The sequence below is a fragment of the Hevea brasiliensis genome, chromosome 17 (assembly GCF_030052815.1).
Source record: "Hevea brasiliensis isolate MT/VB/25A 57/8 chromosome 17, ASM3005281v1, whole genome shotgun sequence".
In the NCBI taxonomy this organism is placed as follows: domain Eukaryota; kingdom Viridiplantae; phylum Streptophyta; class Magnoliopsida; order Malpighiales; family Euphorbiaceae; genus Hevea; species Hevea brasiliensis.
In genome coordinates, this window is record NC_079509.1 from 42,317,269 (window position 1) to 42,389,357 (window position 72,089).

Sequence of the window (72,089 nt, forward strand, 5' to 3'; positions counted from 1 at the left end):
TTTAATCACAAAAGTCTTGAGTTTTGACAATTATTTGTTAAAAAGAATAATCATTTACATCGTAAAAATTTAGTAATGATAATAATAATATACTTAAAAGAAGAATAAAAGAGAATTAAATAGATAACACCATGTGACAATATTATAAAAAACAATGTAATGTGTTGACTCATTGAATATACTTTTCTACTTTATATATATATGGATAGATTTCTCCACTACGAGGACCATCGTTGGAATTGATCCAAAATACTAAGCTTATTCACTATGCATCAAAATTAAGACCTCTTGGTTTAACCAAAGCATTTGTCCTTAGGATCTCTAATCAAAGGACATTGTCATAACCTAATCTAATCAAACCTTAGGACATCACCAGATAAATTCTAATTTTCACTAAACATGCACACGATGTCTTCTTAGGATTGGACTTATAATTGGAAAAGTGTCAGTCTCATTGCAACACTCCATCTCTTGAGAAAATGGCATTTGGACCAATAACAAGATAGATACTCAAGTATAAATACTACAGAAAGGTAAGGTGAAACAAACTTGAAAATTATTTAACATAAGCTAGAGGATATGGAATTGAGCTAATCCTCTAAAGAAATAGACTCTCTTTCTATTTTCAATTCTATTTTCTTGACTTCAAATTTCTAACCTAATCATTCGAGACTCTATAAGGGGGAACTTACCTCCCCACCATAACATTTATTCATTGTATATAGTTTTACATCGTACAAACCACCACCCTTTCTTATGTCATACCACACTATTAGAACCAGATAAAACACCATCCTAACTCTATCCAAGCATCTCTACAAGACCATATTTGATGCAATCTCACAACTTAAACAACTCTTTTACTAACAAGATGACATAAACACTAATATGTGATGAATAACTACTTTGATTAATAGAAAAAAAGTCAAGGATCTGATACAAATAGGGCAACTTGTGCCAGATTACACGAGATATCAAAATGAGACAATATAAGTGACTAAGTTATATTGAATCTAAGTTTTTAGTGGAACTTAGGAAGAACATACATAAAACTCTCTCAAAGGAGTTCTTAAGCTTACAAGCTTAACAATGGCATATTCTAAAACTAAAACTGACAGCCAATACTTGGAGTCTTTATCCGAAAGTTTCTCTAAGTATTGGATAAAATACATTTACCCCTATTTTAGGTAAAACCACATTTATAAGTTTGAACTAAATCTGAATTTTTAAATTTTATCACAGAAGTTTCTTTTATCTTATAGCTAAAAATGGCAATGTTGCTTTTTCCTCTATATCTTGGATAAGAGGCTCTCCCACTTTCCTTTGCAACTTGGATAAAGCTCACAAGGTGCTAGGTTGCTGAATAAACAGAACTAGAATCTCTTTGGGATGGAAGAGGTTCGATTTGGTGCACTTTGTTGGACCTTGGTTTGGCTCACTTTGTTGGGCTATGGTTCAGTTAACTTTGAATACCAAATTGCATCAATGCGCCACACTTGTGCTTCTCTTGAATTCATTGCATGTTAGGCCGCCATACTTGATCAATATATGCTTGAATTAGTCCTTGCAATCCCTTGGCCCTAGCTCTTGTGATTGCTCCTTTGAACATGGGAAGTGGTTCGGCCATGTTGCCCTCATAATGCTTATCATCCCCTCCTTCTTGGAAAGAATTCATCCTTGAATTTAAATCTACACCATGATATAGAGATAGGTTAGAAACATTGAATGTAGAGCTAATGGATCCATACCTGTCCGGAAGGTCAATCTTGTAAGTATTATCATTAATTCTTTGTAGCATTTGGAAAGGACCATCACTTGTTAGTTGTAACTTGGACTTCCATTGATTAGGAAACCTCTCTACATCCCTCCTCATGTGAGGCCAAAACAAGCATTCCTTAAGAATATCCAAAGCCTTAACAACACCAAAGTGTTCTATTAACCCACCACTATGTGATTCATGCACAAGCAAATTTCTTAAAGATTTCTTAAGCACACATAACCTGTTTTCCCTAAACAAATATCCATTATACCTAAAGAATTTGAATTTTTGAAATGTAACCTTTTCGCATGCAGCAGATACAATGGCAAAATTCTCATCATTAGCATATAGCTCTTTAACAAACTCAAATTTAAGTAACTTAGAATCAAGAGTGTTAAGAAGAGAATAACTGTGTGAAAGAGCATCTGCCACTACATTCTCCTTGCCATGCTTATACTGGATTACATATGGGAATGATTCAATGAATTTTATCCACCTTGCATGTCTCTTGTTCAACTTACCATGCGCCTTGATATGCTTTAAGGACTCATGATCTGAATGAATGATGAACTCCCTTAGCCAAAGATAGTGTTGCCAAGTCTCTAAGGCTCTCACCAAGGCATAAAGCTCATTATCATAGGTGGAGAAATTCAATGTTGTCCCACTAAGCTTCTCACTGAAATAGGCTATCGGTTTCCTTTCCTACATAAGAACAACACCAATACCTTTCCCAGAAGCATCACATTTAATCCCAAAATCTTTAGTGAAGATAGGCAAAATCAACAAAGGTGCAAAATGCAATTTTTTTTTAACAAATTAAATGTATGTTCTTGTTTCTCACCCCAAACAAATGCAACATTCTTCTTAACTAACTCATCCAATGGTGCTACTAGTGTGCTAAAGTTTTGAACAAATCTCCTATAGAAACTAGTTAGCACATGAAAACTCCTAATTTCATATGCATTCCTAGGAGTAGGCCACTCTTTTATGGCTTTGATCTTTTCCTCAGCTACCTCTACTTCTTTCGCACTCACAACAAAACCCAAAAAGACAACTTTCTCCATGTAGAAAGAACATTTCTTAATATTTACATATAATTTTTTTTTCTCAATACATCAAAAATAAGTCTCAAGTGGCGCATATGCTCATTTTAACGCCCCTTCCTGGCTCTCTGGATAGTATTGTCCGCTTTGGCCTACCAGACCTCACGGCTTTATCCCTTGGACCCCTTCTTTGAGGCCCAAAAGCGGGCTATCCAGGTTAAAAGTCTTGTCACTTTTATGGACCTTCACTTTCCCCTCCCTTTCCAATGTGGGACTCGGTTTATTCCTGCGCCCTATTTGGACAAGGTCACTAGTGAGCCCTTTGCTCAAGTCGAGGTGCTTTCCCTTTTCGCACGAGATGTTACAAGCCCACCAGCTTCTGCCTGATTCATCCCCGAACCACACCATACTATGGAAGGTCTGCTCTGCTACCATTTGTAACCCTCCTTCCTAGCCCTCTGGATAGTATTATCTGCTTTGGCCCATTGGACCTTATGGCTTTAGCCCTTGAACCCCTTCTTTAAGGCCCAAAAGCGCGCTATCCAGGTTAGAAGCTTGTCACTTATATGGACCTTCACTTTCCCCTCCCTTTCCGATGTGAGACTCGGTTCATTCCTGCCACCCATTTGGACAAGGTCACTAGTGAGCCCTTTGCTCAAGCCGAGGTCCTTCCCTTTTCCGCATAGGATGTTACATCATCCATGTTCTTAATATACACAAGAATGTCATCAAAGTAAACAACCATAAATTTTCCTATGAAAGATCTCAAAAGATGGTTCATAAGTCTCATAAACGTGCGAGGGGCATTTGTGAGCCTAAATGGCATTACCAACCACTCATTCAAGCCATGTTTAGTCTTAAAAGTAAATTTTCATTATCTCCTAATTTTATGCAAATCTAGTGGTAACCACTCTTAAGATCTATTTTAGAGAAAATGCATGCACCATTCAGCTCATCCAACGTGTCATCAAGTCTAGGTATGGGATATTGATATTTTACCATTATCTTATTGATGGCATGGCAATCAACACACATGCGGTATGTCCCATCCTTCTTTGGTACTAACAGAACTGGTGCTACAAATCCACTCATGCTCTTCCTAACATGACCCGTAGCCAATAGCTCCTCTACCTACCTCTGCAGCTCCTTAGTCTCCTTTAGACTACTCCTGTATGCAGGACAGTTTAGAAGAGATGCTCCAGGTATAAAGTCTATCTGATACTCAATGCCTCTAATGAGTCGAAGTCTAGGAGGCATTTCATCTGGGAATACATCTTCATACTCCTGCAAAAGAGAAAAAGCAGCACTAGGAAGAGATGAGTCAAGGTTAGTCATAGTCAATAAAGATTCCCTATACATAAGTAAACACAATGGTCTACAATTATACAAGGACTCTCTCACATCTCTTCCTTTGACATACAAATTTTTTTTTTCTCTCTTTGCTCTCCTTTTGCTCTAAACCTTCTTTCTTTTCTTTTTTGTTTCCCTCCTTCTTATTTTCTCCCTTCTCACTTTTATTGCCTTCTTTTGGTTCAACCACTCTAACTTTTTCACTCCCCTCCTCATTTTTCTCACCCCATAATCTTTTAATATGGAGTTGGTCTTCAAAAACTTGAGGTGAGGTTAAAAGGTTCAAGGTGACCTTTCGGCCATCCTTAAAAAAGGAGTAAGTGTTCCTTCGGCACCTAGTATGGAAAATGTGTAGCTTGTCATGGTCTCCTAAGAAGAAAATGTGTAGCTTGTGTAGGCACCACATCACAAAGCACCTCATTTTGGTACTTGCCTATTGAAAAAGGAATCACCAATTGCTTGGTAACCTTGACCTTCCCATAAGAGTTCAACCATTATAAATCATACGGCCTAGGATGCTTCAAGGTATCTAAGCTCAACCTTTCCACCATTAAAGTGCTAGCCACATTGCAACAACTCCCACCATCCATAATCACACTACACACCTTATCTCCCACACGGCACCTAGTATGGAAAATGTTCTCTCTTTGCTCTAAATCCCCATTATTAACTAATTCAACTTGTGCAGTCAAAGTGCGCATAGTGATCAATGTAACACCCCTATTTGTATAGCCTGGTATATTTCACTATTCCGATGATCAGTGTCAGTCCGGACAATTAAGGGAATTAGAACCACACTTAAGTCAATTAGAGAAGCCATAAACACAAATAATTAGTAATGTTCAATTAGTTAAGTATAAATAAGAAAAACAGAACATAAGAAGTTAAACGAGCCGAGAGTCACAACGATGGGTGACCTCCTCGGGAACAACTGCGAAGTCATTTTAACTCAAATTTTGAACCGTAAAATGTGACACTGCGGTCCTTAGAACCCTTATGAACACAGTGGAAAAGAGAAAATTATGAAAAAGTACTGTTAAGCCAGTCAAATAATTAGGTCAGAGAGCCGGAAGAAATATAGAATTATTTGCAAACCGGGATGAACTGGCGAGGGGCAATTTAGTCAATTGACCCCGAGAGCTGACTTCTGACCTAACTTTCAAATAAAATCGGAGAAAAGAAAATTTCGGAATCGAGAATTAAATTAAAGAACTAATAGAAAAATAGAAAAAAAAAGAGAAAAATGAAAAAGTATAAAGGTGATGACATCATGCATGACCTCATGCATGATGCCATAAATAAATTAATTAATTTAATTATTAATTTAGATTTTGTGGTCTTCCATAACCTAAAATAAATAAAGAAAAGAAAAGAAAAAAAAAACATTATTTGGTCATCTTCCATCTCCCTTGCCGCCTCACTCTCTCCTTCATTTCGCCATTTTTAATCTTCCATTAAAGCTTGCACTCAAGCTTTAATTTGTTCACTTACCCTTCATAAATCCCATAAAAACCTTACTAGAGCTTGTAATCTCAACTTAAGAAGAAGATTGAAAGAAGAAAGGAGAACAAAAGATTGAGATTTGAGGATCTAAGCAAAGGTTAGTCTCTTAACTATCAATTAGTTAATTAAATGAATCATTAGTTGTTGAAATGAGCTTAGAAATTAATGAAATGAAATAAAAATATGGGGTGAGGACCATTACTGAAATTTTGGCCTGTTGAAGGGGAGCATGATCTTGTATGGTTTGATGGATTTAAATGAGTTTATGGACCTCCATTAGTTGATTGATTATGGTTGAAAGCTTTGAATTTAGTTAATTGCAACAATTAAGTGAATTAGGGTTTTGGGACTTAGGGTTTATGAACCAAAAATGTAAGAAATGAGTAAATGGTGTCTTGGACCTATTGTGAAGCGAAAAATGGTCATTTGTGACCAAATGAGTTATGTTGGAATGGTTGGAAATTAAGTTAAATTCGGAGGGTGTATGGTCATGCTACTGGCAGCATGACCAAGTCAACTTTGAAGGACAAAAAATAAAATTTTACAAGTCCAATTGATATGGCACCAATTGGGGATGAAAATAGACATAAAATGACACAATTTTTATTTAGGAACCATGCCCAAAAAGTGACCAAAACCTAGTGAACAAATTGACCAAAGTTGGATAAGTGCAGTCTGCCATTGTACAAACTGACCAAATGAACAATATTTGTTCATTTGGTCATAACTCGAGCTAGGCAGGTCCAAATGACCTGAAATTTTACCAGTGGTTAGATGAGATATAAACCTAAAACTTTCATGAAGAACACAAGTCCAAATTCTGCCAGAAACCAAGCCATTTGGCCACCCGAAATCGGTGACCCAAAACTGCCAGCACCAAAATTTGCCCAGAAAATCTGGGTTGTGTCTAACCCGACAGCCCTGGTTCAAATGGCCATAACTTGAGCTACAAAACTCCAATTGGGGTGATCCAAAAATGAGAATAAACTTAAGACAATAAGAAACATTTTCTATGAAGTAAGTTTTGTCAAATTCCAATAGTAGATTGACCAATGGAACAGTGCAACTAGGAGCACCAAAACTGAAAATTTGACAATTTTGCCAAAAGGACTTAAACTTTGAGAAAATGACCAAAACCAACAAATTTAATGACCAAAATGTGGTATATGGGTGAAGTTGGAGTTCCCATACCTATTAAGCCTTAGAAAGTCAACAATTTGACTTGAATAGTGTAGTGAATAGTAACCCGAAATACAAAAACTTCGAGAACGTCGAAATTAGCACATTAAAGCTAGGTAAAAATGAAGTGAAATTTATTTTTGGATTTATGCTAAGTTATGGTACTGAAACACTGTGAAACTGTGTGTTTCAGCTGAAAAAGACTTGGAAACTCAAAGAGACTGAGTCAAGGCTTAAAGGCGACTCACGTCAGGTCTGTGCACAGTAGTTTTTTTTTTTAAATATATGATTCTTGAAAATTTGATTTTTTTGAGTTAAATATGAATTGTGTTACCATTTATGATTGTGGATATGACTTTGAGAAATTTACTATATTTCCAATAAATTATTTGAATAAATTGTTTTGAATAGATTTTTGTGTTCGCACTTAGCATGACAATTGAAGGAACGGAAGCGTGAAAAACACAAGATTATACCATTGAATTCAAAAAAAATTTCGCCTAGGGTCACATGCATCATGCAAGATTTATTTTTATCTATTTGATTTCAATGATAAACAACATATTAAAACTCTTTTAATATGTTTTTGGATCTGTATTTGCCATTTAAGATTTTAAAATTAATCAGATTAATTTTAGAACCCTAGATTAAATCAAGAACGATTACACTAACCTCTTGATGCACTGCAGCGTGTCTGCGCCTTTGAGATTCGTCTTCAGGACACCAAATGTTGTCCCTCTAGCTTGTCCACACCAAGAACACCTATGGCAGCCCTTGAACAGCCTCTAAAGTTTTTTCTATTAATTAGAAATTCAAGTTCTGCCTTTTAAGAGATTAGAGATGTAAACAGGACACTAGAAACAATTTCTAGTGTTCTTAATTCAAGAGATTGATGGCTAATCTCTTTGAATTGATGAGAGATGAAGAGAAATAGCTGGAGAGGCTCAAAGTGGCGTGACAAATGAGAGGAGAGGCTGCTGGTTATTTTTTCTTTTCATAACCACACTTAAATAGCTAGGTTAACACATTAAACCCTAGCCACATGTCACCTTTTGATTAGCTCTAGGTTTAAGTGACCCAATCACATTGTGCCAAGTGTCAAACCTATATTTAATCTTGATTTTAATCATCTTACATGATTAAAAAAACATTTGGCAAGCTTATGTGTAATCCCATGTGTCACCATCTCATGGTGCCACGTGTCACTGTGAAATGACCAAAATGCCCCTGTGTCTTAATTTTGAGTTCTTAACCCAAAATAATTATTTTCTTCTTCTAATTAATTTATATCAAATATAAATTAATTAATTAATCTCTATTAATTAATTTATCATCAATTAAATTCATATTTAAACACTTTAAATATAAATTTAATTTATACTATACATCCAATAATCTAGATTTGGTTTCAAGTCATGCTAGGGACTTTGCAATTTAATTGCAAACCAAACCTATTTAATTAATCAATTAAACTCTTTAATTAATTAATTAAATCATATTTAAATAGGTGATAACTTGTGTATGTGTGTGACTTACTAGGCTCATCACTAATTGGCAATGAGACATGATATCAACTCTTAATATCATCAGAACTCTTTCTTACCATAAATGATTTCTCTAAATCATTTTATGAACCTCATAGACCATGGTTAACACCTAGCATAGCATGTCATGGCCACCCAATTAGTAATAAGATTTACCTTAAATGAACCTATAATCATATGTTACCATGCACTAGAATCTCTCTGTTACAAAATCCCAACTCAAGTGAGTCATGGTTTATGTCAAACTCCATTTGCTATGAATATTATGTTCTCTTTTAATTCCAGTTCTTGATTAAAAGATTTTCTCATCGAAACTCTTTTACGAATAAATCTATCTGTCTGGCAGAACTTGAAACATCAAGAACAATTAAATGAACATAGAATTTTATCTCTATTTACTTAGAGGAACATATTCCATCTTGATCAACACCTACCTCCATATATAACTAGCAGGAGCCAACACATGCCCATATACCCATACACAGTACAAGTATGAAAGCAGTATCAAACTCAAACTACCTATATACAAGATAACTGTGCTATCTCAGGTCTAAAGATTATATGCACTGATATGATTTATGACAAAACATTGACAAGAGTAAACTCCATGTGCTTGTCATAAGTGTCACTGGTTCGGCCTACTTATCATTTATAAGTGCCTGTCATGTTTGTTATATGGCATGAGACTCACCATTTCATCTTATTTATATCTCATATAAATAACTTGGGAACAAACATGAATACAATCTTTCTGGATAAGTCATGTCCTTATTATGAAGTATCCTCGATTGTGAACCTATTTATGATACTTTGTGCTAGAAATATTGTCACTCATATTCTTAACAACTTAAGAATAATATTTCTAACAAAATATCAATGGACCTTTTCTATTACACACAAATATATTATATAAACAGAAAAGTGGAAATGCCATTTATTAATTAAATATGTACAAGATACATACTAAATGATATGCTCTAGGGCATACTACTAACAACAATATCACATTATTCCTCCTCCATTTATGGGGTTGAGATCGTTTATTTTCCTCCCTCTCTGGCTTACCAGTTGAGGTTGAGATCGGATGAGTACTCATTAGCTAGCTAGCCACCTCCCTCATTGATTTCGATTAATGGGGTTGTAGATTGCTTTGTCGTGGTGTACAACACAGCATTGATCGGAAATTTTGTGTCATGGCTTAAGTGTATATGATTTCGGCAACACTGTGTTTAATAGATTATTTGACTAAATAGTATTATTAAGAGCTTTGATATTTGTGAAATGTGATTGAGAAGTATTCAAATTGTATTTCATCAATGAACGATTTATGTATTGCATTTTAAATTTTTATTGTGCACCACTGAGTAGTTTATACTCAGCGATAGCTTATTTTGCTGTCGCAGATAAGAGTAAGGAGAAAGCAGCAGAGTGAGCTGCTATTGAATTGAGGCCTCCACCGATCTTTTTGCACGGGTATTATTTTATACCCTTGTAGTTAATTTTGATGTAAATATAGTAATGTTGTATGTATCAATGTAAGTTGAGCAATTGTAAGTAAATTATAATTATATTATTTTTGGATTTCCTTTCTGTAAATTAATAATTGTATATGTGAATTTCATATTTTATGCCTTGTGAATGGAGTTGTTAAATATTTTGAGATGATAAATTTTGATTTGGATTGTGAAATTACTTTGAAGTGATTTGAATTGAGTTGATTTGAGATTTATTGGAGGATGAGAGTTGTGGAAAATTTTTGGAAGTGTTTTTTTTAGGTATTTGAAGAACTGTTTTCTCCAATTACAAACGGAACTCTGTCAAAATTTTTATAAAATTTGTGGCAAAATTAAAATGGACAAAAATTTTTACTAGTATTCAAACTTTGAATAAATAGTTTTTAGTTCCTACCAAAATGCTCACCATTTCCAAAATGTAAGAAAATTGTTTTAAAATCCCTTGTAGGGTACTTAATGAGTTATCGGTAGGTGAAGTTCGGTAGTTCATTAAGTATTCTACGAGATCATATTATGCCTTACAGAGGGGTAAGGTGTGACATGTTTTAGTGGTATCAGAGCCTGGTTTTTCAATAAATTTTGACTATGTGTATGAATATTTTATTGATAAGTACAACTGCTCAAGTGTCTTTAATTGATACATATGACGTATTTACATCATGAATATGCACTAACGGAGGTCAACCTCCTTGTGTTTGATCTCAGGAAGTAGAAATTTTGGGAAAACGGAATGGAAGGAGGAGATCATTCCGAAGAACAATCTGTTGAGGCTGAGGTTCAAGGGGAAAGCCCGGACTCGAGCGTGAGTGGGTCACCACTCCGGCTCTGCTCGGCCATGATTCCACTCAATTTATGCAGATGGCTGCGTTTTTCCAGCAAATGGCGGGTAATGTGCCACCCCAAGCTCAGATGCAAGCACCTGTAGCACAACCACAGCCCTCAGCTCGGTAATATGAAAATTTGATGAAATTTAGGGCCACTGAGTTTAAAGGCACTGTGGATCCACTGGAGGCAGAACAGTGGTTGAAAAGAATGGAATGAGTTTTCAGAAAACTGCAGTGTACGGAAGAGATGAAGTTCGAGTATTCTGTTTCCTTATTACAAGGGGATGCATATGAATGGTGGAAGACCATCCCCCACAGCCTGGTTGAGCCACCTGTGCTGACATGGACAGACTTTCTGAGGGAATTCAGGCAGAAATGGGTTCCTGATGCATATATGGATATGAAATTATAAGAATTTTTGAGTTTGAAACAAGGGGACCGAACCATAGCAGAGTATGAGAGAGACTTCTCAAGGTTAAGCCACTATGCTGGAAGCTTAGTCTTCACCCCCAGAGACCGATGTAAGAGGTTTGAGTCCGGATTAAGGCCGATTTTGAGAATGCAAGTCGTGGGTTTTCGACATCCGAATTTTGCTGAATTGATCTCACAGGCCCTGGAACTGGAAAGGATAGAATCAGAAGGGGCAGTGAAGAAGGGTACACAAGAAAAAGAAAAGACTGAAAAGACTACGGGACAAGCATCTGAGAGTGGTTCTGAAAAGAGAAAATAGTTTGGGGGATCCAGCTCCCGTAGATCTGGCAGAGGTAGATTTTCTGGCCAATGACCACCCCGGTCTAGTCAGCAGACCCAGCAGACACCCCGAGGAGCTCTATCAGTCCGGCAGTGTGAAACTTGTGGTAGAACTCATGGTGGGGTTTGTTTCAAGGCCACCGATGCATGTTTTAACTATGGAGGGAGCGGACATTTAGCTAAAGATTGCACTAGTCCGCGCCGGTCTGGACCTTCTGCTACATCTGAGGGATCAGCCCAAGTCTCTGCACCTAGAGGGTCACAGTCAGCTGCTAGAGGTAGAGGCAGAGGTAGGGGCCCTGGTAACACTCCTGGAAGTCAAAGCACTGTTAACTAGCCAGTACCCAGTGGCGCACCAGTCAGAGTGTATACCATGCGTCAGAGGGAAGAAGCTGAAACATCAAATGTTGTAGCTGGTAATTTCTCCATCCTTGACCAAGATGTGCATGTGTTATTTGATCCTGGCTCCACACATTCGTATGTTAGTGTTAGTGTGATGTGTTCTACTGCTATTCAGTGTGTACCAATGGACTATGATGTGCTAGTAACTAGTCCATTAGGCCAGGAGGTCAGGGTAAATAGGTTATATAGGGATTGTCCTTTAATGATCCAAGGACACACTTTTCTGTCTGATTTAATTGAAATGCCCTTCAGAGATTATGATATTATCTTGGGCATGGATTGGTTAGCCAGGCATCATGCCATGATTGACTGTAGATTGAAGACAGTCACTTTTGGTCTTCTCAGTATGGTGATGTAGTAATACATGAGGAGAGACAGTTAGTACCTTCAAACATCATTTCAGCTGCACTGGCCAGGAAAATGATTAGGAAAGGGTGTGAGGCGTACTTGGCACATGTGATAGACACCCAAGTGGGGAGTCCAGCACTGAGGGACATTCCTACTGTATGTGACTTTCCGGATGTATTTCCTGAAGAATTGCCAGGATTACCTCCAGAAAGAGAAGTGCAGTTTGAAATTGATGTTATACCTGGTGTGGACCCAATCTCCATAACGCCATACAGAATGGCACCAGCAGAACTAAAAGAATTGAAAGTACAGTTGCAAGAGTTGCTTGACAAGGGCTTCATCCGCCCTAGTGTGTCACCTTGGGGAGCGCCGGTGTTGTTTGTAAAGAAGAAAGATGGCACTCTCCGGTTATGCATTGACTATCGGCAGTTGAATAAGGTGACAATAAAGAACAGATACCCATTGCCCCGCATTGATGACTTATTTGATCAGTTGAGAGGTGCAGCTGTGTTCTCCAAAATTGACCTGAGATCAGGTTATTATCAGCTGAAAGTACAAGAGCAGAGTATTTCTAAAACTGCCTTCAGAACCCGCTATGGCCATTATGAGTTCTTGGTCATGCCATTCGGGTTAACTAATGCTCCGGCTGCTTTTATGGATCTGATGAACACTATCTTCAGACCATACCTCGACCAGTTTGTTGTGGTATTTATCGATGATATATTGGTCTATTCGAGGAATGCAGAAGAGCATGATAGACATCTGCGGATTGTACTGCAGACTTTGAGGGAGAAACAGCTATACGCCAAATTGTCGAAATGTGAATTTTGGCTGAAGGAGATATCCTTTTTGGGGCACATAGTATCAGCAGAGGGTATTAAGGTAGATCCTAGCAAGATTGAAGCTGTCCTTAATTGGAAGCCACCCAGAAATGTCACAGAGATTCGTAGTTTTCTGGGATTAGCTGGATACTACCGTAAATTTGTGAAGGGATTCTCTATGTTGGCATCTCCATTGATTAAGCTACTTAGAAAGGATGTGAAATTTCAGTGGACGAACAAATGCCAGCAAAGTTTTGATGAATTGAAGAGATGTTTGACTGAGGCTCCAGTCCTGACTTTACCTACACCGAGTAAAGAATATATAGTTTATAGTGATGCTTCTCACAATGGGTTAGGCTGTGTATTGATGCAAGATCAAAACGTCATTGCCTATGCATCACGCCAGTTAAAACCGCATGAGAGGAATTATCCGACACATGACTTGGAGCTTGCAGCCATTGTGTTTGCTCTTAAGATCTGGAGACATTATTTGTGTGGGGAGAAATATTACATTTACACAGATCATAAGAGTTTGAAGTATTTGGGCACCCAGAAAGACTTGAATTTGAGACAGAGGAGATGGTTAGAGTTGATAAAAGACTATGATTGCCTGATAGACTATCAGTCAGGGAAAGCTAATGTTGTGGCTGACGCCTTAAGTCGCAAGACTGTGGTAAGTCTACGGGTTACTCCTTTGTCTTTGGTACATGAGTTGAGATCATTACATGCCAGTTTAGAGATTAATGATGAGGGGCAGACAGCAGTTGCATGGCATGTATAGCCAGTGTTAATTGATCAGATTAGAATGGCTGCTCAGAATGATGAAAGGTATCATAAGCTGTTGGAAGAAGTCCGGCAGGGCAAGAAACCAGAGTTCTCAATCAGAAATGATGGTCTACTGCTACACCAGGGTAGAATATGTGTTCCTAATGATGTTGATTTGAGGCAAATCATTTTGAAGGAAGCACATGAGTCTCCTTTTGCTATGCACCCTGGTGGTACAAAAATGTATAGAGGGCTAAAGGAGCATTACTGGTGGATGGGTTTAAAAAGAGATGTGGCAGAGTTTGTATCCAAATGCCTGACTTGTTAGCAAGTAAAGGCAGAGCATCAAGTACCAACTGGGTTGTTACATCCGCTACCAGTGTCAGAATGGAAATGGGAAAGAATAACAATGGATTTTGTAATGGGACTTCCGAGAACACAGAAGAGTCAGGATGCAGTGTGGGTCATTGTCGACAGACTGACTAAGTCCGCTCATTTTCTGCCAGTCCGAATGGACTACAGTTTAGACAGATTGGCCAGGTTGTACATTGATGAGATTGTGAGACTTCATGGAGTGCCAGTATCCATTGTATCAGACAGAGATCCTAGGTTCACTTCTAGATTCTAGGGTAGTCTTCAGAGAGCCCTAGGAACTAGATTGAACTTCAGTACTGCATTTCACCCACAGATAGATGGCTAGTCTGAGAGGGTAATTCAGATCTTGGAGGACATGCTACGGGCTTGTGTGATTGAGTTTGAGGGTAGTTAGGATACACATTTGCCTTTGATTGAGTTTGCTTACAACAACAGCTACCAATCAAGCATTGGGATGCCTCCATATGAAGCTTTGTATGGCAGAAAATGTAGAACCCCATTGTGTTGGGATGACGTGGATGAAAGAAAAATGATTGGACCCGAAATTGTTCAACAGACTGAAAAGAAAATTAGGGTGATCAAAGATCGACTTAAAGCTGCATCAGACCGTTAGAAGTCCTATATTGATTTAAAAAGAAGGGATATTGAGTATGCAGTGGGTGAGAAAGTTTTCCTCAAGGTTTCTCCTTGGAAGAGGATTATGAGATTCGGCAGGAAGGGGAAACTAAATCCTCGTTTTATCGGGCCATATGAGGTATTGGAAAGAGTGGGTCCTTTGGCTTATCGTTTGGCACTACCTCCAGAGTTGGAGAAGATACATAACGTCTTCCATGTGTCTATGTTAAGGAGATATCGATCAGACTCATCTCATGTACTACCAGTAGAAGAAATTGAAGTGAATCCAAACCTCACATATGAGGAAGAACCCATAAAGATTCTGGCTTATGAGTTGAAGCAGCTATGGAACAAGCAGATACCATTGGCAAAAGTGCTGTGGAACCATCATTCGGGCCAGGAGGCTACTTGGGAACAAGAGGAGGACATGAGGAGACAACACCCATAGCTGTTCAGAGATTGATACCAGGTAAAATTTCGAGACGAAATTTATTTAAGGGGGGGAGAATTGTAACACCCCTATTTGTATAGCCTAGTATATTTCACTGTTCCGGTGACCGGTGTCGGTCCGGACAATTAAGGAAATTAGAACCACACTTAAGTCAATTAGAGAAGCCATAAACACAAATAATTAGTAATGTTCAATTAGTTAAGTATAAATAAGAAAAACAGAATATAAGAAGTTAAACGAGCTGAGAGTCACAACGATGGGTGACCTCCTCGGAAACGTCTGCGGAGTCATTTTAAACTCAAATTTCGAATCGTAAAATGTGACACTGCAGTTCTTAGGACCCTTATGAACACAGTGGAAAAGAGAAAATTACGAAAAAGTACTATTAAGCCAGTCAAATAATTAGGTTAGGGAGCCGGAAGAAATATAGAATTATTTGCAAACCGGGATGAACCGGCGAGGGGCAATTTGGTCAATTGACCCCGAGAGCTGACTCCTGACCTAACTGTCAAATAAAATCGGAGAAAAGAAAATTTCAAAATCGAGAATTAAATTAAAGAACTAATAGAAAAATAGAAAAAAAAAAGAGAAAAATGAAAAAGTAAAAAGGTGATGACATCATGCATGACCTCATGCATGATGCCATAAATAAATTAATTAATTTAATTATTAATTTAGATTTTGTGGTCTTCCATAACCTAAAATAAATAAAGAAAAGAAAAGAAAAAAAAAACATTATTTGGTCATCTTCCATCTCCCTTGCCGCCTCACTCTCTCCTTCATTTCACCATTTTTAATCTTCCATTAAAGCTTGCACTCAAGCTTTAATTTGTTCACTTACCCTTCATAAATCCCATAAAAATCTTACTAGAGCTTGTAATCTCAACTTAAGAAGAAGATTGAAAGAAGAAAGGAGAACAAAAGATTGAGATTTGAGGATCTAAGCAAAGGTTAGTCTCTTAACTATCAATTAGTTAATTAAATGCATCATTAGTTGTTGAAAATGAGCTTAGAAATTAATGAAATGAAATAAAAATATGGGGTGAGGACCATTACTGAAATTTCGGCCTGTTGAAGGGGAGCATGATCTTGTATGGTTTGATGGATTTAAATGAGTTTATGGACCTCCATTAGTTGATTGATTATGGTTGAAAGCTTTGAATTTAGTTAATTGCAACAATTAAGTGAATTAGGGTTTTGGGACTTAGGGTTTATGAACCAAAAATGTAAGAAATGAGTAAATGGTGTCTTGGACCTATTGTGAAGTGAAAAATGGTCATTTGTGACCAAATGAGTTATGTTGGAATGGTTGGAAATTAAGTTAAATTCGGAGGGTGTATGGTCATGCTGCTGGCAGCATGACCAAGTCAACTTTGAAGGACCAAAAATAAAATTTTACAAGTCCAATTGATATGGCACCAATTGGGGATGAAAATAGACATAAAATGACACAATTTTCATTTAGGAACCATGCCCAAAAAGTGACCAAAACCTAGTGAACAAATTGACCAAAGTTGGATAAGTGCAGTCTGCCACTGTACAAACTGACCAAATGAACAGTGTTTGTTCATTTGGTCATAACTCGAGCTAGGCAAGTCCAAATGACCTGAAATTTTACCAGTGGTTAGATGAGATATAAACCTAAAACTTTCATGAAGAATACAAGTCCAAATTCTGCCAGCAACCAAGCCATTTGGCCACCCTAAGTTGGTGACCCAAAACTGCCAGCACCAAAATTTGCCCAGAAAATCTGGGTTGTGTCTAACCCGACAGCCCTGGTTCAAATGGCCATAACTTGAGCTACAAAACTCCAATTGGGGTGATCCAAAAATGAGAATAAACTTAAGACAATAAGGAAAATTTTCTATGAAGGAAGTTTTGTCAAATTCCAACAGTAGATTGACCAATGGAACAGTGCAACTAGGAGCACCAAAACTGAAAATTTGACAATTTTGCCAAAAGGACTTAAACTTTGAGAAAATGACCAAAACCAACAAATTTAATGACCAAAATGTGGTATGTGGGTGAAGTTGGAATTCCCATACCTATTAAGCCTCAGAAAGTCAACAATTTGACTTGAATAGTGTAGTGAATAGTAACCCGAAATACAAAAACTTCGAGAACGTCGAAATTAGCACATTAAAGCTAGGTAAAAATGAAGTAAAATTTATTTTTGGATTTATGCTAAGTTATGGTACTGAAACACTGTGAAACTGTGTGTTTTAGCTGAAAAAGACTTGGAAACTCGAAGAGATTGAGTCAAGGCTTAAAGGCGACTCACGTCAGGTCTGTGCACAGTAATTTTTTTTTTAAATATATGATTCTTGAAAATTTAATTTTTTTGAGTTAAATATGAATTGTGTTGCCATTTATGATTGTGGATATGACTTTGAGAAATTTACCAGATTTCCAATAAATTATTTGAATAAATTGTTTTGAATAGATTTTTGTGTTCGCACTTAGCATGACAATATCACATTATTCCTCCTCCATTTATGGGGTTGAGATCGTTTATTTTCCTCCCTCTCTGGCTTACCAGTTGAGGTTGAGATCGGATGAGTACTCATTAGCTAGCTAGCCACCTCCCTCATTGATTTCGATTAATGGGGTTGTAGATTGCTTTGTCGTGGTGTACAACACGACATTGATCGGAAATTTTGTGTCATGGCTTAAGTGTATATGATTTCGGCAACACTGTGTTTAATAGATTATTTGACTAAATGCTGTTATTATGAGCTTTGATATTTGTGAATGTGATTGAGAAGTATTCAAATTGTATTTCATCAATGAACGATTTATGTATTGCATTTTAAATTTTTATTGTGCACCACTGAGTAGTTTATACTCAGCGATAGCTTATTTTGCTGTCGCAGATAAGAGTAAAGGGAAAGCAGCAGAGTGAGCTGCTATTGAATTGAGGCCTCCACCGATCTTTTTGTACGGGTATTATTTTATACCCTTGTAGTTAATTTTGATGTAAATATAGTAATGTTGTATGTATCAATGTAAGTTGAGCAGTTGTAAATAAATTGTAATTATATTATTTTTGGATTTCCTTCTGTAAATTAATAATTGTATATGTGAATTTCATATTTTATGCCTTGTGAATGGAGTTGTTAAATATTTTGAGATGATAAATTTTGATTTGGATTGTGAAATTACTTTGAAGTGATTTGAATTGAGTTGATTTGAGATTTATTGGAGGATGGGAGTTGTGGAAAATTTTTGGAAGTGTTTTTTTTAGGTATTTGAAGAACTTTTTTCTCCAATTACAAACGGAACTCTGTCAAAATTTTTATAAAATTTGCGGCAAAATTAAAATGGAAAAAAATTTTTACTAGTATTTAAACTTTGAATAAATGGTTTTTAGTTCCTACCAAAATGCTCACCATTTCCAAAATGTAAGAAAATTGTTTTAAAATCCCTTGTAGGGTACTTAATGAGTTATCGGTAGGTGAAGTTCGGTAGTTCATTAAGTATTCTACGGGATCATGTTATGCCTTACAGAGGGGTAAGGTGTGACAATCAAGGTGTAAGTCATATCCACATCCTTAAACTCATCATCCCCATCATTCTCTTCATTATACACATTCGACTCACTCTTATCGTCTTTACTCTCTAACTCTCCATCTTTGGTCAAGATCATAACTCTCTTATTAGGAAATTGTGAAGCTATATGTCTATTTCCCAAACACCTAAAACACTTGATGTCCCTAGCTCTATTAGTGGTGTTTGAAGCCACTGAAGTTGACGTTCTTTTCTTTCCCTTCCACCTTCTCCTTTCCCTTTCATTCCTCTTTCTTGGATTTATGAACAAACTTAACTTCTTTAGCCTTCTCACTATTCGGCTTCCATGAAGGCTTCAGAGCTGAATAGGTTGCATTATCATACTTAGCCAAATTCTTTTTCTTAAGCTGTTTCTCAACCTTCATGGCCATGGGCACCTTCTCATTCACATCCATGTAGTGGTGCAGCTCCACTATGTTAGCTATGTCTTGATTTAGCCCACTAAGGAATCTAGCCATGGTAGCTTCTGGATCCTCTTCAATATTAACTCTAATCATGGCAATCTCCATAGCTTTATAGTAGTCTTCAATACTTTTGGACTCTTGAACCAACCTTTGTAACCTTTGGTGAAGCTCCCTATAGTAATGTGGAGGCACAAACCTATCTCTCAACAAATTGTTTATCTCCTTGCAAGTTTCTACCATTCGGTCCCTATTCCTCCTCCTAGATTGCAACTGGTCCCACCACATAATAGCATATTCCTTAAATTCAACGGCTACCAACTTCACCTTCTTCTCTTTTGAATAATGGTGACACTCAAAAATCAATTTTACTTGCCTTTTCTACTCCAAATACACATCAAGATCATTTTTGCCATAGAATGATGGTATCTTCATTTTAATGCTCCTTATGTTCCCATCAACTCTCTCCTTCTCTCTTCCATGACCATAACCATCTCTCTCTCCAATGTCATCTCTTTCCCATTGCTTTCTCCTAGGTATCCTACCATTCCTTCTACCTCTCATCCCTCTTCCCTTAGGAAGTGGTGGTCGAATTCCTCTCCCACTTGCCTAAGAGGCATGGTCATCAACATCATCATCTCCCCACTCTTCCTCATACTAGTCATCTCCCTAATCTGGATCATAAGATTCTTCTCTTTCATGTTCTATCCTATCTCTCTTATTTTCCTCAATATGAATTCCCAAATTCCCTCTTCTACCTTCCCTCACATCATTCGGTCTCCTCTCACTTTCCCTTTCTCTCGTTAATTCCTCAAACTATTCATTATGCCTTTCTAACTTGTCCCTTACATCTCTCATCAAGGCAAACATCGTTTAAAATTGTTGCTCTATTGCTTGCTCTCTTAATGGATTACTAGCTTTCTCATTCCTCCTTTCACTTCTCCTCCTACTACTTTCTGCTTCATTCCTTTATTGTGACATGGTTTAAGCTGCAAAGAAACAAAGTTAGTAATAAAAATCCCTCACTTCACTCCCTTACGTGTTTCCTGTCAAGAAGGTTCACTCCACTCATGTTTAGCACAACTAGCTTTTCCCTATTGCATGTTCACAACACTCAAGCCTTTTTTCCCTCAATATGCTCAATCTAAGGTTCCTTTGGAACTTAGACATGTTAACACAAGAAATTCACAAACACTGTCCAAGATTGATATCTACACAAATAAGACAGAACAAAACAAAAATTAAAACATATGTATTGTGATACTAGAAGCAAAAGAAAAAAGGTAGACTCCAAAATGGATGTTATGACAAACAAGAGAAGTCATTTTGAGAAACTATTTGAAAAGAGATTCAAGCAAAAGATATAACTTCTTGCCCAAAATTTATCACCAACTCCCCCACTTAGAAATTAGATGTCCCATAAAATTTTAGATCATTCTAAGTTGGTTTGCTATATAAAATAATGTGACCTATAGTTTGGTAGCCAAAATTTATTCTACAGGAAAATGGTTGAATTTTAACTTAAAATTTGACATGAAGACTCCCAATAAACTGTCTAGTCAGCCTGTAAAATTTCAAAATTTCCTAGGCTGGTTTGTGCTGTGAACAAATTAAAGTCTAGTTTATGGCCAAATTTTGGTACCCTACCCAAACAGGGAAATTTCGGCTGAAAATTTTGTGTGATATCTCCTTAAATACTGTATAGTTGGCCTATTAAGTTTTACAATTTTCTGAGTGGGTTTGTTTAGGTTTCCAAATTCAGTCCCAAACCTCCTATTAGGCCAAATCTACCAATTTCACTTCAAAGAGTAACCAAGGTAGATTTCAACTCTTCAAAACATTAGTTAACTCCAGCACACATACATTCAAGATAATACAAGATGCAAAATAGGTTAAAGAAAGGTATTAAGGAAGAGTAATAACACAATTAAACAAAACTAAGGAAAATGTGACAAGTAAGAACACAAAAAGAAAATTTTGAGGAGACACAAAGGTTTGACTCAACACAAAGGAATAGACTTTAAAACCAAAGAGAACACAACAAAGATGAAAACTTACTTGGTTTTTGAAGGCCAAGAGCTCTGATACCAAATGATGCAAGCTCACGTTTAGGCTGGAAGCAAGCTCACATTCTGTTGAAATGATTTTCCCATGGAATGTCCAAAACCGAGCAACAATCACAACTTAAACAACTCTTTTACTAACAAGATGATATAAAACATCAACATGTGATGAATAACCACTTTGATTAGTAGAAGAAAGTCAAGGAACTAATACAAATAGGGCAACTTGTGCCAAATTATACTAGATATCAAAATGAGACAATGTAAATGATTAACCTATATTAAATCTAAGTTCTTAGTGGAACTTAAGAAGAACATACATAAAACTCTCTCAAAAGAGTTCTTAAGCTTACAAGCTTAACAATAACAGATTATAAAACTAAAACTAATAAAATGAAGAAGAAAGCCTTATAAGGCTGTGTGACACCCCTCACCCATCTATAGTGTAGTCGAGCAAGATATGCCACACAGTGTGCCAAAGCACCATATCTTATTCTATAATAATTTACCCTTCTTAATTTATTTATTTATTATTCACCAAGTGCAAAATTTTACCAATTATATCATTTATTTACAAATTTGATTGATCTGGATTTTTCCTAAATTTTTATAGAAAATTCAGCAGAGTGTCAGCGGTAAATTGAAAAAACATTTCTTCTGAACCTGTTAAAAAAAATACTTCCAATATGATTTTCAGATCCAGAACTCCAATATACATACATATCAACTCAATCTCCAAATCTCGACACAATTTTCAAAATTTTTGTTTACATCACAATTCGAATCAATTTCATGAATAACTCCCCAACATTTTATTTTTCAACAAAATATACTGATAATTATAGTAACATGAAATTTCATATATTTACATTATCATATGATTTCATGAGTTTGTAATTACAATCAAGAACTAGTACAAAATGCAAAGTACAAAATACAACCTAAAATCTTAATATCCTACCAAGTACACTGCAGATATGAGGTGACTCTGGACTCTGCGCATATCTGACTAATCACCGGATCTAAGGCCTGCTGGGCTCCCCAGCTATGTCTCCAATACCTGCGTGTGGCAAAAGCAATGCGCTAAGTAATTCTGCTTAGTAGTGCCAATATAAAATAAAATAGCTAAAATAAAATGGATGTGCAGAATGTATGTTGACATTTTATGTAGACTAAGTTTCTGGCAATTATTATAGTATTATTTGATTAAAATTTGGTAAGATTTATTTTGATTGCCCAAGTAACCTATACTAGTCGACTGGACTAGATAAACGGGTAAACTGGCACTGGGTATCAAGTACCTCGGGCCATCACACCATCGGTCATATTGTGTCTCCCGGTGTGCAACAGAACAGCTAATAAGCTGTAATAATTATTAAGCATGAAACCCAAGTATAGTAAACTCAATCATAATAGCCAAAGACTATTATATCACAGAATGGCAAATAAGGCCATAAAACACAGAATGGCATGAAGCCATATGCAGTACTGCTAATAGAATCCTATTGGCATGCCAACCTATCCAAACCAATCATTCTAGGCATACTAGGGCATTTTACACAGTTAATGATTTAATTATTTATTTTTGTAATGTAGAGGTCACTATTCACTTGACTATTTCCACTCAAAGGTTGACTTTTTAATTTATAATATATTTATTGAACCTAAGTTCACCAAGATACCACATTTTGGTTCACAAAAGTGTTGGCATTAGTTGCCAACCAATAATTAAAAACAATAGGAAATAAATAAAAAATTTCAGTTTTTGGTGCTAGAGTTCATTGTTCCATTAGGCAATCCTACAATGAGAATTTTGCCAAATGTTCTTAATCAAAGTTGTTCCTTGATGTGTCTTCTTTAATTCCCTTTTTGAATCACTCCATTTGGAGTTTTCTAGCTCAAGTTATGCTACTTTCTTTAGGACTGGCCGGATTGGCATCTACCCATAATTTCTAGGCAGAAATGGTTCTGGCAGTTTTGATATCCTGAATTTCGTTAGCAATTCAGATGGGTTATGGTCAGAATTTATATTGGTGTTCCTCGTGAAAGTTGTTCTAAATTCTCTAAGCTTTTTATTGATATAAATTTCAGGTCAATTGGACTTTTCTACACGGAGTTATGACCATTTGAACAAACACTGTTCATTTGGTCATTTCCCAGTGATAGCATGTTGGTCACCCGGATTAGGGTAGTTTTTAGGTCAACTTGATTTGGTTATTTGGATAGGGTTTCTTTACCAAAGTTGTGCCATTATGTGTCTAGTTTCATGTCCAATTGGCCCTGCACTAATTGAACCTGCACAACTCTATTTATAGCTGCCCAAATCTACTGGACTCACACCCAGTCCTGCAGGTCACCAAGGGCAGCATACCTAACTTCAATTCCCATGGAACAAATCACTTCATCTCTTAATCACACAACCAAATGGTCACTAATTGACCATTAGAACTTTCTTTCACTAATACATGAACAAAGTCTCAAATTTGTGCCCAAACCCTAACTCTGCCATTTGGATTCATGCATTAACTTACATTTCTTTATCCTAATCATGAGATTAGTGTTAAGGGCAGCTATGATGCCATTTTAATTCAAAGAAATCTTCAAAACCCTACCAAGTCCAAGGCTGCTAAAATTTGGGGGGAGGTATACACATGATTTTTATTCAATTTTCTTGTAAATTTCCACTCAATTCCACTCCTTCAACATGAATTTAAAGAGAAAGGAAGAGTTTGGTCACTAACCTTGAGTGGAGTCAATTCCAAGCTTGTAAAAGCTCTTCTTTTTTACTTCTTTTTGCTCCCAAAATCTTCACTAAGATGAAATATTAAGGTTTTATGTTGGAAACTTAGGGTTTGGTTGAAGAAAAACCAAGGAACTTAAGCTTTGGTAAACAAAAAAATGGAGGTGAGAGAGAGGAATATGGTGCAGCTTGGAGAGGAGGAAGATGGCTGATGGTTTGTTCCAGATTTTTGACTTCTTTTCTTTCTTTTTAATGTATTATGAATGATTTTATTACATTTTGATTGGCAAAAAATTTTAAATGACCTCATACTTACCTAATAAATCAATATTATCTTTATTTCTTTTCTTCTCTTTACTACTCACTTTTAATTTCATTTTTAGCAATGTTTATTCATATTTGATATTATATAATTTATATACTTAATTGGATAAGTTGGTCAAAAATCATCTCTAAAGACGAAATGACCAAAATACCCTCCGTTTGGCTTAACGAGCTAAAATTATGTGTACCAATTGATTAAATTTTCCTTGTGTTTTCTTAGTATTTTATTGTCATTGAAACCCCAATAATCCTTCCCTGAGGTCCCAAAAATTATTTCATGAAGTTTTCCCCGGGTCTAGGGTTACTAACAGCCTTCGCCGTCACTTCCCATTAGGGTCACTCATCACTGGGGCTACGGCTCATTTAACCTTAGTGCATTTCATTTCTAAAAATTTTCCTTAATTTTTCTTATCATTATTTGGTTTATTTATAACTCCTCACTTTAGTCTTATTATGATTCCAAATATTCTAGCTGCCCTGACTGACATTGGTCACCGGAATAGTAGAACGTACGGATTAGCTAAAGTGAGGATGTTACAGACTGCCCATGGTTCAGCCAACACTTGGAGTCTTTATCCAAGAGTTTCTCCAAGTGTTGGATAAAATACATTCACCCCCATTTTAGGTAAAAACCACATTTACAAGTTTGAACCAAATCTGAATTTTGAAATCTGATCATAAAAGTTTCTTTTATCTTATAGCTGAAAATGACAATGTTGCTTTTTCCTTTATATCTTGGACAAGAGACTCTCCCAATTTCCTTTGCAACTTGGATAAAGCTCTCAAGGTGCAAAGCTGCTGAATGGACAGAATTGGAATCTCTTTGGGATGTAAGAGATTCAGTTTGGTTCACTTGGTTTGGACCTTGGCTCAGTTTACTTTGCTGGACCATGGTTCGGTTCACTTTGAATACCGAATTGCATCAACACGCCACACTTATGCTCCTCTTAAATTCCTTGCATGTTGGGCTGCAATACTTAATCAATATGTGCTTGAATTAGTCTTTGCAATGCCTTGGCCCTAGCTTTCATGATTGCTCCTTTGAACATAGGAATTGGTTTGGCCATGTTGCCCTCATGATGCTCCTCAATATCCAAACAGTATATCATCAACTCTCAGTAAGATTAGAGCTAAGCATTCGGTCAATTCGATTCAAAATCAAACCTAACCAACCAAACTAAAATAACTAAAATTATTAAAAATATGAACTGAGCTAAACTGATTTTAGGGAAAAAAAATCAAATTAAACCAAAATGAACCAATTTTGTTTGATTCCTAGATTTACATGGCAAACTAAATTAAAATGTCATTTTTTTTTTTATTGTTTTGTTCCTTTGCTCATGTTTCTATTGTATTGTTAGGCTTCTAAATTTATATTTCAATATTTTATCAAAATAAAAAAGTTCACAGATCCAAAATAAGAATTCTATTTTTATTTCTTTCCATAATATAATAAAGATGCTAACAGAGCTTTCATACTATCCAACACTGTATTCCTCTAACCATGCACCCAAACAATAAATAATAGCACAAATCTTCCATGTTTTCTCAATTTAAAAAAAAAATCAACGATTTGCAGCAAATGACTTTGCAATCCTTAATGGCTATAAGATCTAAGCCTGAATAGTTTTCAGTCTAAACCAAAAAATAAAATCAAACCAAGCCATTTCGGTTTAATTGGTTCAATTTTTTGATTCTATAGGTGCGGTTCGATTAAGGAGTTTTAGAATATTTAGTTTTCAATTCGATTCATTGTTTTTATTAGTTAAAACTGAATAAACAGAATACCAAATAAGACAAATGATTTTCAGCCTAGAATGCATAAGTCATAAGGCATTCGCCTTTGTCTAGTTGTCCATTCAAGCCCAGAGAATAAAAATTCCCTAAAAACATTCAGTCTGCAATAGAAGCCCCTAAATTGTAAAATCCCTAAAAGCCAAAATCCTTTCGTCTATTTCCTTGTGCTGCCAACTACCAATGTGCCTCGCCTCCCTTCTCTCCTCTCTTCTCTCTTTTTATTCCTCTCTAATCTCTACCTTGTGTTGCTGTCCTTGTTAGTTGTCATTGTCATTGGCCTACAGTTGTCCCTTGGAAGTCCATTTGAAGCCAGCACAGCCCAGTAAGCCTTCCTTTCTTCTCTAGTCTCTTCTCTCTTGTTTGAACTTTGAATATTAAGTTTTGTAATTGTTGAAATGGGTATCAGTTTGAACAGTTTATGGAGTGTGGACTAAAGATTTTTGGCCTTACTGAATCACCTTTACTAGCCTTCAAAAACAGCCTGTCTCACCACCATTCTCTAAGCAGCCATGGCCTGCTGGATTTCTTTATTATTTTAGTTTTTATTTTTGGCTTTTTGATGAATTTAAATGACTACAAAGGTATTAAATGTCTCTAGATTTTTGAGTTTGTGTGAAATGCTTTATATGTTTAAATATATATTAAACTTACAATACATTAAGTTTAACTATTTAGGTGTTTGATTCTTATGACTATTTCTTTCTCCAAAATCATATGAGATTGGATATTCACATTTTCTTAAAATTTTGTGTCTAGTTTTTTCTATTTTTAATTTTTCTAGTTATAATACTGTCATGTCTTATTTTAACATTCTAGTTACTTATGATTTGTATGCTCCTATAGTGCATACATCTTGAATTTCAATGGAATTATCTGGATACTAATACTTTACATGTCAGTGTTTTCGGTTTAGTGTCATCTTGCCTGGATGTTGTTATGGCATATAAGATTAGGAGGATTGAAGTTTTTAAGGTGTTTCCATCTATTTGTAGGGCTTAATATGATATTGTATGCTAATTACTATATTTATCATATAGCAAGTGAAATGGATGGTAATTTTACTATCTAGTCTATTAAATTTATGGTATGCATCAGCTAAAACAACAATGGGGTTTTAGAAATTAGCATTAGTTATCTTGTCAAAAAGCTAGGAACATATATACTATAATGGAATTTCTAAGTTCTCAAGAGCATTTATTGATTTTATTGCTGCATTTATTCGATTTTGTAGTGGTTTTCTCTTTTTACCCTTTACTCTTTTAATAGCTCCAAATGGATTCTTCTAGTGGGCAAGAAGATCCAACAACTAAAAATACTGTTGATTCTAATTAAAAAGAAGCTGAAGCTAGAGATACATTTAAGTCAAAATCAAAAGAGGTTGTGAAGCAAAAGCCAATTAGGCCAAGGTCTCCAGTTTGGGATCACTTCACCAAGTTCACAAATACTTATGGCAAAATTGAAGGCACGTGTAATTATTATAGGAGAGAATTTTATTGTGATCCAAACAAAAATGGAACAATTACACGTAGGAATCACATGAATGCATGCAAAAAGCACCCACATGCCATTGAGACTAAGCAAACACAAGTAGCTTTGCAACCAAATTCATTTGATGAAGTTTTAGGGGATGTAGGCACACTTACTAGTTGGAAATACAATGAAGATGTAATTAGGGAGGCTCTTGTTTAAATGATTATAATTAATGAATTATCTTTTAGATTTGTTGATGGTGAGGGATTTAGAAGCTTCATGAAAGCTATATGTCCTAAGTTTAGGATACTCCCCTCCAACAACCACCCCCCCCCCCCCCCACCCCTGGATTATTTCACGGGATTGTTATCAAATGTTTGTTGAGGAGAGGATAACATTGAAGTCTTTTCTCAAGAGGAATTGTCAAAGGGTGAGTTTTAATATGGATACATGGACATCATTGCAATTAATAAATTATACGTGTATCATTGCTCAATTTATTGATAATGATTGGAAGTTGCACAAGAGAATTATTAATTTTTGTCCTATTTCTAATCATAAAAGTGGTGCCATCGGTAGTTCAATTGAAACTTGCTTGCTAGAATGGGGTTTAGATAAGATATTATTCACTATTACAGTTGACAATGCAAGTTCAAATGATGTAGCTATCTCTTATTTGAAAAAGAAGCTTGCAAATTGGGGTGTTAATGTTGCTAATTCTACTTACCTTCATATGAGATGTATGACACGTATCATTAATTTGGTTGTCATGGATGGATTGAAAGATGTTAGTGAGTCAGTGAAGAAGATTAGGAATGTAGTAAGATACATTAGGAGTTCTCTAGCTAGATTAAAAAATTTAAAGAGTGTGTTAAATATGAAAAAAATTGATGGCAAGACTTCTTTGTGTTTGGATGTGCCTACTAGGTGGAATTCAACTTACTTATTGTTGAATATAGCTCAAAAATATGAAAGGGCATTTGAGAGGTATGAGTCATAAGAAACTATGTTCAAGCTTGACATTAGAGAGAATGGGATGCCTGATTTTTATGATTGGTCTCAAGTTAGGAAAATAGCTAATATGTTGTCTCATTTTTATGAGTTGACTTTGCGTATTTCAGGTTTCCGTTATGTCACATCTAACATATTTTTCAGTGAGATAAGTGACCTGGCTTTTATATTGAACTAGTGGATGGGTAGTAATGATATTGAGGTGAACTCTTTAGGGTGAAAGAATGAGGGTCAAATTTCATAAGTATTAGGGGGATGTAGATAAAATGAATAAACTTATTTATTTTGCTATTATTCTTTGACCCTCGTGATAAATTTGAGTATACAGAGTATTCCTTTTGCTAAATGTATGGTAAGGAAAAGGGTGTAGAGTTGTTCCAAAAGGTAAAAACATTAATGAGTGAATTGTTTAATGAGTATAAAAGAAAGTATCAACCTAATGTTGAGCAATCAAGTGATAATAGTTCATAGATCTCAAGTGGTGTTATAAACTCTTTTGTAAGTCTTAAGCCAAAATTCTTTTTGAAACATCACTACAAGAAGCAAAAGTTGGAGGCTCTTGGCGGTGTAGATTCAAAAACAGAATTGGAAGTGTATCTGAGTGAGGCTATTCAAGAGGACAAGGAAGATTTTAATGTCCTTAAATGGTGGAAGATTAATTCTAAGAGATTTCCTATACTAGGAAAAATGGCAAGCGACATATTGGTTGCTTCAGTTTTAACAATTGCTTTAGAGAGTGCTTTTAGTATCGATGAGAGAGTGCTTGATGCCTTTAGCAGTTCTTTGACTCCTAAAATTGTGGAGGGCTTGATATGTGCACAAGATTGGCTTCGTTCGTCAAATAGACCAATAAGTATCGAGGAAGATTTAGAGGAACTTAAAAAGCTTGAAGAGGGTGTGGAATTAATTCATCTAATATTTCAATTTTATTGTTTCATATTTTCATTGGATATAGAGTTTCCATTTTCTAGAACACTTCAATTTTCAGTGCTATCATTTGTTGGAATTACCCATGGTTTAGCAGGATCAAGTTCTACCCTTACCCCTAACTATTAGATGTAAGTTTAATTGTTGAATATTTAGTATTGCTTTATGTCTGGTTTTAGTTTGTGCTTTTTAAAATTTTTTCTTGGATGATGACTTGGTCATTTTTGTCTACTTTGTGCAGGTTTCAAATGGGCATGGAATTGTTGGACTGCTAGTTTGTGCTTTTTAAAATTTTTTCTTGGATGATGACTTGGTCATTTTTATCTACTTTGTGCAAGTTTCAAATGGGTATGGAATTGTTGGACTGCTTTTGACCTCTTGTGATTTTGTGTTTTGCATGGATTTTAATCCTTCATGAACCTTATTTCGCATTGGATTTTAATCCATTATGGACTGCTCTTAACCTGTGTGTACTGTATGGTGTTTTAATGTGTGGACTTTTATATAGGAATGGCAAAATGTGTTATGTGTGTAGACTTTTATTAGTTTATGAAGTGATGTTTGCCGTTTGTATGGACTTTTATGCAGTTTAGAATTTGGATTTATAATTTCATGGCATATTTTATGTAGTATGGATTTATAATTTTATGGACTTATGGATTTATATGTTATGTTTTTTTTAATAGATTTTTATGTATTATTAATATTTAAAAGCAAGCTTTTTGTAAATAGTTTTAGGATTATTGTTAATAAATTGTTGTTTCTTAGATGAAAACATGTTATTTTGTAATTTTCCAATAATTTCAGTTTAATGCAACAGAACTAAACCAAACTATTATTTTTCAGTTTTGTTCGGTTCAATTATTTTTAGGTGATTGGTTTGATTTGGTCCACTTTTTTAAGCGATTCAGTATTTTGGTTTTTTGTGTTCAGTTCGATTTCAAATCAAACCAACCAAATGCTCCCCTAGCAAGATCTTCCATGCTGTACGCTCAAAACACATTGCATGATCTCTAGTGGAAGCCCAAGACTTCACATGTTGCAAAGAGAAGCCCACTGTGAGACAGCAGAGAGCTTGGGGCAAGAAGGTGATTTCATAATTTTGACCATGATGTTAGTGGTAAGGGAATGAAAGGAGGAAACATATTGGAAGTGGATAATCTGCTGAAGTATAAGGAGCTATGACGACTTTAACGCTTCAAATTTTATTATTTTAAATAAATGGTTGTAGTCAAAAGTACTAAAAGGGAGGGAAAAAAAAAAAAAAAAAGAATGAAAAGCATCGCTTGGACGTTAACCCTAGGCTAATAAAGTGTAAAAGTCTCAAACAACTACACCAGTATACACCTCTATCTTTAGACATGTGTAAAAAGGTATATATCAATTCGATTGGTTAACTGAAAATTGTTTGCCTAACTGAACCAAAATTTTCAAAAATTAAAACCAAATTGTTTAATAAACCAAACTGAAATTTTAATTTTATTGATTTGATCGATTTAAATCAAATTCTACTCACCCTAAACAAGATCTCCTATCCAATTTCAACGCTAGAAAAAAATCATCCCACTTAAAAATGTGTAATAAAAATGATACACAAGAAACACAAACAACTAGTTGGGCCAAAATGAGCTCTAAATCATCAGTTTAGTGACACCATTCCACATGAATACACGAACACAGATTAAAGACAAAACTAAATTGCTTAGTGACACCATTCCACATGAATGCACCAACACAGATTAAAGACAACTAAATTGCTGTTAAAACCATGATAATTTTAATAATTTTTTGTCCTATATAACCCGCTCACGCACACTCTTACCACACGATGTGAGATCCCGAGAAATCAACTCCTGAGCACTGTCAACTCACTCACAAACCTCACCACACGATATGACGTCTTGAAGGATTAATCCCTGGACACACCCGACTCACTCGCCGACCTCAACCAAGATCACCCCGTGAACTCTCACCTCTCCTTTGTTTTCACTCAAACTGTTCTTTTTTTCTCTGTCGAAGGTGAAGAATACATGCACACGAATCAGGGACAGAACTAGACCAGTGCGCAAACCATGACAATTTTAACAAAATCCTTGATCCTATATAACCCACTCACGCACACTCTCACCACACGATGTGCATAATTTAGTTTGCTTTGCTATATTGAATCTTAGCATAAGACATCTCTATCAAGTAATAATAATTATAAACATCAGCACTCTTTTAGAGAGAACATTTATCCACGGAGCATATGTAGGCAGACTTGACACATACCTTTATTTATCTCAAAGTACCATAAAATATAGAAAACAGATATATTTTTATATATTCCATCCTACAGAAACACAAAGTTCCTTCCATCAGGAAATGAGCAGCTTCTGTTCCCTTCCCCACCTCCATTACAAATCTTATTAGTCTTGATTATACAGCTAAAATACCTTCTTAATAAAAGTTTGTTGTGCATGTTCATAATAGATAAAAATTCCTTCCCTTGTTAGCAAACATAAAGACTGTATTTCACCATCAGCTACAGCTAATGCTATAGCATCATGTTTAATTTTTAGGACCAATGTCCTTCAGGGCACAGATCTGCTCCTCTCCCATTGCAGACATGACAGTCACCACAAGGTCTTTTCCCTCTGCAAACCCATCTTTAATCTATAAACACAGAATACCATAAATTCAGTTTTTGGAGAGCAGAACCAACACACTTGTGTAGAGGTAAAGATAAACTACACAAAAAATTGTGCCGCTCAAGTAAAAAGGCATCTAAGCAAGCACCGGAGAAGGTCATGCATGTGCGGTACCTGGCTGAGCAGATTTTCATCGGTGGGAAGCCTCAGATCATCTTTGGTGTTTCCATTTTCAGTCAGAAGACTCACCTAAAGGTCATTGAATCACAATTAATTAAGATAACTATGTTTAGAAGTACTAGATTTAACAATGCAACTCAACTCAACCAACAATGCAACTACCAATAGAAAATTTTTTTCTTTTAAAAATGGTCCCTTGTGGCCATTTTGTTAGTGTTCCTTGAACTTTATAAAAATAAAGCAAAATCTAATTTGCATGAGAACTCAACTTAGCCTCAATCCCAAGCCAGTTAGCGTTAGCTATATGTTTTTTTTTTTTTTTTCCTTCTATTCCACCTGGTTTTAGAGTTGCAATGATTGAAAACAAGTGTTCTCCTTCTTAACATTTCTGTTCAGAGTTTCAGATAAATTTAAAAAACATTACTTTGAGATCCATATACTTGCACACTCAACAGTTAAATTTAAGAACTCCCCACTTCTTTTACAAGGAGAACCAATTACAGAGAAGTTTGTGAAGTCAAAAGTATCCATATTAAAAGTTCACATAGTAAAAAGGAACATTTATAGGAGGAACAATCATAATAAAGAAAATATGTTAAGGTGATAAATGAACTACTTGTCAAATTGATCATTTTGTTACTTTCTGATGTGTGGTGGAAAAAAGTAATCATTTTGTCCCAATAAATTAGCAAACAAACAATCAACTAAAAAAAAAAAAAAGAAACAGTATTCCATCAAACAGTCATTTGAAACTATACAACTAAACAAACTTACAAAGCCATCTTCAGAGATATCAATCAGCTGATAATCAGTACGATTAACATGAGGAACCTGTGAAGCACAATAAATCAATAGAAATACAAAACCAATCAGCCAAGTAATCAGTACTGAAAACTTAAAAAAAAAAAAATATATATATATATATATATATATATATATATATAAGAAGCAGAATAAGCAGACACTAGTATATTTGTATTACATCACAATTGTGGGATGAAGGAACAATATCTTCAAGTTTTTTTGCATTGAATATATCAATTCCAACGAAGTGGCACTTAGCATGACCATGTTTCCCTGTCTTTGATGTTGAAACCTCCACAACCTGTTTTCAATGGGAGTAGAAGGCATAAATATTAAAGGTTGTGCATCATAAAAATTCAAAATTTGACACCACTACAGTATGGAGGTTTCTACAAGCTGTCACATCTTCCATTATCATTCTTCTACAAAACTATTACCCACTCCAAACTGAACCCCTAGCACTTATTAGTTATTGGTCTCCAAGTAAGATTGATATGATTAATGTTAGAATCTTGGACTACGAAAAAGCAGTAAAATGGATAGTTGATAGAAATTATTTAATACTTGAGCAGCACTGGCTTCCCAAATTAGTACAACTGGGCCTGGAATCTAGTTTTTGGCTTACATTATAAACGGCATCTCATGGTTACTGTGCCATCATGTGGACCAACCTGACCATCTAAAATGTTTCTTTAATTTAGACATTTGGCTCTGACATTTTTCAAGTAAACAAACTTTATCATTGATTGACTTTCACAATTCTTTATGAGATGCCGAAGTGGAGTATGTACACATAAAAAGTAAATGCATAATGACACATGAGTGAGATAGTTCCCATTGTATGGAAGTTTCCACAGGGCTACAATTTCACACCTCCATCCAACATGACACATGGTTGTGCTTTGTGATAGATGCCAACAAGGACATCCAGAAGGGTAAATAATGCCAAACACTTACCAAAAGTACATTAACCATGATAATATATCCATGTCATTTGGTCAGTTCACTAATGCGAAACCACGAAACACAGATGTTAGGACTCTCTAATGCAACAACAGCTATTTAAGAAAATAATAAAAAAAAACCCAAAATCAACAAATACTGATGAAAGGCATCACACAAGTGGACCAAGTGAAGCTCAAAACTGGGATTTTAAGCTGCTAATTTCAGAATCTGATGTCCTGATACAAAATTACAATAGGAGATCCAAAATGTTATCTATAGCTATAGAATAATACATCTCAGGATACAGCATCAACCCCAACCACAACTTTTCTCTTAGACCCACGAAATTATAGATTTACCCAGCAATCTAGAAGAGGTAAAAACAAACTCCACACAGACCTTACAACCTTTTTTTTTTTTTTTGAGGCATTAAACTATAGAAAACAGAGAATCAGAATAAACCCATAAGAGATCTGTTAAAAACAACACATTTGCAGATGCAAAATAAAAAAATAAATTAAAAAAAAAAAACCAAACCTTGCAGGGACGATTCTTGATAACGATGTAACCATTCTTGCGGATGGTACCAGCTTGTTGAGGATAAGTCTTGGAGGCTCCAGCATCGGCCTTGGACTCGAAGTGGTGTTCCTCGTCCGACATAGTTATTTCCTAGGGTGGGTTTGAAATCTGAGAAATGGAAGAGGTGACTTGTTTAATGCGCTCAAGTCCTCTTTATGCAAAAGCCTTGAGAATCAGAGGATCATCATCGTCTTCCCTAACCATGGTTAATAACATCATTCATCTCGCCCGTTCATTCATGCCTAGGGTTTAGCCTTTTATATTTATATAAAAAATTAATAATTCTTAATTTATTAAATATTATTTGCTAGCACTGTATATTTAATATAATAATAATTATTATATATAAAAATAAAAATAAATATAATCATAATTATTTATTTTAATTTTTTATTTATTATTAACATCACTAAAATTACTATTCATTCATCATCTCCGTTCTATTATCACGACCATTACTATTATCACTCACTTTTATTATCGTTATCACTGCAATCACCACTTATACTGCTATCACTACTTTGTCACTATCACATTTACTGTTAATTGACCATTATTATCAACACTATCTCATTTTATCACCATCATCACTTAATTATTATTATTTTATTTTTATTACCATTACCACTGAGCCCTGTTATCACTTAACTATTAATAACTGTAACTAATATTACTTATTATTAATATTATATATAAATTAAATATTAAAATTAAAATATTATCATATTAAATTATTTATATTTTTAATTTATAAATAAATATAAAAATATAATAATAATTATATTATATTAAAATTTTAATCATATTACATAATTAATTATATTATAATATATTATTTTTTATCAAACTTAGCCTTATTTCTTTAAATAAATTGGTTAGAACTTCATTTTACTATATTATGAGTGTTTAATGCAAAATGAAGTTTTAATTAGTTTATTTAAAGATATCAACTAATTGAGAGGCTTATAAAATTACTCTGGCATTTAATTTTTGTTATTTTAAAATTAATAATATTAAAATTTCAAATTTATCATCAAACTAATTATAAACTTTTCTTATATTTTAGTTTATAATATCTTAAATTAAATTGTGTTTCATTTTCTAAATTTAAAATTTAATCATATTTTAATTTTAAATTTTAATATAAAATATTTTCATAAATAAAAATTGTATATTTTACCTTGATTATAATATGAAATTTAAATAATTAAATTAATGAATTTTATTTCTTTAATATTAAAATTTTGTATGGACTTGTGCCTTTATCCTTTCCATAGTCTTCATAAAGTTTTTACTTTCTTGGTCAAAATTTCTAAAAGTGTTATTCCACTAAGTGCCTCATATCCTCTATTTTAAGAAGCGGCATCTATGCCTTTAAATAAATAAATAAATAATCACTACTTTACCATATAATATATGAAAATTCGAATTAATTTCACCTAAAATATGTGATTTTAATATTTTTAATTTTTTTCTTCATAGATGAACTTTATGGAGCTTAATATATAATCTTTATCTTAAAATATTAAACTTTAAGTTTTCCACCTTGAACATTACTATTTTGTTTATAATTTATTAAGTGAAATTTTCTATAGGACTAGCATTAAAATTTAAGTGGACTGCGGTGAAAATTAATACATTATTATTAAAAAAAAGTTTAATTTCATTGATTAGATAGATTCCAAGCTTAAACTCAAATTCTATTATATTAAAGAATATAATTTTAATAATTTTTTTAATTCAATTAAAAATTAAATCAATCAATAATATATTTTTTAATGAAAAAAAGAGAATTCAAAAAAGTACACTTAGTGTAGACAAAAAAAAAAATCCTCATTGGCTAAATTATTTTAGCCCATTGATTATATATGAAATTAATAAGTTGAAAACTAAATCCAACCATTGCCACACCATAAATATATTAGCTATTAAATTAACATCCTGCTGCAACCATCAAAAGAACAGCTTTTTGAGATTTTGTCTTCTCTCCGCCTTGTCTTTTTTTTTTTTTTTTCAGATATATATACGTATAAGATTTATTATATAAGTACACACATCTAAGTAATAGCTAACTGAATAGTATACATATCACGTTTATACACACACATTCAAAGCTAGTCAATCGATGTGAGATAAGTCCAAGACTAGAAGCCACACATATTAATCAGCATGATAGCTTATTGATCCACATACACAAACTCGAATTAATTTTTCTTTTGATATATATACATATAAGACTTACTTTATAAGTACATATATTCAAGCAATTGCTGACTAAACGGTGCACTTGCCACTTTGTCTTCTCTCTATAAACTCTTCTTTTTTTTTATCTCTCTTCATCATTTGTATTTTTCTTTTCCTCCTTTGAATATCCTCTTTGGGATATCATTAGTGTTTATATTCCGAATATTTTTTTTCATTTTTTTGCTTTTTTTTTTAATAAACTCTCAAACTTATGACATTTGGAATAGATCTAAATTTATTTCCTCATTTTGTTATTTATTAGAAACAGATGAGATTTTCTCTGTAATATTAGGTTCTGCTCTCTTCATTATTAGAAGATTCTGTCTCCTCTTAATGGGGTTCTGTTTTATTATTATTTCTTACAGTATTTGATGCTTTTATTTGGTAATTTAAAATATAGTGTGAATCTTTGACTATTTTTTGTTAGGTACTTTGGATCTTCAAGTATAGGTAATGACATTCTATCAATTATATGGGTAATGATCTCCTGTCAATTGAGTTTAGCAATGTGACTTATTTCTACATTGAAGTTTAGTGATTTAAACTTTTTTGCGAACTAAAAATAATAAATTCTCGAAAGAGTAGTGTTAAAAATTTTTTTTTAATCCAAAATAAAAAAATGACTAATTACTACTTGGAATATTATTCTTCTTTGTCCAAATCATCTCTAAACATAAGTTTTCAATTATCTGTGTTTGCATTTTTTTTTATAAGAAAATTTTGCTATAGTTACTTATTAATGAATTGTCAAATTTTCTTAAAAAAAAAAAAAAACTAATCAATAGCATTCAATTATCTAGCCATTCAAAATAAGGATAAATTATAAATTTATTTTACCCTTATACAAAAGTTATAGGGAATTGTTTAATTTTTAAAAATAAAAAAATCAACATTGAATATATATATATATATATATATATATATATATATATATATATATATATATATATATATATATAAATCCTCATTTTTAGTTTTAAAAAAATAAAAACATTTTATATGAAAATTAAAAATTAAAACATTGTTAAATATAAGATTCTCGAGGAGTCTAATCCTTGTAAATTAAAAATGGATATAAATAATTTATTTTACATTAATATTTAATTAAATGAATTATATTTAATTATTTTTTTGTTATATTTTAATTTAGATTTCATTAATGCGTCTATATAACTATTTTTTTTTATTATCCTCATATAATCATAACATGAAAGTTAAAATTCATTATCAATAATCTAATTTTTTAAGGTATAATTTTAAGTTCTAAATTTTAATTCTTTTATTGATATATTAACATCTCAAAATACAAACATTATCCATTGGAGACCAGCATTCCTAATTATCTAGATTCTTAATTTCACTTTAATTTGACTTTTTCTTAGACATTAATCCATTATAATCACACTCCTCATCTCCAAATAAGAGTTTACTTGATCCTATATAAGGGACTTAAGTTTTTATAGTCAAGTATGCTATTCTCTTTAATCAATTATTCTCAATCTCAGTTTTAATTACTTACTTAATCAAAGTTTTGATGGGATCCTTATCTACCAAAATTTTTACTTCTAGTTTCGGCGAATGAAAAATCATTGAGTCCTCCTCTTTATAGACAACACAAAGAAAGAGATCCGCTAATAGTCAAGAAAAGTAATTAGTGAACTTATGAGAGATGCTTAGAATTAAGGGTTGCCTTGGTCTTTTCTCTCTTGTCTTGTAGGTCCACACCTGAAGGAAAAATCCACGAACAGCATCAATGTTGTCGTTTATAGGAATGACACAAAAAAAAGTTATCTCTTCCTTATATTACTTATATTCGGAACACAAAATAAGGGAAGAAATCAAGCAAGTGGATGTTTGTGGTTTGCGATAACCTAGCTAAAAAATGTTATTCTTGTTGTTTAGGAATTCCTTCAAAGTATCTAAGAAAATCTCCAAAGGATATGGTGCCCACTAAAGAGCTAACAATTGCTAAAAACTCAAGGCATCTATCTGCTTGTAAAGAGTCTAAGGCATAAGTTTATCCTAAAAAGCATCAACAAGCCTACTATGGCACACGTCTGCCCAAATAGGCATCGATAAGCCATTCAAAGTATAAGTCTACCCAAAGAGGCATCAACAAGCTACTGTTTAAGGTGACAGTACACCAACAAAAATATTTAAGGTAATTGTAACACCCCAAAATTTTAAATTTTATTATTTTATGAGCATTTTTGGTTTTTTAATTTTATTTAAATTTTAGAAATTTTTTTGAGATTTTTCGGATTTTAAAAATCGGGTTCGATTTTCTGAAAATATAAACTTTGATGATTTTTAAAAATTAATTTAAAGACCACGTGGCAAAACTAAAAATATACTTGGAGTCTACGTATTTTTCTGAGTTTTCTGGAAATTTTTCAGAATTTTTGGACCTCATTTTCTGTCCCGAGGCAGAGTAAAAATTTAAAATTTTGTATTCCGAATAGAACCGGCCGAATCGAACCGGACCTGATCGGACCGGCTCCTTTTTCTTCTTCTCTTTTCTTCCGCGCTTCCCGACCTTCTCCCCTTCTCTCTCTCTTTTCTCTCTCCTCCCTCCTTCCCTTGCCGCGCCGCCACCTCCCCTGCCTTCCCACCCGCTCGAGACTCCTCGGCTTCCCGATCAAAATTCGGCCGATCCGGCCACCAATTGGACTGGGTCTTGTGTCTAAAATCATCTACTCGTCGAGAGCTTTCCATAGACACCAAGAACACCGAAATCCATCGAGCGGTTTGTCCAATTTTTGCCCGGAAAGTTTTAGCCCATTTTGACTTTCGGGCTAGATTTCTCGCAAACCGTGAATCCCACAAGAAAACCGAGAGTACCAGAGCACTCCACTCGTCCAAAGCTTAGCGGCGACATAAATTTCGAATTTTTTCGACACCGTTTTTTGGTGGGTTCCACGGAACTTCGCAGTGTCTTTTCGAGCATTAAATGAACTTAGAAAATTCTGAAAAATTTATGTACTAACCCCCGTGTTGTGGGCTTCGTGTAGGTATCCTCAATTCGCTGAAATTCGATAGTTGATCGGGTTTGTGAATTTCCGGCCAGACAGACCCGTTACCGGAAAAGTCTCCAAATTGGACCGAGGTTTTGGCTACCCCCCCATTGTCAGACGTCCCGAGCGCGTCCCCGATGTCAGAATCGGCAAAGGTAAACCCGAACCTTGCTTTTTCATAATTTTCTAGTGCTTAAATAGGATTAAAAATCCATAGAATATTCGTGGTAGCTTAGAAAATTATGATTCTTTTTGCAATAGCCTAGTAATATTGCTAAGGACTGCGGGGCAAAGTTTTAGAATTTTTAGAGCTTATTTGGGCAGTTTTTGCAAAAATGATCAATTATAAGGACTAAATTAAAAATTTTCATACTGTGATGAATGACTGATTTGATAGGCCCAGGAGGGGCTGTGTGATGTGATTGAACTGTGGATATATGAGTTGCGAATATAGAAGTGTGATTTGAGCCTTTTTGCAGGTTGGGTAGGTCCTAGGTATAGGGGAGACTCTGCCGGATTTTCGGCACGACTTAGGACGTATTTGGTCTTTTCTTGATTGTATTGAGTCATTTAAATTAAATAATTGTAATGTAATTGTCAGGTGAGCCGGGACAGCCTTCTTCCTCCGCCCAACCGCCATAGTGACCGTTGTCAAGTCTATGAGTAAAATATTAATTTTAATTGTAATTTCACTATTATTATATGTTCAAGCATGCCCATGCATCACTTATATGCATATATCTATGTAGATAGACTTTAGGCACGATTTATGTTGCATTCATAACTGTGAAAGTGCCATGTATGTTGTTGTGGTAATTTAGAGCAGTGTGTGTTCGTTGGCGTGCGTGTGATGTGGTGTGGACTATGGATAGGACGGGTAGACACGACTTGAGATCTTCGCTGGGACCCGGTCCTTCGGGGTAAACACGGCTTGAGTTCTTCGCCCCGATTTGGTTATTAAGTGGAAGTCCGAGCTGAGTTCTTCGCTGGCACAATTGGAATTAAGAGAGCTGTATAGGGGATCAGCTCCCATATATATTATGATTGATGTTACTGGGTGTGTGAGTGCTCCAGATTACCTTTTTGATGTTATGATGTGAATTTATTGCTGATGCTGTATTTCACTCTACAGGGTGCACTAGTTCTAGATAGTTATAGAGATTATGGTTAAAATTGATATTTTACTCTCTGAGTCGAACGCTCACTCCTGTTCAATATTTTTTTTCAGGCTATAGGAGGATTTTATTGTGGTTAACCTGCTTTTCTTCTTCGCAGGTTGTTATTCAATATTTGTGTAATTTTATTTACTCCTAGATTTTCCGCATGTGTTAGAAATATTTAAATGATTCGGGTCTGTAATATAATTGTTATGTGGACCTGTAAAATTATTATATGCATGTTTGATAGACTGGATGAGGGAGCTGAGCTGCCATTTATCTTTATGTTGATTTGAGTATGTGGAGGGTGAGCTGAGCTCCCCAAGTGATGATATATTTTGTTTACAGGTCGGGTGAGGCAAAAACTCCCCGTTGAAAGGTCCACTTTATGGCCGGACTCCGTCCGGTTGATTCTTGAAATTGGGCCCAAATGGGCCTTAGAGTTGGATTAATGAACAGTTAGGCTTACTACGGGCCTCGGGGGCTTTAGGCTGGCCTAGGTCCTAGTGCCGGTCCAGCCCATAGGTTGGGTCGTGACAGTAATGGTTCACCCAAAAATCTCAAAAGGCTCTATAACATGGCTAGAATTCTATCATTTAATACACCATCTAATATTGAACCTGAATATTCTACTCAAAGGGAACCAATAATACAGTAACATTAAAAAGATACAAACATTATCCACTGGCAATAAGCATCCCTATTTATCTATATTCATAATTCTACTCTAATTGGACTTTCTCTAAGATAGGAATGCATTATAATCACACTCCTCATCTAAATAAGAGTTTACTTAATCCCTATATAAGCAGATTAAGCCTTCATAGTTAGGTACACTATTCTCTTTAGCCAATTATTCTCAATTTCAGTTCCAATTACTAATTTAAGCATCATAGGGATTGCCAAAAGGCAATTCAGCCAATGTTTTCTCTCTTTTCTTGTAGATCCATACCCAAAAGAAAAATCCATGAATAGTGTCAATTATTTTTAATTATTATGTTTTAATTATTATATATTTTAATTATACTTTTCTTATAAGCTTTATTATAATTATATTTTAATTATTATAATTTAAATTATAATCAAATTCAAACAATTACTATAAAACTTGAAATATCCTAATTAGATAAATAATTACATCTAGATTGTAAATTTTTAAAAAATTTTATTGTTTATTTCTTTATGTGACAAATTAAAGTCAGTATGATAATTTTATAAGTAATGTTTATATAACATATAGTAATTTAAATAAATTATGTTGATAAAAAGATTTTAAAATCAATGCATTAAAATGATTTTTGAAAAATCTTTTTTTATCGATAAATATTTATTAATCTCTATATTCTTACATTTTCTACCTAATAATCATGATAAGTTTTATCATAAAAAATTTCTTTCAAACTGTTATTGTATTTTTAACTTTATATATTTTACAATTAAACTAAACTTTCATAATTTATACAATAATAGTTATTGTTAGAAAAAGATATAAATTAATAAAAATTATAATTTAAGCAACATTGAATTTATTGATGTTATTTTTAATTAAATGATAATATTATAATACAAATTTTAATTTTAATAAAGAATTATTAATGAAAAATAATAAAGATGCACATGCTAATAAAACTAATGTAAAAAAAAATCTAAAACTTGGGAAAAAAAAATCTAAAGCTTAAAAATTGTAGGTGTCAACAAAATGTAGGCCTCCTATTTCTATAACCTTATGGGCATGTGCATTGAGGCTAGGGATGACAACGGGTAGGATACCCGCAAAAATTACCCTACCCGAACTCGAATCTGAACCCAATTAATATTATTAAAACTAAAACCCGTCCCAAACCCGTTTAAAATTTATTCTCAACTATCTGAATCTGTCACAAGCCTGATTATTATTACCGAAGAAAATCGGAACCCATTTAATTTTATATATTTTAATTAATATTCTTACATAAACAATTATTTTAATTAATAATTTCATAAAATATTTAAATTCTACTTTATATAAAATAAAAAATATAAAAATTTATAAATTTATAAATATTATTATAAAAATATATATTTTATATTTAATTAAGTATTTATGTAAACGAGTTCGGGTAACGGATACCTAATATATAAAACTCGAACCCGTCCCAGGTATTATTTTTCATATTCAAACCCGTCATGAACCCTATTATATAATACCCAAACCCGTCCTATTAGGGTTCGGTTAGATCGGGTACCCTCAAAAACCCGACCCGTTGCTATCCCTAATTGAGGCCGTGAGGAACTTGATGATGAAAGAATTATATGACTGTGAGACATATTTAGAGATATTAAAAATGGATAATCATATGTATGGTATGTTTTTTGAAGAAAATAATTTTGAAGAGCAAAAAATCATTAATTAAATTTAAATAAAGTTTATTTTGTTTAAATTTAATTCTAGAAATTTATTAAAAAAAAATAACTAAGTCTAATTGAGCTCTGTGAGTCCAATGAGGCCTAGTGAGAAATTTTGATTAAATAAATAAAAGCCCACCATTCTTTTTGTTTTATTTTTGGTAGTTAAAGAAAATTAAAGGAAAATGAAAATTCAATAGGAGGTTTTTCACTTTAAGACTCTTTAAACTTTCTTATTTTGGGATTACATAGACTTCATATATAATTTTTGACCTAAACCCTATAAATACCTTACAAAAGGAGGAGAAAAGAGAAAAGAAGAATGGACTCAGCTAGCGACAAAAAAGAAGAGACTCTCTCTCATTCCCCCTCTTCCTCCCCCTCTTCTTTGTTCGTACTTACTTCAAGAAATTATTCAAGATTTGATTAAATTTGAGCGTTACTAAGTGATAAATATTCAAGAAATATGCTATATGTTGTATTTTCATGATTATATGCTTCTAATTTATCTCATATATTCATAATATATATGTTTATGTGGTGAATTTTGAGGGAAATTAACAACTCTGCACATATCTCTTTTCTGGGTTCAAGTTTTTATTATTTTCATGCTTTTCTGTTCTTGCAAAAATTGTACAAAAATTATATTTGTGTTCTTTGTGAAATTCTAATAATTTTAGGATCAAGAATCACAAAAAAAACTTCTAATTTAAGTTAGTTATGGCCATTTAAAGTTAGAGTGCCTGCAGAATCTGATCTACAGAACAGCCAGCTTCCCCGATTTTTAATCTTTTTCTGTGTTTCCTGATTCTAAATATTCTAAAAATAAGTTCAAGATCTTGGCTAACTTTTTCTCTTAGTTTCATGTCAATACCTTTTGTGGTTTGTAAGATATGTAGATTTTAAAAAAAGTAGTGTCAATCTATCTCTAATATAAAATAGTAGTGAATCTCGATTTTTATAAATTATTGGGCGAGGTTTTTTGATCAGTTATTTATTTTATAATTTTGTATGATATATTGTCATGCTTCTAAAATTTTTTTTGTAATTTTTGTACTTTTTTGATGACATTAAAAATTTAAATCTCAAAGTACTGTAAAATCTGTCTAGATCTAGAAATTTCATATTGTTTTTAATTTCTTGTTTTCAAGCTTTAAATTGTATTTTGATCTAATCTTAATGTTGTATATAATGTGATATGATGTTATAAAGCATTAGAATTGGATTAAAATACCCTTAGCTATTAGATAGTTTAGCCAAAAAGAAGTATAAATTAATTAGGATATAAGTGTTAGATTTCAATATAAGTTGTTATTAGTTTATTTTATATTATAAATAAAATTGGTAAGTAGCCCTAAGGTAAGTACAAAAAAGGACAATAATTGCGTGTAGCTTAATGAGAGCAAGACAGGGATAAACATGTCATATTAGAAGAAAAAACCATTTTTTCAAGAGTAGCTTACTCTAATGGAAATTGTAATTATTTTAAGGTAATTATCCCTAAATTTTCAAAATTACAACTTTGTATGCAATATGTAGTAATAGTAGGATTTCATCGGATAAGCAATAAAACTTAATTTATTTGTGAAAAACCCACTTTTGTATGCAATATAAATTAAATTAAATATTTGGTAAATTATAAAATAATTGGCATGTTAGAAATAAAATATTTTATGTTGTAGTTACTTGGGCCTCATGTGTTTATTAGAATAAAATACATATGTGCATAATTTGATTAGTTAGGTATCTTTAGGGTAATTTGGTAATTAATAAATTAATTAGTTAAATAGAAATTTATGGTTGTTTGCAAATTAAATTTGTTTGTAAATTAAATTATCAATAGTTAATTAATTTTAGTCACTAGGTAAATGTCACTAAATTAAATTTAGCATCACCATAGATAATGAGTACTTGTGTATGAAAATTATTTGTAAATAGTAACCCCCTATTTAAACTATTAGTATGTGCAAGTTTAGAAATTACATATATAACACCCCTAATTTTTAAATTAATTATTTTATGGGTAAATATTAATATTTTATTTTATTTAAATTTTGGGAAATTTTTTGAAATTTTTTCGACTTTAGAAATCAGATTTGATTTTTCGAAAATGTAAAACTTTGATGATTTTTAAAAATTAATTTAAAAACTATGTGACAAAACTAAAAATATATTTAGACTTCACGAATTTTTTTGAGTTTTCTGGAGTTTTTTTGAAAATTTTGGGCCTCGTTTTTTGTGCCAAGGCAGAGTAAAAAATCAATTTCGAGTATCCTGAATCGAACCTAACTGAATTGGACCAGTGGAATCGAACCGGTCCATTCCTTCTTTTTTCTTCTCCCTTCTCTCTCCCCGACGCTCCCTTTTTCCTCACCCGTTTCTCTCTCCTCCCTCCCCACCCTTCCCCGTGTCGCCGCCAACCTTCCCCACCCTTCCGCCTTGGCGAGCCTCGGCTCTTTGGAAAATCACGAAAGTGCCCCTGCAGCGCACCTTGCTTGACTTCCCAGGTGATTACGGTGATCATTCTGGATTGAACCGGGTTTCATCCCAAAACCTATCTACACCTTGAGAGCTTTCCATAGACGCTAAGAACACTAAAATTTATAGAGCGATTTATCCAATTTTTATCCGAAAAGTTTTAGTCCATTTTGACTTTTGGGCTAGATTTCTTGTAAACCGTGAACCACACGAAAAATCTGAAAGTATCGGAGTGCTCCCCTTGGTGAGAGCTTCGCGGCAATACCCATTTTGAATTTTTCTAACACTGATTTTCGGTGGGTCTCATAAAACTTTGTAGTGTTTTTCCGAGCACTAAATGAGCTTAATAAATTTCGTAAAAATTATGTACTAACCCCCATATTGTGAGCTTCGCGTAGGTACCTTCAATTCGTAGAAATTCAACAGTTACTCAGGTTTGTAATTTCGGGCCGAGCAGGCAGACTACCGAAAAAGTTTTAGAATTAGGTCAAAATTATAGGTTACCCCACCATTTTCAGACGTTCCAAACGCGTCCCCAAGGTCGGAATTGGCATAGGTAAACTCGGACCTTACCTTTTCTTAATTATCTAATGCTTGATTACGATTAAAAATCTATAAAATATTCATGGTAGGTTAAAAAATTATAATTCCTTTTGTATTAGCTTAATAATATTGCTAAGGACCACGGGGTAAAATTTTAGAATTTTTAGAGCTCATTTGGGTAGTTTTTGCAAAAGAGTTAATTGTAGGGACTAAATTTTAATTTTTCAAATTGTGATTGTTGATTGTTTGGATGGGCCCAAGAGGGGCCATGTGATGTGATTGAGTTGTGGATGTATGACTTGTAGATATAGAAGTATATTTTGAATCCTTTTATAGATTGAGTATGTCCTAGGTATAGGGGAGACTTTGCTGGATTTTTGGCACGACTTAGAACGTCTTTGGTCCTTTCTAAACTTGTATTGAGTCAAATCTATTAAACAATTGCAATGAAATTGTTAGGTGAGCCGGGACAGCCTTCCTCCTCTGCCCAATCGCCATAGTGACATTATTTCAAGTCTATGAGTAAAATATTAATTTTAATTATAATTTCAATATTATTATATGTTTAGGCATGCCCATGCATCACTTATAAATATGTATCTATGTAATTAAACACTAGGAACATTTTATATTGCATTCTTAATTGATGAAGTGCCATGGATGTTGTTTATAGTAATTTGGAGCAGTGTGTGTGCGTTGGCATGCGTGTGGTGTGTGGTATTGGATATGGATAGGATGGGTAGACGCAGCTTGAGAGACACTCGTTAGGACCCGGTCATTTATGGATAAGTTGGGGTAGGCATGGCTCGAGATGATCTCGCTAGCTCCCACATTTGGTTTATCAAGCGAAAGTCCAGCTTGAGAGACACTCGCTGATAGAGGTTGGATTAAGAGAGCTGTATAGGGGATCATATATATACTGTTTGAATATTATTGAGTGTGTGAGTGCTTCAAATTGCCTTTTTGTTGTTATGATGTGATGTGTATGAAAATTTCAATGGTGTTGCATTCCACTCCTTATGATGCATTAGCACTAGGTAGCTATTGAAATTGTAGTTAAAATTAATATTTTACTTTCTGAGTCGAACGCTCACTCCTGTTCACCTTATTTTTCCAATCTACAGGAGGATTACTTATTGTGACTAACCTGCTCCTCTTCTTCACAGGTCAATTAGTAATATCTAATGTATTTTATACAATTTAGCCAAAATTTTAGACTCCACATGTGTTAGGAGTATTTTAATCAATTTATGACTGTAATATAATATTATGTTGAATTTGTAAGAACATTAAATGTATGTATGTGTGATCAGTGTGATTGGATTGGATGAGGGAGCTGAGCTCCCATTTGATTTATGATATGATGAGTATGTGGAGGGTGAGCTGAGCTCCCCAAATTGTTATATATTGTGTTTACAGGTCCGACGAGTCAAAAACTCTCTGTTATATGGTCCTTATTATGGCTGGACTTTGTCCGGTTAAATTCTTAAAATTGAGCTTAAAATGGGCCTTAGGATTGGGTTAAGGAATAGTTAGGCTTCCTACGGGCCTCGGGAGCTTTAGGTTGGCCTAGGTCCTAGCGCCGATCCGGCCCATAGGTTGGGTCATGACAAATGTGGTATCAGAGCTTAGGCTCCAGATTCATAGGGAATATATGTCTAAAGTTTTGGGAAGAGTCTAATAGGAGTCACATGCGGAGAATAAGGTCCACATTCATCCTTTCATTGTCATTTTTGCTTTTAGTTTTTGCTTCATATAATTGTGTGTAAATATGAGTCTATTGAGCTGTATAACATGCCGTTTTGAATTTTGAGAGCTAATGCTGCTAAATTTCAGGAAAATACGTAGAAGCAAAAGAGCTGCCACTACACTAAAGTGAGATGTGCCAGATGAGTTGTCGGCATAGGATGAGGTACCTGCCCTGAGGAGGTGAGGCAAGAGACCTAGAGCTGCTTAAGTAGAAGAGCAGCCGCCACTAGTACAGGAATAGTCTTTTGTGGGCTAGAGTCTTATGGACCCAATGGCAGCTACGCTAACCGGATTGCAGAGAACCATCGATATGGTGGCTCAATATATGGTCCACTCTCCATAATAGTAGTAGCCCACCGCACCAAGAGGGTAACCTTACAAATAAATAATAAATTTTAAGAAGTTGGTGCCTAGTATCTATGATGTAACTTATAATACTTACCGGTTTTTAGACTCTTGCAAATAGGCAGGGGTGCAACTTTTGACACCTCTTTACCCGTCTATAGTGTAGCCAAGTAAGACATGCCACATAGTGTGCTGAAGTACCATATTATATCCTAATTCAAATTGATTTACAGTTCTTATTTTTATTGATTAAAAAGACTTTTATGTGAAATTTTTACCATTTAGGTCCTTTATTTACAATTTTTGATTAATTTAAATTTTCTGCAAATTTTATAAAAAATTCGGCAGAGTGCCAGCTGTAAATTGGAAAAACAGTTCTTCTGAACCTGTGAAAGACACTCCCAAATAATTTATCATATCCCCAACTCCAACTATTCAACATAATCTCAACATTTCTCATCAAATTCTTAAATTTTTATTCATTCAATTCATATCATATTCAAGCTCAATTTATAAATAAATACTCAAATTTTATTTATGAACACAATTTACAGATAATTACATTAATACATACTTACATGAGTTTCAAATGTACATGGCAAGATAAAAATCTAATTATAAAAATTATAAAATACAAAATACAAAATATAGTCTAGTGTCTTACCAATACACTACAGATGTGGGGTAATACTGGACTCTAAGCAGATCGGACTCTCACCCAGTCTAGGGTCTGCTGGGTTCTAGCTCCATGTCTCCAGTACCTACGCGTTGCAAACAGTGACGTGCTAAGCAATACTGCTTAGTGGTGCCAATATAAAATAAAAATAACTAAAATAAAATAATTATGCAGAAGGTATGCTGATATTTTACACAGACTAAATTTTTTGTAATTATTAGTGACATTATTATTTTGGTACTTTTTATATTAATTAATTGGTTATAATTTATTACACTTAATTTAATTGCCCAAGTAACCTAGGCAACTTGACCGGACTGGATAAAAGGGTAAACTAGCATTGGATATCAATTACCTCGGGCCGTCACACCATTGGTCACATAGTGTGTACCAGGTGTGCAACAGAATGGCTATTAAGCCATATTAGTCATTAGTCATAAGGCCAAGCACAATTGACATAATCAAAATAGCCACTATATCACAGAATGGTACGAAAGGCCATAAAACACGGAATGGCGTGAAGCCATATATAGTATTGTTAACAGAACCCTATTAGCATGCCAACCTATCCAAACCAATTATTCTAGGCATACTAGGGCATTTCATACAGTTAATTATTTAATTACTTATATTTGTAGTTTAGAGATCACTATTCACTTGACTATTCCACACAAATGTTGACTTTTTAATATCTAATAGATTTGTTAAGTCTAAGTCCATCAATATACCACATTTTGAATTTTATTTTTGTTGGCATTAGTTGCCAAACTCAATTCCTAGCCTTCTAAGTTTTATTTCAAATTTCCAGAATTTAAGGTCCATGTTTATTGTTCCATTGGACCTTGCTACTGTGAAAAATTGATAAAACTTTCTTCACAAAAGTTGTTCCTTTGTGTGTCTAGTTTAATTCTCTTTTTGAATTACTCCATTTGGAGTTTTATAGCTCCAGTTATGGCCTAAATACCACTATTAGCCGGATTGAAAATTTTCCAGAATTTCTGGGCAGAAATCAATTCTGGTAGTTTTGGTGTCCTGATTTTGATGGACAATTTCATTAAGTTCTGGTCAGAATTTGAAGTTATGTTCTTCATGAAAGTTGTTCTAAATTATCTAAGCTTTCCATTAATATAAAATTCAGGTCAATTGGACATTTCTACACTGAGTTATGACCAAATGAACAAACACTATTTATTTGGTCATTTTCCAGGGATAGCATGTTGGTCACTCGGATTGGGGAAGTTTTTAGGTCAACTTATGGTGCCTTAATTCACTTTATATTATGTTCTAACCTTACCAAATGGTCATTAATTGACCATTAAAATGTCCCTACACCATTGTATGAGCAAAACCCCAATTTTACTCAAAACCCTAAATTCTCAAATTCTTAATTCTATCACTAACTTACAATTTAATGTTATAAGTGTTAAATTCTTAACAAGGGCAGCTTGTATAGCAATTTAATTCAAAGAAAGTCATCAAATCCCTAACACATCTATGGCTACCGAAATCATGGGGTATGTATACCAATGGTTTTCATTTCAATTTCTTAAAATTTTCAACTTAATTCTACTTCTTAAACATGAATTAAGAGAAAGAGAGAGAGATTGGACACTAACCTCTATGGAGATCCAACTTGAGCTTGTTAATCTTCTAAATTTCTCCTTCTAATTACTGCCCTAAGCTTGTTCTAGTTGTAAGGATCAATTTTAATGAAGAGAGTAATTGAGTTTATGGTGGAATTTAGTGGAATTTGGAGCTTAATGAAGCTTTCATGGAGGTTGGGTTATGGAAGAAAATTTTGGCTGGTTTGGGGGAAGAAGAAGGCAGAATTGTTTTGTCATTTTTTTGGTCTCCTTTATCTTTTTTTATTGATTTAATAAGTGGTTGTCTAATGGTGATTGGTGGAGAGTTTTTAATGACATCTTAATGATGTCATAATTTGAGTTTTATTTCATTTTCTTTTCTTTCTTTTCTACTCATTTTTAATTTAATTTTTTAGCAATATTTATTCACATTTTATGTTATATAATTTATTTAATCAATTGGACAAGTTAGTCAAAAATTATCTCAGAAGGTGAAATGACCAAAATGCCCTTCGTTTTGCTTAACGAGCTAAAATTGTCTGTACCAATTGATAAAATTCTCTGAGCATTTTCTTGGCATTCTAAGGCCATCGAAAGCTCAATAACTCTTCACTGGAGTCTCAAAAATTAATTAACTGGGTTTATCTATGGGTATAGGGTCAACAACTGTCTTTACAGTCGCTTTCCATTAGGTCACCCATCGCTGGAGCACCGGCTCATTTAACTTTGTTGTATTTTATTTCTAAAATGTTTCCTAAATTTTTCATACCATTATTTGAATTATTTATGACTCTTCACTTTAGTCTAAATAAAATTCTAAACATTCTAGCTGTCGGGATAGACATTGATAACTGGAACAGTAGAATGTACGGACTAGCTAAAGTGAGGGTGTTATAGAACTGTAGTTAACTGACAGGAGATTGGTAGAATGTGTGCAGCATGTATTGGGGCCAATGCCAAGGCAGTGGATGATAGACTACGTACTACCTCGTATTGAGGGATTATCTTAGACCCAGTTTGTGGAACTGTTCGTCAACAGGTTTGTGCCAGAAAGCTTCAGAGACTAAAAGCAGTGGGCCTTTGAGGCCTTAAGGCAGAATGGAAGATTCGTAGATGAATATACTACAAAATTTTTTGAACTGAGTAGGTATGCCCCCACAGCAGTGGCTATAGACAGCATGAAGGTAAAGATGTTCCTAAAGGGGCTAAACAAGAAGTATGCAAACCTAGCCATGATGTTTGATCAGTCTTTCGATGTGGTAGTTGATCGAGCCTGACAGATTGAAATTAGCTATACCGGAGATGACAGTGGAAGGGCAAAGAAGAATAGAGCAGAGGGTTTTTCAGGTATTTCCTACATGAGTACCATGGATGGTGGAGGCCAAAGTCATTACAGAGGAAGAAGTAGAAAAAACAAGAAGGGTGGTTTTAAACACAGATCTCGAGGATTCAGACCAGGGTATGGATCTAGCAGTGGTCACTGTTCGGATTACAACCATTCTGGGTCTGGTTTAGGATCCTCCTTGGCACCTTGCACACAGTGTGGAATAGGATATTCAGGACCTTGTATGATGGGTTTAGGAGTATGTTTTCGGTATGGCTGGCAGGGTCACTTTGCTAGAGAATGTCCCATGTTCACCTAGCCACAGATGGGGTCACAAGGTTCTATTGCAAATGTTCCTCGTCAATTATATCCTGGTACTTCAAGCATGGCAGGCAGTTAGTTCAGTGGCCAGCAGGGCTGAGGACATGGATTTGGAGGCAGGCCAGGAGGTAGAAGTCAACTTCAGGGTTTTACAATGCAGGGTAGGGGTCAAGGTCGGGTTTTCACCTTGACCCACCAGGATGCTGAGGCTTCCAATACAGTTGTGACAGGTATTCTTCTAGTCTGTTCCTATAAGGCTTGTGTTTTGATAGATCCGAGTGCTATGCACTCATTTGTCTCCCCTGTTTTTGCCATGAGATTGGGTAGGAGCCCTACAATTTTAGAATGCCCTTTGTCTGTAGCTATCCCTCTTAGTGACAACATAGATGTAAATATGATTTTTTTGGGTAGCCCCGTGGTGGTGGATGAAAGAATTCTCCCAGCAGACTTGGTTCCTTTATCGGTAATAGATTTTGATGTAATTTTGGGCATGGATTGGCTGGCAACTCATTATGCCACTTTAGACTGCAGGAAAAAAAAAAGGTGTATTTTCATATACCTGGTGTGAAAGAGTTTAGCTTTGATAATGATAGGAGCGTGGTTCCATATAACTTGGTGTCAGTAATTAGTGCTAGAAAGATGTTGAGGCGTGGGTGTTAGGGGTATTTGGCATTAGTGAGAGATACATCTATAGAAGATGTTGACATTGAGAATGTTCTTGTTGTCAGAGAATTTATGGATATCTTCCCTGAGGAGATTTTTGGGCTACCACCAAGAAAGGAAATAGAGTTCTGCATTGACATTGTGTTGGGCACAAACCCCATATCAATGCCCCTTTACAGGATAGCCCCAGCAGAATTAAAAAAACTGAAGGAGCAACTACAAAAGCTTATGGACAAGGGTTTTATCCATCCAAGTACCTCCCACTGGGGCTCTCCTGTTCTATTTGTGAGGAAGAAAGATGGGTCTTTAAGGTTATGTATTGATTATAGACAGCTGAACAAAGTGACTGTAAAGAACAAGTATCCACTTCCTCAGACCAATGATCTATTTGATCAGCTCTAATGGGCTAGATTCTTTTCAAAAATAGATCTACGGTCAGGCTACAAACAGTTGAGAATCAGGAATGAGGATGTGCCCAAGACAGCGTTTAGGACAAGATATAGTCATTATGAGTTCTTGGTGATGTCTTTTAGACTCACTAATACACCAACGGCCTTCATGGACTTGATGAATAGGGTGTTCGGGCCATTCCTGGACCATTTTGTCATCGTATTCATAGATGACATTTTGGTATACTCTTGGACCGAGGAAGAACATGTGTGGCATTTGAGGATGGTGTTGCAGACTTTGAGGGAGCACTAGCTATATGCCAAATTTTCAAAATGTGAATTTTGGCTAGAAAGCATCTCATTCTTGGCACACGTGGTTTCTAGTAAAGGTATTCAAGTGGATCCCAAGAAAATTGAGATGGTAACCGATTGGCTTAGGCCTACAACAGTCACTGAGGTGTGAAGTTTTCTAGGCCTAGCTGGCTACTATAGGTGTTTTGTACAGAATTTCTCCAGGATAGCAGCTCCCCAAACTAAGTTAACTTGGAAGAATGTTTCGTTCATTTGGACAGATGATTGTGAGGAGAGCTTCCAGAAGCTTAAGGAATGTCTAACTACAGCCCCTGTGTTGACATTACCGATAAGTAGTGAAGGATATACTGTGTATTATGATGCCTCCAAAGTTAGTTTAGGGTGTGTTTTGATGCAACATGGGAAAGTAGTGGCTTATGCTTCAAGGCTGCTAAAGAGGCATGAGCAAAACTACTCCACCCATGATTTGGAAATGGAGGATGTAGTCCTTGCGTTAAAGATTTAGAGACACTAACTGTATGGTGAAATGTGTGAGATATACACTGACAACAAGAGTTTGAAGTACATCTTCCAACAGAGAATTCAAACTTGAGGCAGAGGAGATGAATGGAACTTTTGAAGGACTATGATTGTGCCACCTAGTATCATCCTGGGAAGGCCAATGTAGTAGCAGATGCTCTTGGAGACCATTAATTCAGGAAGTACATGAGTTGATGGATCAAGGTCTGATCTTGGATATTTCAGATGAGGGGGTATTATTGGCTCATTTTTCAGTAAGATTAGACCTGTGAGATAGAATCAGAGTTTCTCAGTACAGGGACCCACAATTAATTAAGATTATAGAAAGAGTACAACAGGGTGAAGGTTGTAAATTTGGATTTGCTAGTGATGGCACTCTTATGCAAGGTTCCAGGTTATATGTGCCTGACATGGACAACCTCAGGAGCAAGAGGCACACTATACACCCTACAGTGTTCACCCAAGCTCCACCAAGATATACCATGATGTGAAAGATAGCTAGTGGTGGAATGGCATAAAGAGAGACATAGCAGACTTTGTGTCCAACTGCTTAACTTATCAGAAGCCGAAGTTTGAACACTAGAGGCCGTCAGGGAAGCTGCAAGAGCTCCCTATCCAGGAATGGAAGTGGGAAATGATCACGATGGATTTTGTAACTGGATTGCCTTGTACCACATAGGAATATGATTCGATATGGGTAATTGTAGATCATCTGACTAAAACAGCTCATTTCTTGCCTGTGCGAACCACCAATTCTGTTGCACAATACGCCTATGTTCGAGAAATAGTCAGATTGCATAGAGTTTTTGCTTCCATAATATCTGACAGAGGGCTCCAGTTTACTTCTCGATTTTGGAGAAAGCTACGGGAGGCGAGGCACTTGACTCACAGTTGAACTTCAGTACCGCTTTCCACCCTCAGACAGATGGACAGTCCAAAAGGACAATTCAAACACTGGAGGATATGCTTGGTATATATGTCCTGGATTTCAGAGGTCAATAGGATGATCAGCTACCCTTGGTGGAGTTTGCCTACAACAACAGTTATTATTCTAGTATCAAGATGGCACCTTATGAGGCGCTATATGGCAGAAAGTGTAGGTATCCTTTGTGTTGGACAGAAATGGGAGAAGCAAAGGTGCATGATGTAGACCTAGTGCAATACACTTCTGAGATGGTTCCTTTAATCAAGGAACGATTGAAAACAGCTTTCAACAGGAAGAAGAGTTATGCAGATCCCAGACAGAGGAATGTAGAGTTTGCAGTAGGCGATTACGTATTCCTGAAGGTTTCTCCGATGAAGGAAGTTATGAGATTTGGAAAGAAGAACAAGTTAGCACCTTAGCATATTGGACCTTTTGAGATTACTAACATAGTTGGAGCAGTTGCCTATCAGTTAGAGTTACCACCCAGCCTTTCTCATATTCATCGTGTGTTTCACATCTCCATGCTCAGGAAATGCATACTTGATCCTTCTCATGTGCTACATCTGGATACAGTAGAGGTGAAAGAAGACTTGACGTTTGAGGAGCAGCCAGTAGCCATAGTGGACTACCAAGTGAGGCAACTAAGATTAAAATAGATCTCTATAGTTAAGGTTTTGTTGAGGAGCCAGTCAGTGGAAGAATGCACCTGAGAGTTAGAACGGGACATGCGTAGCAAGTACTCTTATTTGTTCAATGGGTAATTCTATTCTTTTATTCTGCCTTGTGTAAAAATTCAAGGATGAATTTTCTGTAAAGGGGGAAGAATGTAACACCCTTAATTTTTAAATTAATTATTTTATGGGTAAATATTAATATTTTATTTTATTTAAATTTAAGGAAATTTTTTGAAATTTTTCAGATTTTAGAAATCGGGTTCGATTTTCCAAAAATGTGAAACTTTAATGATTTTTAAAAATTAATTTAAAGACCACGTGGTAAAATTAAAAATATATTTAGACTTTACAAATTTTTTTGAGTTTTCTGGAATTTTTTTAGAATTTTTGGGCCTCGTTTTTGGTCCCAAGACAGAGTAAAAATTCAATTTTGAGTATCCTGAATCGAACTGATTGAATCGAGCCGGTGCCTTCCTTCTTTTTTCTTCGCCCTTCTCTCTCCCTGGCGCTCTCTCTTTCCTCATCCATTTCTCTCTCCTCCCTCTCCCTCCGCACCGACCACTGCCTCCCCACCCCTCCTCTTGTAGCTGTCAGCCTTCCCCACTCTTTCCCCGTTGCCAGCTGGCCTCTAGGCTGCCGAAAAACCGTGCGAAAGTGCCCCTTGTAGGAGCACCCTACTTCAGCTTCCCAGGCTAATTCCAGTAGATCCGGCTACCGATTGGACTGGGTCTTGCTCCAAAACCCATCTACACCTCGAGAGCTTTCCATACACACTAAGAACACCAAAATCCATTGAGCGGTTTGTCCAATTTTTATCCATTTCTACTTTTAGGCTAGATTTCTCGTAAACCGTGAACCCTACGAAAAATTCCAGAGTACTAGAGCTCCCCTCGGAGAGAGCTTCGTGGCAATACCCATTTTGAATTTTTTCAACACCGTTTTTCGGTGGGTCTTATGAAACTTCACAATATTTTTTCGAGCACTAAATGAGCTTAATAAATTCTATAAAAATTATGTATTAAACACCGTGTTGTGGGCTTCGCGTACATACTTTCAATTCGTGAAAATTCAACAGTTGCTCGGGTCTGTAATTTTGAGCCGGGCAGGCAGGTTACCAAAAAAGTTATAGAATTGAGTCAAAATTATAGGCTACCCCACCGTTTTCAGACGTTCTGGATGTGTCCCCAAGTAAGGCTGAGCAGAATTCAGTTCAAACCGAAAAATTGAACCGAACCGAGTTAATTCGGTTCAATCGGTTTGGTTTTAAAATTTAATCGGTTCGGTTTAGTTTTAATTTATAAAAATTTCAGTTATTTCAGTTCGGTTCGGTTTTGAAGAGAAAAAAATTGGTTAAATCGAACCAAACTGAATAGTGATTTATATAGTCAAATCGAACCGAATTAATTTTTGAATTAATTTATTTTTATGGAAAATTTATGAATTATATTTAATTTTATATATATTAATTGTTTAATTTCATTGATTAATGGTTATTAGGTTCAAACCAAAGTTAAAATTAGGCAAAATAACTTGAAAATCAAGTCTAAATTAAAAAATAATAAAAAATCAAACCGATCGGTTTAAACCGAACCGAACCAAAATAAAGCGGTTCGGTTCGATTCTGTTTTTCATTAATTTCGGTTCGGTTTTTAAAATTAACGGTTTGATTTTTATAATTTAATTAGGTTCGGTTCAGTTCGGTTCGGTTCGGTTTGGTTTGAACCGATTACTCACCCCTATCCCCAAGGTCAGAATTGGCATAGGTAAACCCGAACCTTACTTTTTCTTAATTATCTAGTGCTTGATTAAGATTAAAAATCTATAAAATATTCATGGTAGGTTAAAAAATTATAATTCCTTTTGCATTAGCTTAATAATATTGTTAAGGACCGCGGAACAAAATTTTAGAATTTTTAGAGCTCATTTAGGTAGTTTTTACAAAAGGGTTAATTATAGGGACTAAATTATAATTGTTTAAATTATGGTTATTGACTGTTTGGATAAGCCCAAGAGGGGCCATGTGATGTGATTGAGTAATGGATGTGTGACTTGTGGATAAAAAAGTGTATTTTGAACCCTTTTGCATATTGGGTAGGTCCTAGGTATAGGGGAGACTTTGCCGGATTTTCGGCAAGACTTAGGGCATCTTTGGTCCTATCTAAACTTGTATTGAGTCAAATATATTAAAAAATTATAATGAAATTGTCAGGTGAGCTAGGATAGCCTTCCTTCTCCACCCAGCTTCCGCAGTCACCTCGGTTCAAGTCTGTGAGTAAAATATTAATTTAATTATAATTTCAATATTATTATATGTTCATGCATGCCCATGCATCACTTATAAATATATATCTATGTAGTTAAATACTAGGCTCATTTTATATTATATTCTTAATTGATGAAGTGCCATGGATGTTGTTTATGGTAATTTAGAGTAATATGTGTGCGTTAGCGTGTGTGTGGTGTGTGGTATTGGATATGGATAGGGCGGGTAGACGCGGCTTGAGAGATACTCGCTGGGACCCGATCCTTTATGGATAAGTCAGGGTAGGCACGGCTCGAGATGATCTCGCTGGCCCCCGCATTTGGTTTATCAAGTGAAAGTCCAACTTGAAAGACACTCGCTGGCAGAGGTTGGATTAAGAGAGCTGTATAGGGGATTAGCTCCCATATATGTACTGTTTGAACATTATTGGGTGTGTGAGTGCTCCAAATTGTTTTTTTGCTGTTATAATGTGATGTGTATGAAAATTTCGATGGTGTTGCATTCCACTCCTTAGGATGCATTAGCTCTAGGAAGCTATAGAAATTGTAGTTAAAATTGGTATTTTACTCTCTGAGTCAAATGCTCACTCCTGTTCACCTTATTTTTCTAGGCTACATGAGGATTACTTATTGTGACTAACCTGCTCCTCTTCTTCGCAGGTCAATTAGTAATATTTGATGTATTTTGCATAATTTAGCCAAAATTTTAGACTTCTCATGTGTTAGGAGTATTTTAATCAATTTGGAACTGTAATATAATATTATGTTGAATTTGTAAGAACATTAAATGCATGTATATGTGAGTGTGATTGGATTGGATGAGGGAGCTGAGCTCCCATCTGATTTATGACATGATGAGTATATGGAGGGTGAGCTGAGCTCCCCAAATTGTTATATTGTGTTTACAGGTCGGGTGAGTCAAAAACTCCCCATTGTATGATCCATATTATGGCTGGACTTTGTCCGGTTGAATTCTTGAAATTAGGCTTAAAATGGGCCTTAGGATTGTGTTAAGGAATAGTTAGGCTTACTACGGGCCTCGGGGGCTTGAAACTGGCCCGGGTCATAGTGGTAATCTAGCCCATAGGTTGGGTCGTGATAATATATTTGATAAAGGAATAATAAACAAGACTTTTAAAAATATTAGTAGAGGACTGACACTAGTATTAATGAGGTTAGACCAGGTGTAAGGGATGTCTAACACTTTTTCTTTTGATACCCACTATCCCGAACCCAGGCATTGGGCTATGGTGACGATGATTTTAGAATTTTTGCAAGAAGTTACCATCCACAACCCTATCAGAAAATTAAGTGCATCAATGAAGTCTTTTTGGTTATCCCTTCGGAAATTGATACCTCAATCGGATGTCCCTCTGAAGAAATAATAAATATGTCCCGGTTATTACTCGGGTGGCAACTCCTGTCTATCTATGCCTTTGTGGCATAATTTCTTAGTACTGTGGTAATATTATGAGAAAATGACACTTACCAATAGACTTGATTCTATTAAGATTGTACAAATTGCATATATAGGAAATGTTGTCTAAGGAGGTTGTACTTAACTGACACCGATGTGACTTCATCATCTTTCTTGGGTATTACTTTGTGCACTTTATGCAATCCCAGTAGATAATCATTTGTCTCACACCACATGACCACACAAAGCTTGAATCTAAGTAGAAATTTAACAATATTTGCATATATTGTGCCAACCTAGACTGGCACAGACAAACTTGTGGCTTTGTTATGTATCGATAATATGATATGATCTACTTCTTCCCTAACCACAAAATGTAATTTCATATTATTAAAAAAAATTAATTAAATTGCTAATTTAATTTATCATAAGAAAATAGGAATTTTTTTTTAAATTCCAAAATAGGAATTAGACAAGGCATTAACTTCTAATGTGACATAAAGTAGGGTTGTGCACAGTTCTTAAGGTTTCAAATCGAATTGAAAAACCGTATTGGACAATATCAAAATCGAACCATATCGAACCGAACTTTTATTTATTATTTTGGTCCAGTTCTGGTTCTTCATCAAGAATTAAACTAAAAATGTGCCCAAACCAAATCAGAATTGAACGAAATCAATTTCATACATATGTTTTTTTTTATCTTTTTTTTTTATCTATTTTACAATTTGAATAAAACTATATATATATATATATATATATATATATATATATATATATATATATATATATATATATTATCTATTATTTTTCTAACTTTTTAAAATAATTTTAGTTTTAAATATATTAAATCATCTTATAATTTTTAATTATATGATTAAATCACTTGTTAGTCATATAATGTATCTTTTAGTTAAAGATTACATAATTAAGAAATATGTAAAAGATAATATAATATTCTTATTAAGGAATGTATTTTTGATATTAATATTATTAATTTAATGTTAGTATTATTATTTTTTGTTGTTTATTTTCATATTAGAAATCTAAAATTGTGTTTTTTATTTTAATATGAACACAAGATTGTTGTAGTTTTAGGTGTGAAATTAAATAAGATTTGAAATGAAATTACAATAAAATTTGAAACCAACATAGAATCGAAACTAGAATCGAAACCGTACCAAAATTATTTAGAGCTGAATCAAAACTGAAACCGAAGTTTGACTTAAAGTTCGATTCCTAAAAGTCAAATAATCGAAAGTTTGGTTTTGGTTCCAGGTCTTAGTTAGAACCATACTATAACCAAAACCGAACACCCTAACATAAAGCATCCAAAGGTTTTTCCAAGATGCCCTCCATTAGTGAAATGTTCATCTGTAGGCCTCATCCTTATATTGCTAGTGTTAACCACCTTAGGTATTGAAGGAGTATATTATGGACCTTAAATAGACCCGGTCAAGGGCTGGTTCCAGTTTGACTCCTAGCCCTTGGTAGGTTCGAACTTGATTTGGCTCGGTTTTAATCAGTTCATGCCATTTTCGGTTCACTCTCGGTTTTGTGCTAGTTCTGGTCTAGCTTGAAGGTAGTTTCGATTTCAATTTTTAACGGTTATGGTTACGATTTGGCTCCAATTTGATTCTATTAAGATGGCTCCAGTTCACAAAATTAATTATGTATCAACATTAATAGAAAATTACAAAAAGTGAAACAAATTTCATGTAAAAAAAATAAAACTATAACTCTATAAATTTAATTAAAATGAAATTTGAAATTTCATATTTATTGATTAACAAATTAATAACAAACTTATAAAAAGTTGAAAAAAAACTATAAATTTGATGTATACACATTTTAATTGATGAAATACAATTTAATTAAGCATTAACATCGAAAGGAGAAATTAAAATTTAATTTAATTTGTACAAGTTGAAGAGGGAAAATTAAAAAAAAAAAAAAAACATATTTGTTCTACTAATTTTGACTGCTCCCAGATGCTCCTGTGCTTGTGAATTCATCATCGTGGTCTCCATAACTTGAGCTTGTTGACAATTATTAGCTCTTGTCCAATCCTCTAAACAAGTTATTGTCTCTAACGATTCGATAATCATACTAGAACATTTTTCATCTAATATGTCACCTCCTGCCTTAAATGTTTATTTAATTGCTACTGCTGAAACTAAAACCACCAATAATTATTTTGCTAATTTGGATAAAGTTAGAAAATTTGATTCATACTGTTTCCACCATTTAAGTATGGAAAAGGATAAATCATCATTGTTGTCAAATTCCAAGTTAGTTGATAAATATAAATCAATTTCGATTAGACCACTAGTACCTCACATATGTCATCGTCTTTGCATCAAATATCATGTACTGCTCTTAGATTGTGTTAAGCCCCTTTCATGTTTTATGATTATTGCTTCCAATTCTAATAGCACTGAGCTGCCATATGAGATTCATGCATATCTAAATATTTTGCTTAACCATGGAGGTTAGCTTTGGTGCATCTACTTCCTTTTCAATAGCTCTATAATAATAAATTAATAAATCACTGACACATCTAATTTTAATATATGGTCAAAAAATGTAGAAACAAAAAATATGAGTGGTATCTGTTCAAAATAATTAAGTCATTTTACTTTCATAACTTCAATGTTGTCTTTCAGGTCATTAGCTTTAATATGCTATTTTAAAATAGAAACAACATTAACGCATTCAATTAAAAACAAATGGGATGTAGGTTTATAATACATGTAAAAAAAAGCCTGTTGTATCATTAAAAACTTGTGAACTTCACATATTTTTGGACAAACAACCTAACTATTTGTATCATATGTAAAAGAGGTAAATTTATCATCAAAGAATGAAATTAAAAGATTTATATATGGAAAAGTTTGATTTAACATTTTATAAGTATAATTCCACTTTGTGGGAATATCCTTTACAAATTTTCTTGGTTTCACGCCATTTGTTGAACAAAAACGTCCCCACTCTTTCATGACATATGCATGTAGCCACAAGAAATTCAACCTATTTTTAATTGGCTGAATATATATTTTTAAAGTTCTAATTGCATTTTAAAATATAAATTAAGAACATGACAAGTACAGCTAACATGAAAAAAAATTTATCTCCAAAAAGAGGTTGACAAATATTTTTCAATGCATAAATTGGTGCAGTATTGTTACTGCATTATCAAACCCAATAAAAAATATTAAAAGTAAGAGAATATTCATTTAAAATATTTTTAATTAGTCATGCAATATTTTGTGCAGTGTGTCTTTCATTAAATATCTAAAATATAATAATCTTTTTTGTACAACAAAATCATCACCAATCCAATGACAATTAATTCCCATATAGGAATTCTCTTGCCAATGATCTCTCCAAATATACGAGTAAATTGAAACTTTGTGTTTCAATTGTTCCAACATTTTAATTATTTCATTTTTTTTTGTGTAGTAAAATGACCAAGTTATCATTCAAAGTATTTCTAGGAATTCTTTTATATTGAGGATTAAGAGAATTTTGAATAAATTATTGAACTTGTAATTTTTTACCAAAGGAAAAGGATAGGTATTCGACACTTACTAATTTTACCATTTCTTCTTTCACTTTGTTATCGAAAAATTTGAAAAAAGTCGGTTGTCCAAAGGTAGCCATTCTTGATATTTGAGTTTGCCTCATGTCCCCAGTTACTTCTATAGGATGTTTATTTTGTAGATATCTCTGAAATGTTTCGTATCCACCTCCAGCTTGAAATTTAAAGAGATGATTGCAAAATTGCATTTCACTTTAATTTCACTATCTACTTGAATTTTAGTGAAATGGATAGTAAAAATACCATATTTCAATTCCCATGTTGATTGCGTTGGCTATGTCAAAATTGGTGCTTCATCTTCATCCTTATCTAAATTAATATTCTCAAAACCAATGCTTTCTTGGGTCTGTGAAACGCAATTGGCTATCAAATAACTGATTTGACGTATTTGTTCTTATTGGCTTAAAATTGGGACGAAATGTATCTTGACTGCAAGAGTCTTGGATTGATCCTTTCCCTTTATTTTCCCTGGACCTCCTTGAAGATTGCTTAGAGCTAAACATTTTTTCAAAGTAATATATGGAAATATAGAATTTAAAAAAATAAAATGAGGTAGAACAAAATTGGGTGGAATTGAAGAGAATAATAAAATGGTGTAAGAAAAAGATATAATTATAGTTTTGGACAATGGGAGATATAAATTTGAATGATTAATCGGAATATGGAGGAAAAATATTGAGATTTGAGATAGAGATTTTGGAAAATTGATACTTACGTTAATTTTTTATGTGATAAATGGGGTATATATAGAACTAAACCATTAATATTTCCCCCTCAAACATGGTTGTTATTTTTCTTTAGTAGTGGAATTTTTGAATTTTTTAAAAAATAAAAAAATAATAAAAAAAAAGCAAATTTGACCATTGCCTAGGTTAAATACCCACTACCTACCCAATGGTCCAAAATGGGCTGAGAAAAGAAAGAGGCTACCATATGTGTGTGCCACATGGCACATGTAGAGTGGTCCACATGTTAGCCTCTCATTAGTCCTCTAATTCGAGAATTAATAGGAGCTTGCCACATGGATCACTTCGTACACACCATGTGTGTGACAACTATCATGTCACACCTTACCCCTCTGTAAGGCATAACATGATCCCGTAGAATACTTAATGAACTACCGAACTTCACCTATCGATAACTCATTAAGCACCCTACAAGGGATTTTAAAACAATTTCTTACTTTTGGTAAGTGGTGAGCATTTCTAATAAGTATTTAAAACTGTACTTAAGTGAAAAGCTAGTTGGAAATTTTGGCCCATTTTATTTTTCCGCAAATTTTATAAAAATTTTGACAGAGTTTCCTCTGTATTTTGAGAAAACCGTTCTTCAAATACCTGTAAATAGCACTTCTGAAAATTTTTCTCAACCACAACTTCAATTTCACAATCAAACTCTATGAATTTCAACAATTTCACAATCATTTCATTTGAGACAAAACAATTTATATACATCCTTACAAAATTCACATCAAAAGAAATACAAACTAAATTTTAGTACAAACTTCATACAAATTTTTGTACAAGCTGCTCAAGACCCATTTACATGTCCATACATTTATATGCAATACATATATCAAAAGAAATATTTACAATTAGGGTATAAATTATACCCGATAGCTTCAAAGCAGGAAGATCCTCAATCCTTAGCAGCTCAGTCTGCTGCTCTTCTAGTCTCTGTATCTGCGACAGCAATAGAAGCTATCGCTGAGTACTAGGACTCAATGGTGCACAACATACTAAAATAATCTTTATGCAAAACTTAAATCACATTTATTCAAAAATTTGACTAAACATGAGCATTAAATACAAAACATGAATTAAGAGATTTTAATGCAAACCACGTTCATTTCGAAGTATCAAAACACATTTCATAAAACCCACAGTTAAATCATGCCATTCGAAACAAATAGAATCTCAATAGCCAGAGGCTAAAGAGAAATCACATCACAAGGCTAGCTAGCTCAAATATATGGATATCCATTCACATCATCTTCTACTAGCACACCTCAACACTTCTCCAGAGAAGGAATCAAAATTCGAAACTAATTACCCCCACTAGTCGTGCTAGTGAGGTGTTCAAATATATGGTCATGACACTGTGGTTTCAAAACTTATCTTAACAATCTGCTAAACATTGTCATTTCAAATATATACAATAACTTTCACAGTTTAAATCAAAACATTATAAATAATGTCACAAATAAACTTTCAACAATTCCAAAGCACAAGTAAAATACATATTTCGTTCACTTTATCAATGAATTTTAAAGCATGGAGATGTTGTGCACAAACCTCAAGCGAGTCGTCCCTTAGCCTCGACTCGGTTCCTCGGGTTCCTTCCCGATATTCTTTTCAACTGAAACACAAAATTTTACAATGTTTCAGTACTAGAACTTAACACAAATCCAAAATAAATTTAGCTTCACATTTACCTAGTTCTAACGTGTTAAATTCGACATTCTCGAAATTTTTGTGTTTCGGGTTACTATTCACTACACTATTCAAGTCAAATAGTTGACTTTCTAAGGCTTAATAGGTATGGGAACTCCAACTTCACCCACATACCACATTTTGGTCATTAAATTTGTTGGTTTTGGTCATTTTCTCAAAGCTTAAATCCTTTTGGCCAAATTGTCAAATTTTCAGTTTTGGTGCTCCAAGTTGCACTGTTCCATTGGCCCTTTTACTGTTGGAATTTGGCAAACCTTCCTTCATAGAAAATGTTCCTTATTGTCTTAAGTGTATTCTTATTTTTGGATCACCCCAATTGGAGTTTTGTAGCTCAAGTTATGGCCAAAATAAAATTACTGTTCACGTGCACTGTTCATGCTGAGATTTTGGGTTCTGGCAGATTTTGATCTAACTTTGGTCAGTAATTTGATTAAGTTAAGTTCATAATTTGGTCTAAATTTCTTCATATGAAATGTTCTACTATGTCTTAGGTTTCCATCGGTTCAAGAATCGCCTAAATCGGAGTTTTGTAGAGAGAGTTATAACCCTTCAAACATTACTGCTCAATAGAAATTCTGCAGAGTTGCAGGTTTGGTAACTCAACTTTGCTCAATAATTTGAATGGGTTAATGGCATAATTTGGGGTGGTGTTCTTTATAACAGTTTTAGATCTATACCTTATCTAATTTCTGATAAAATTTCAGGTCAATTTGACCTTCCTATCTCGAGTTATGACCAAATGAGCGATTCTTGTTCATTTGGTCGATTTAATGCGATGGCAGCTGCTCTCATTTCACTTTGGTCAATTTGTTCACCCAGTTTTGGTCAGTTTTTGGGCATGGTTCCTTAATGAAAATTGTGCTCTTTTATGTCTATTTTCATCCCCAATTTGTGGCATATCAATTGGACTTGTAAAATTTGAGTTTTGGTCCTTCAAAGTGGGTTTGGTCATGCTGCTGGACCTACGAATTTGGTTTTCATTCCGACAATTTCCACACATTTCCTTTGGTCATTATTGACCATTTTTCAGTTCACAAGTGGTCAAAGATATCATTTATGCATTTCTTCAAAAATTTGGTTCACAAACCCTAAGTCCCAAAATCCTAACTTACTAAATTATTGTATTTAACTACATTTATGCATCTCTATCCTACTACCATACTCATACAAACTTACTACACCTTTAATTCATTAAAAATACATCAAACTTTCCTACATCCATGGTTGGCCGAAATTTTAGTTTGTCCTTCCCCATATTTTTATTTCATTTTAACACATTACAAGCTAATTCAACAACTAATGATGCATTAAAAATGGAAAGTAACAAGTTAACATGCTCACCTCTCTTAAATCCTCAAAACCCTATCTTTAGCTCCTCTTTCTTCTTGAAATTCTCTTCTCAAGTTGCAACTACAAGCTTTAATGAAGTTCTTATGAGAGTTATTAAGGTTGGGTAATGAAAAATTAAGCTTAAAGGTAAGCTTAAATGAAAAGCTTTCATGGAGGATTTATGGAAGAGGGGAGGCGGCAACAAGAGAGAAGAAGAAGGGTTTTTCTAATTTTTTTTTTCTTTTGTTTCCTTTATTTATTTAGGCTTAGGGAAGACCATAAAAAATTTAATTTAATAAATATTTAATTAATTCTTTTATGACATCATTCATGATGTCATCACCTTTAACTTTTCTAACTTCTTTCTTTTTTTTTTCTATTTATTTTTTTCTATTAGTTCTTTAATTTAATTCTCGTTTCTGAAATTTTCTTTTCTCCTTTTTTATTTGACAGTTAGGTCAGGAGTCAGCTCTCGAGGTCAATTGACCAAATTGCCCCTCGCCGGTTCATCCCGGTTTGCAAATAATTCCATATTTCTTTCGGCTCCCTAACCTAATTATTTGACTGGCTTAACAGATCTTTTTCGTGATTTTCTCTTTTCCACTGTGTTTATAAGGGTCCTAAGGACTGCAGCGTCACTTTTTACGGTTCGAAATTTGAGTTTAAAACGACTTCACAGTCGTTCCCAAGGAGGTCACTCATCGCTGTGACTCTCGGCTCGTTTAACTTCTTATGTTCTGTTTTTCTTATTTATTAACTAATTAAACATTATTAATTATTTGTGTTTATGGCTTCTCAAGTTGTCTTAAGTGTGGCTCTAATCTCCTTAATTGTCCGGACCGACACCGGTCACCGGAACAGTGAAATCTACCAGGCTATGCAAATGGGGGTGTTACAATTCTCCCCCCCTTAAATAAATTTCGTCCCAAAATTTTACCTGGTACTAATCTTTGAATAGCTGTGGGTGTTGTCTCCTCATGTCCTCTTCTCGTTCCCAAGTAGCCTCCTGGCCTGAATGATGGTTCCACAGCACTTTTACCAATGGTATCTGCTTGTTCCGTAGCTGCTTCACCTCATAAGCCAGAATCTCTATGGGTTCTTCTTCATATGTGAGGTCTGGATTCACTTCAATTTCCTCTACTGGTAATACATGAGATGGGTCTGATCTGTACCTCCTCAACATAGACACATGGAAGACATTATGTATCTTTTCCAACTCTGGAGGTAGTGCCAATCGATATGCCAAAGGACCCACTCTTTCTAGAACCTCATATGGCCCAATGAAACGAGGACTCAGTTTTCCCTTTCTGCCGAATCTCATAATTCTCTTTCAAGGAGAAACCTTGAGGAAAACTTTCTCACCCACTGCATACTGAATATCCATTCTTTTCAAATCAATGTAGGACTTTTGACGGTCTGATGCAGTCTTAAGTCGACCTCTAATCACCTTAATTTTCTCTTCAGTTTGCTGAACGATTTCGGGTCCAATCATCTTTCTTTCACCCACGTCATCCCAACACAACGGGGTTCTACATTTTCTGCCATACAAAGCTTCATATGGAGGCATTCCAATGCTTGATTGGTAGCTGTTGTTGTAAGCAAACTCAATCAAAGGCAAGTGTGTATCCCAACTGCCCTCAAACTCAATCACATAAGCCCGTAGAATGTCCTCCAAGATCTGAATTACCCTCTCGGGTGGCCATGCATGCGTGGGTGGAATGCAAGATCTTGAAGTTCAATCTAGTTCCTAGGGTTCTCTGAAGACTACCCCAGAATCTAGAAGTGAACCTAGGATCTCTGTCTGACATGATGGATACTGGAACTCCATGCAGTCTCACAATCTCATCGATGTATACCTTGGCCAATCTTTCCAAACTATAATCCATTCGGACTGGCAGAAAATGAGCAGACTTAGTTAGTCTGTCGACAAGGGGTATACTGCATCATGACTCTTTTGTGTCCTTGGAAGTCCCATCACAAAATCCATCGTTATTCTTTCCCATTTCCATTCGGGCACTGGTAGTGGATGTAACAACCCAGTGGGTACTTGATGCTCTGCCTTTACTTATTGACAAGTTAGGCATTTGGATACAAACTCTGCCACATCTCGTTTCATACCCATCCACCAGTAATGCTCCTTTAGCCCCCTATACATTTTTGTGCCACTAGGGTGCATGGCAAAAGGAGACTCATGTGCTTCCTTCAAAATGATCTTCCTCAATTCAACATCATTGGGAACACATATTCTGCCCTGGTGTAGCAGTAAACCATCCTCTCTGATTGAGAACTCTGGTTTCTTGCCCTGCCAGACTTCTTCCAATAGCTTCTTATACCTTTCATCATTCTGAGCAGCTATTCTGATATGATCAATTAACACTGGCTGTACATGCCATGCAACTGCTGTCTGCCCATCATCATTAATCTCTAAGCTGGCATGCAATGATCTTAACTCATATACCAAAGACAAAGGAGTAACCTGTAGACTTGCCATAGTCTTGCGACTTAAGGCGTCAGCCACAACATTAGCTTTCCCTGGCTGATAGTCTATCAGATAATCATAGTCTTTTATCAATTCTAACCATCTCCTCTGTCTCAAATTCAGCTCTTTCTGGGTGCCTAAATACTTTAAACTCTTATGATCTGTGTAGATGTAACACTTTTCCCCATACAAATAGTGCCTCCAGATCTTAAGAGCAAACACAATAGCTGCAAGCTCCAAATCATGTGTTGGATAGTTCCTCTCATGCTGTTTCAGCTGGCGTGTTGCATAGGCAATGACATTTCGATCTTGCATCAACACACAGCCTAACCCATTGTGAGAAGCATCACTATATACTATATATTCTTTACCCGGAGTAGGTAAAGTTAGGACTGGAGCTTCAGTCAAACATCTCTTCAATTCTTCAAAACTCTGCTGGCATTTGTCCGTCCACTGAAATTTCACATATTTTCTAAGCAAATTGGTCAATGGAGATGCCAACATGAAGAATCCCTTCACAAATCTACGGTAGTATCCAGCTAAACCCAGAAAACTACGAATTTCTGTGACATTTCTGGGTGGCCTCCAATTAAGGACAGCTTCAATCTTATTTGGATCTACCTTGATGCCCTCTTCTGATACTACATGCCCCCAAGAAGGATATTTCTTTCAGCCAAAATTCACACTTCGACAATTTGGCATATAGCTGTTTCTCTCTCAAAGTCTGCAGTAAAATCCGCAGATGTCTATCATGCTCTTCTGCATTCCTCGAATAGACCAATATATCATCTATGAATATCACAACAAACTGGTCGAGGTATGGTCTGAAGATAGTGTTCATCAGATCCATAAAAGCAGCCGGAGCATTAGTCAACCCGAATGGCATAACCAAAAACTCATAATGGCCATAGCGGGTTCTGAAGACAGTTTTAGGAATACTCTGCTCTTGTACTTTTAGCTGATAATAACCTGATCTCAGGTCAATTTTGGAGAACACAGCTGCACCCCTCAACTGATCAAACAAGTCATCAATACGGGGCAATGGGTATCTGTTCTTTATTGTCACCTTATTCAACTGCCGATAGTCAATGCATAACCGGAGAGTGCCATCCTTCTTCTTAACAAACAATAGTGGCGCTCCCCAAGGTGACACACTAGGGCGAATAAAGCCCTTATCAAGTAGCTCTTGGAACTGCACTTTCAATTCTTTTAGTTCTGCAGGTGCCATTCTGTATGGTGTTATGGAGATTGGTTCCACACCAGGCATAACATCAATTTCAAACTGCACTTCTCTTTCTGGAGGTAATCCTAGCAATTCATCAGGAAATACATCCGAAAAATCACATACAATAGGGATGTCCCTTAGTGCTGGACTCCCCACTTGGATGTCTATCACATGTGCCAAGTATGCTTCACACCCCTTTCTGATCATCCTTCTTGCTAATGCAGCTGAAATGATGTTTGATGGCAGTAAATGCCTCTCCCCATGTATTACCACATCACCGTACAAAGGGAGACCAAAAGTGACTGTCTTCAATCTACAGTCAATCATCGCATGATGCCTGGCTAAACAATCCATGCCCAAGATGATATCATACTCTCTGAAGGGCATTTCAATCAAGTCTGACAGGAAAACATGTCCTTGGATCACCAAAGGACAGTCTCTATAAATTCTGTTGACCCGGACCTCTTATCCTAACAGACTAGTTACTAGCACTTCAAAATCCATTTGCACACATGGAACAGCAAGTGAACTAACTATGCTAGCACTAACATATGAATGGGTTGAACTCGGATCAAACAACACAAATACTTCTTGATCAGAGATAGAGAATGTACCAGCTACCACATCAGAAGTCTCAGCCTCTTCTTGCTGTCTCATTGTGTAGATTCTGGTTGAAGCACTTCCTTGTCCTGACTGACCAACTGTGCCCTGACTGCCTGAAGTAGTGCCTCTACCTCTACCTCTTCCTCTGCCAACTGACTGTGAACCTCTGAGAGCAGGACTCTGAATAGATCCCTCGGTAGTAGTAGGAGCTGGACTATATCTCGGAGCACTAATACAGTCTTTAGCTATATGGCCCTTGCCTCTGCAGTTAAAGCAGGCTCCAGTGGCCCAGTAGCACTCCCCCCCATGAATCTTGCCACAAGTCTCACAGGGGTGGGCAGAATGTGAACCCCTGCTCAATTGCTGACCAGACCTAGGGGGTCTCTGTTCGGAAAATCTGCCCCTACCAAATCTTCCACCTCGACCCCTGCTGGGTCCACTAAACTTCTTTCTCTTTCCAGCGGTAGCACCAGAACTCTGTTCAACTGATTTTTCCCCCTTGTCTTTTTCTGATTTCTCAGCTTTTTCTGATTTCTCTTTCACTGGGGTTGCTTCTGATTCAATTCTCTCTAGTTCAAGTGCTTGAGACATAAGCTCTGAGAAGTTGCTGTGTCGAAATCCCACAACTTGCATCCTTATGCTGGGCTTCAAACCCGTCTCAAATCTCTTGCACCTTGCCTTGCTGGTAGTAAGGAGACTCCCCGCATAGTGACTCAAAGTGAGAACTCCTCTCAT

The 72,089-nt window shown here is 34.8% G+C and overlaps 2 protein-coding genes and 1 long non-coding RNA gene across 4 annotated transcripts; 1 reads left to right on the forward strand and 2 right to left on the reverse strand.

The window, feature by feature from the left end:
* Positions 1–26,215: 26,215 nt before the first annotated feature.
* On the forward strand, positions 26,216–30,756 carry LOC110668089 (uncharacterized). 2 transcript variants are annotated; one of them, XR_002497461.2, is made up of 3 exons: positions 26,219–26,457; positions 29,785–29,891; positions 30,477–30,756. It is a non-coding gene; the product is annotated as an uncharacterized LOC110668089 (long non-coding RNA). The 2 variants fall into 2 exon arrangements; XR_002497460.2 differs by lacking the exon at positions 30,477–30,756 and having other exon boundaries at positions 26,216–26,457; positions 29,785–30,151.
* Positions 30,757–31,797: 1,041 nt separating this feature from the next.
* LOC110662073 (eukaryotic translation initiation factor 5A) lies at positions 31,798–34,895 on the reverse strand. The gene is made up of 5 exons (XM_021820944.2): positions 34,643–34,895; positions 33,339–33,461; positions 33,131–33,187; positions 32,351–32,425; positions 31,798–32,201 (listed from the first exon to the last, which is right to left on the reverse strand). Exons 1-5 carry the CDS (start codon positions 34,763–34,765, stop codon positions 32,097–32,099), a joined length of 483 nt encoding a protein of 160 aa, XP_021676636.1. The 5' UTR covers positions 34,766–34,895; the 3' UTR covers positions 31,798–32,096.
* Positions 34,896–65,559: 30,664 nt separating this feature from the next.
* Positions 65,560–72,061, reverse strand: LOC131175281 (uncharacterized). Its single transcript, XM_058138999.1, has 3 exons — positions 72,053–72,061; positions 71,366–71,651; positions 65,560–65,623 (listed from the first exon to the last, which is right to left on the reverse strand). Exons 1-3 carry the CDS (start codon positions 72,059–72,061, stop codon positions 65,577–65,579), a joined length of 342 nt encoding a protein of 113 aa, XP_057994982.1. The 3' UTR covers positions 65,560–65,576.
* Between the last annotated feature and the right edge of the window lie 28 nt (positions 72,062–72,089).

What these genes read in the sequence shown, in the direction of transcription:
- LOC110662073 (XM_021820944.2), bottom strand. Translation starts at nt 34,765, where the DNA reads ATGTCGGACGAGGAACACCACTTCGAGTCCAAGGCCGATGCTGGAGCC. An exon ending in TCAAGAATCGTCCCTGCAAG is followed by an intron (nt 33,462 to 34,642) that starts GTTTGGTTTTTT and finishes CATTGAAAACAG; the next exon opens with GTTGTGGAGGTTTCAACATC. An exon ending in CTTCATCCCACAATTGTGAT is followed by an intron (nt 33,188 to 33,338) that starts GTAATACAAATA and finishes TGTGCTTCACAG; the next exon opens with GTTCCTCATGTTAATCGTAC.
- LOC131175281 (XM_058138999.1), bottom strand. An exon ending in GACTTCTGATGTGGTAGCTG is followed by an intron (nt 65,624 to 71,365) that starts GTACATTCTCTA and finishes TTTGTGTTTCAG; the next exon opens with TTGAAAAGAATATCGGGAAG.